We start from the raw sequence: 72,089 nt of genomic DNA on the forward strand, positions 1-72,089 counted from the left end.
TTACGTATTTTGATTGGCGGCTCTCATTTGAAGATAAATGTGGACTGCGCTAGGGTGCAGCAATGATATTGACTGATAAAATACAGCTGTGACCTGGAAATTGAATGGAACTGACGCTTTATAGTAACAGCACATGTAAACTTAGTCCAACGCGTTGTGATGGATTAAAATATCAAAAATCGAAAATAAATCAATTTCCATAATTGTGAAAAATTTTCCCTGCTTGTAACTTTTCGTGGAACTCATTTTGCTATTGGAATTAAAAGTTATCAAATATGAGATCACAAAAAAAATGAGCTACAAAGGCATTTCTTCAAAATAATACGGGAGGAATAACGTTTTTCCAAAAATAGAAATAGCTATCCTATACCATGAATTGCATCAATTTCCGAGATAAATTCGCTGACGTCAAGTATATTGTTTGAAAAACTTTTTAAAAATAAATTTTTCAGTGGGACATTTGACGATCGCTGAACAAATGAAAAGCAAAGTTGCGCAATTCGAAATGAGAAGTAAAAATCCTCTCGTTTCAAATTTCAAAACTGGAGCATTCATTTCCCTACAGAGTTATTCGTCCCTAATGAACAATAAATAGCATTTTCCTTGTCGCAGCCCCTTCGATCCCGACAAAGTGTTCGGGTCCGCTGGGCAAATTGAATTGCAGCGCCCGGCAGAGGGTGGTAGGCTGGTAGAGGAGCGCCTCGTTATCGCGATGTTTACCTAAAATTTCGACAGCCAATTATCGGGCAGTCGAGTGCGAGGCACGAGTCTCTTCTCTCAATTTCCGCGCCGTCGTCGTCAAATCGAATGACGCCCGTTCGTCGCCGGCCAGATACGCGGATAAATTACATTTCTCGCGCGCTGGGCGCGCCTCGATTCTCTTTTCTCCATCACCCGGTCCCGCTAACGGAATTACGCGCTAATTGCTCGGAGAGACGCTGACTCTGGTTCCGATGCACGCGTGCGCGTGTGATTTTTTTTTTTTTTTTTTTTCATTCGCTCCGGGGGCCTTCGACAATAAGAAAAAGCGGCAAATTCGTTTTATAACATCGGCGCCTTTTTCCCCCCTTTTGTCATGCGAGCCGTACGAACACACAAACGCACAACGAGCTCGATTTCATTCAGCTATATTTAGTGTGCGTTGCGCTGGCTACTTACAGCGCAAAAGTTTGCTCGAGTTTCACTTTCTCGGGCCGCGCCGCGCGCATCGCCGAGGCCAAGCTTTAAAATGCCTCTCGAGGAATAATCAGCGCCGCGGCAATTCGCGTTACGTATGGGCGTGGGGGCTGCGAGTACAACAGTTGCGCGAGAAAAATAACGACCCTTGGCTGCTGCGCCCGATAACTCGCTGCTTACGCGTGCATGCCGTTTGTTTTATCGCGGCGCGGCGCCTCTCTCGCGATATTTACGATTGATTGGGCTTACATCTCATCGCGCGTTTTAATTGGAACAAAATCCTTTCGATATTTCTCGCCGGATTTTCGCAAAGCCAAACGGCCCACGAGTACCGAGTGGACACAATTGAAAATTTACGTCCGCGTGAAATCAGCCAAAAACTTTTCCCATCCCCAGATATTCGGCGGCGCGCGTCGAAATTGTCGTCTTCTGCCTTTCTTGCCCGTTGCCGTTGAAGATCAGAATCGTCCTTGAGGGTGGAGGGGGTTGGGGGCTCAAAATTGCAAACGCGCACGTGAGAATTGCGTAACGCTGTCGTGCGCGTTGTCGCGGCTCAGCGCAGCACGCGGCAGATTTCCCTCGTCGCCCGCCGCGCCGCTCGCGCGTTTTCTTCCGTCCGGGCGTACGGGTGCGGAACGATTGCGATCGAGAGAGAGAATCGCAGCGAAGCCATCGCCGTGGAAGCGGTCGATAATCCCAGCGAAGACAAGCGGATTCCGCAGTCGGCGCGCTCGCGCGTATTTTCCATCAACCAAAAGCTCGGGCTCGCGAGTTTGAATTAAAGCGCTCAAAGGCTCAAAGGGAGTGAGTGCGTCGCGCAATCGCTAATTGGCAGTCGTGGCCGACCGTGTGCCCCGCGCGCAAATCGGATTCGCGTCCGACGTCGACTTTCGCGAGCCTGGAGGCGGCAGCCCGAAGTCCAAAGCGGCGAAACGCGTCTTTTCCCGGCAACGGGGCCCACTAATCGAGTGGAGGCGGAATCGCTCGACGCGAGAGCGGAGGGAGTGCGGCTTTGCGCCGCGACGATGCACGTCTGGCCAGGCCGCGTGCGGCGTCGCTCGCGGTGCGGTATTTCGCAGGCGAGCCGCCGGTTTGATAAGCTCGTCACGCCGCTGGCCTTAATCGTCGAGCTTGCTCGGCGAAATTAGCTGCCTCGCACGCTTCTCCGCTCAGCCGTGCGATACGACGGGCCACTTCTCCTTTTTGCAAGTTGAAAATCTCATTTTCCTGCGCACTTTTTACACAGGAAATCGCGTGTTTACACACGATGATCAAATACAGTTGGTCGTACGCAACTATTCACACTCATATTTCACTTTATTTTTTATTTTCATTGGATCTTTTCCTGGATGGGGGAGGGGTCGGCTCATCGAGTTTAATGTTGCGTTAAGAGCGATAAAATGCGTTGCGTAACGTTGACTATTAATTTTATTGACCTTTTCATAGTTGTGAACGAGTCTTCGGGGATTCTAGAAATGATCATTGGCGCTTTTTTGAACGTTCGCGAGGTCGCCAGGCTCGCTGGCGGATTTGACGTCAAAGGTAGGCTGCTGCACTTCGGGACGCTTGCCGAGAAGCGCGTTGCTCGATTCCTGCTCGTTGATCGGTGCTTCCGGACGCTCCGCCATCGACTTATTTTTGTCTTCCCGCATTACCATAGCGATCTTCTCTTCGATGCAGTCTTTGATATTCTCGGCTATGCCTTTGGCTTTTTGGGCAAGTACTTGTAGAGCGCTTATTGGCAAGCACATTGGCAGAGTTATTTGCAGATTTGAGATCGTGGTCGACAGTGCCGCTATGTCCATATATACACTTGGAATTGTATTGCCCAGTGCCAGTGTTGCCGTTGCAGTCACCTTCAACGATATAACGTCGTTGTAATATTTAAAGAGCACGTTGTATGTAAGCTATCTCCGTTGATCGCACGAATGAAAAATACAACTCACCGTGGAAAGACAAACAATCGCCTTGGGAATTTGCGTGATTTCATTAGTGTCGCTTATACAGTCGTCGCCGTCCTTTCCGAGCACCTTAATGTCATCCATGGCTAGCCTTGCTTGGACATAAATATCCGAGATGTACGATTCTATTTCATTTAGTTTTTTGTCGACGCACAGACTGGTATTGCCTATGATAGCTATTGCGGCCAGTGAAACGGTGTCCTTCGTGACTACGCATGAATCGGCTATGCCATCGAGGCGGGCGTCCTGTCTCGCATGGATTTCTGCCAAACTTGCGTTCACCTTAGCATCCAACTGCGCGAGAGATAACAAACGTTTGTTTTTGCTTCGTGAAGGCATCCTCGACGTTTAATATAATAACGCCGGGCGAATGTCATTCGAAGCGCCGACTATGAAAGGGACGCTTTGTGCGCGACGACAAAAGAGCGAGTTTCCGTGATACTCGCGCGGAAAGCTCTGACAGCGAACGAGAAACGAATCATTACGCGAGCGAGAGACTAGAGCGCAGAAAATTCCACCTCCATTCGAGAGAAGACAAACCAACGATATCGGTATCCTCGCTAAATACTTCCGCGTCGGAGGTAAATCCTCGGCCGGTCTTTCGCGATAGGCAATTCTCGCCTTTTGTTGCGAACTTCGCCCATCAAACTGCGCAATTTATTCCAAATCGATGAACCAACTTATAAGTAAGTTTAGCTGGCTGAGTTTATGTAAGATTTAAAAACGTCGGAAGGGTGTTGGACGATTAACTTTTTTTATTTTTATCGCTATGCATAACACGCGTTTGGATTTTAATTAATACGTCCATTCGTTTTATTAGTCATTCGAGTATATCATTTTTCTAGCTTACTGATGAATTGATAAAGTTTTTTTATTTAACGATAAGACGATAAATCGTCATTTTCTGACAACAACAAAATAGCTTATCGAGTTATTAAAATCAGGTACATCTCAATAATGCATTACGTACAATACTTTCGTAATATGTATATCGTGGATTGACCTCTTGAATTTCTATCTTTCTAAGACTTCACCTTTCATTGCCTCCCTAATTGTATTAGGTCAATTTTTTGTTCGGATGTTAATCGTTATGTAATTTCAAGTAACTTCTTAAGACACAATCACATAATTGGTTTAATAAATTTTTTTCATATAATGCATTTAAAAATCATCTTGAATATATTGACTGACAAATATTTACCGAGTAGTACTTGATTTAGCTATAACAGAGCAATATAAAGTATTTTACCGATAAACATTAGCTTATTAGAAAATATTATATTATATGACTCCGAGTGATAATAGTATATTACGCAACTAGTGCGAGGGGAACGCGATTTACGCACGCGTGTTAGTTCACGCCCGAGCGGAGCGAGGGCGCTGAACTAACACGCGTTCGTAAGTCGCGTTCCCCTCGCACGTGTTGCGTATACTATTTTTTGAAACGAGTGTCGCGAGGCTCGACTAAACGTACATTAATATATATAAACATTACAAAAATGAAGAGTTTCAATGATATAATCAACACATATTTTAAATTAAACCAAATATTGCATTTATTTTATACTTTAAGCACATTTTAACTAAGAACATTTCAATATAAAAATTAAGTACAAAACAATTAACAATTCATGTTAACTTAGAAGAATCACCTTTGTTATTGTTAATATTAATTGTAACATTACAATTATTAAAATGTAGAGTAATATTTCCGCCATCACTCTTCAAAGAGAAAGAATCTTGCTGGCGACGTTTTTTTACGGGAGACTCAATTATAGCTTTCTGAGTATCTGACGGATATAAAAAAGTATCGTCTTCTGGTTGAAAATTTTCATCTGGCACTGATTCATTATCATTATTTATTGAAGGATAATTACTGCAAGATGGTTGCGGTTGCTCAGTTCTGTTTCTCTTGTTTGCTCGAGACTGACTTTCTAAAATATTTTGATCAATTTTTTTTAAAGTTATTCTTTTTGTTATTTTCTTTTGCATGTCTTTTTTATGTTGAAGAGATTGATCAATGTAGCCTTCAGCTACAGTTGTAGATTTCCATCCACCATGTCTCTTCAAATCTGTTATGTCGCCCCCTCCGTCGACTAACAAAGTCGCTGACGTTCTGCGCAAGCTGTGCCCGGTATACAAATCAGGTTCTGGTAACGATAACCACGTAGCAATTTTCTTTGGTACTTGTCCTATCGTATTTATACCAATAGGCTGCCTAGAGCATTTTCCATTTGCATAATGGATGAAAAATCTGTTGTGTTTTTCAATATTTGTAGGTCTCAAAGCCATATATTTTTTGCAAATTTCGTAGAATTCACCATAAATAGCAAAAAATCTAGAAACACTATTTTTAGTGATAGGAATACGCACTAAAATCATGTTCTCATCATTCTCTTCGACTTGTTTTGTATTAATATTTGCTAATTCGCCTCTTCTCATCGCACCAAGAATTCCAAAAATGAGAATAACCTATTATGAATAAAATAAATCCATAAAAGTTTTGAATAATACTTAAATAAAATATATATAGGATTATGAATAGTATAAAACATACCTTTGTACATAAATGTACTTCATCAGGAGCGTCGTTGCAAAATTTACTAATATTTTCAGCTGTAAAAATTCTAGACTTCTTTTTGATATACTTGGCATTTTTCTTTTTAATATAAGCTATGAGTTGATGATAACTGCTGAGATCAAATTTGTCAAAAGTTTTTACTGTAGCTCTTAGCATCGAAAATTTATTCCATAATGTAGCTGGTGAGAGTGTTTGTGCGATTTCTTTGAAATAGGCTAAAAATACTTCTTCAGCAAATGAGCTGGTTTTCTTACTTGAACGCCACGATTTGAAATTATTATATGTTGCAGTATACAATCGTTTAGAACTGTCAGGTAATAAATCTAAAGATACTTCTTTCGCTGCTGCTATAATGTCAGGAGGTATTTGATCGCCATAATCAGATACATTATCTGTGTCGTCAGTAGAACTGTTAACCATTTTCACTTCTTTCTTTAAAAATGCAGCACACAAGATGTTCTTTCCTATGCAAAGGCAGTGAAAAGAATGAGGAAATGGACAGAACAATAGTGTAGGACACGTTAAAATGTGAAACGTTTGGGAAAGCCCGAGTGCGAGAAAAAAAAAAGAAAAAAATGCATGTTTGACATTCGCGGGCCATGTGTTTGGGATTATTGACAGACTTGAACTCGAGTCGAGCGAAAGCAAGCCTCGCGCAGGTAGTGTCATAAAAAGGAGAAAATTGGTTCGACAGCGCTTCGATCCCCACGCACGCTTTCAGCAACTGTAGCAGTCGACTTTTAGATCCCTACGCACGCTTGCAAGAGCGTGTGTAAATCGCATGCTTTACAGCCATAACAGATGGCTCTAAAGTCGAGCCTCGCGCACGGCGTTTCAAAAAATATTACATCAAACGATGAAGACATGTACGCTTTGGAATATTTTAATAACTAGATTTTATAAACAAAAGTATTTTGTTTACTTGCTCGCGTAGTAAACAAACCGTAACAAAATTTGATAAAATATTAAACTTATAACGGAAATAAATCGTAAAACGCGACGAAGGAACCTAAATTTTAATTGTTCTCGATTTCGTTTTCGGCATCATTGTAGTCATTTTTGTTGAAAATGTTATGTGCCTGCTCAACGATTTTGTCTTCGAAAACACTTACTTTATCCAGGATCATCTGAGCAACCGAGAAAATCTTATCGCTGATTTGAACAACTTTCTCCTTCAATTGTTCGATCAACTGCTCGGTGTTTTCCTTAGTCGTCGTTAATTTATCTTTCAGTGCGTCCTGCGCCTTATAGAGCATATCGTCCAGCGTTTTCTTGGCAGAATAGAGTTTTTCCCTCCATTCATCAGCAATTGCGCCACGCTCAATCACGTTGGTTTCGAGTACGCTTTTAGCGTCAGTCTGAGCCAACTATGGAATAATATTCGTACATGCCGTTAGATTGTTATATTTCTATGTTATTTTTATATTTCTTTTCAACAAAGTAAACGAGTGAATGCAATATGATATGTTTTAATAATATAAATTAGTTGATTTTTAATTTTCATATGCGCCACGAAAAAATAATAGTTTTAAAATACTTACAAAAGCAAAGGTAACGAAGGCAAGGAGAATAGCGTACTTCATGGTTTGTTGATTCGAGAATTACTGAATGCTTGGATAATCGGCGCCAGCAAATTAGACTTATATAGTTGGATTGAATGTTATCAAAATTCTATCACTCGATTAATAAATCGCTTTGATAGATGACACCTGTGTCAATATATCAAAAATGCCTCCAATAAATTGGATCTTTCCGTTGCGCGTTCAGTCTTTCTCAATATGAAAAATCGTAAAGGAAATTTAGGCAAATCAGTACAATACGCATGGATTGACGTCGTACTTTTTAGTGCTATTGTCCACACGACAAGACTTCTATTTTCGCACATATTGAGAATATTTAATTTCTTGGAATTATAAAATCATCAAATTATCTTTACAGCTTCATTCCCAACATAGGGCTGTCTATTAAATTCAGTTAATAAGGGATGTATTAAGTAATTCTTAGATTTAAGTAAATCATTACTACCGAGCATTAAAAAACATAATATTTTACCAACAGTAAAATGGTTAGTTTCTAAAATCTTATAAGCTGATGTAAAACCTGAGAGAGATAAATGATCATAGGTAGATTGTGTAAGAAATAGTGATTTGGAATTTTTCGAAGGCGCCTAAAGTCCGATTATATTCGTTATTGCATAGGATATCTTTTTCTTATTCTATGATAAAGCAATGCAATTGTTTGAATTCTTTAGATAAGTTATCTTATAATAGTGCATTATTCTTGTAGTTTATCGTAGAATGTAGATCGCAAGAGAATCTTTCGTATGTAACTGTAGAAGAACATTTTAAGTTTCGAATTGTCCAAATGCCTAATTGTTGGTACACGAGTTTTATTACCCATTTTTTTCTACAGTGAGTGAGTATTTTTTCTCAAACTGATCATCACCAAAAAATTTTTTTACAGATATATCAATGAAAATAATGTTCTAATACCGTAGCGTTACTTATTATTATCGAATAAAAAATAGCTCGCCAAATATTATTCAGAGTGTGAAAAATAAAAATAATACTTTTACACAAGACTAAGCTCAAATAAGTTTTCTATTGAGGAATGATTGAAATTTTCATTAAGAACATCAAACATAGTAGTTTTTCTTTTGCTTATTTAATGAAGAAAGTACAGTGAAAAACTGAAAATATTATGATCTCGAAAATTGATTCAGCTTACATCGAAGTTGATTTACTTTTTGCCATACTTGTTTTTCAATTTCTCAGTAATTTTGTCTTCGTATTCTCCAACTTTGTCCAAGAGATGCTGAGCCGCATTGTATACTTTGTCATTAACTCGACCGACTTTTTCTTTTATTTGGTCAATTAAATCCTCAACCTGTTTCTTGGCCTGAGCGATCTGTTCCTTTAGGAAATTATCTGTTTTATCGAGTAACTCTTCAAGCTTTTCTTTAGCTTCTGTCAGTTTTATTTTCAGAGCGTCGACGACTATTCCACGATCGATGGATTCAGTGGCGTAAGTCTGAGCCACCTATATTGCATGTAATTTAAACATTTAGAACATTCGGTAATTCAAACTTATGTTAAGATTTTTTCCCTATTTTTGGAATGTCGAGTTGAGGGAGCTCGAATTAAATAGTGATAATGATAAGCCATTTTTACCGTGATGTAAAATCCGTTCTAATAAAGTTATGATCTTGAACGTTTTTCATCTTGAATTACTCAGTAAATGCTTTTATTTTTTCTTTTTAAATTCCAAAATCTTGTGCAAGGGCTCTAAAAAATTTCCTGAACCATACGACTTTTCTTTTAATTTGTTTTACTACGTTTTTCGGAACATCAAAGTGAACGGAAATCATTGTTCAAATAATTTTTGGATAAATTTGTAAAAGTTTTCATAAAAATGGTAAAATTGGCTATTTCGAAAAGTCCTTCACTTAATCTGGAGTATCGATCTAAAAAAAGAAAATGAGCCCTTCAATCTTCATTTACTTCAACGTTTAGAAAAGGGTAGTAAAGTAAATTTACAAAAATAAAATGTTATGGTTAAAGGGACTTCCTAGGGCCCTAACATGAGATTTTGGGACTTGAAAAGAACAAAAAGAACAAAAAGCATTTACTGAGTACTTCAAGACGAAAAATATTCAAAAAGCTAACTTTATTAGAACAATTTTTACATCACAGTAAAAACACTTATAATTTTCTCTGTTTAACACCAACTGGCTCTCTGAAGTAGGAAATAATGTAAAACTTTTAGATTATACTTACGAAGGCAAAAGCAGCAAAAACGAAGAAAACAGCGAATTTCATGATTTCTCTGATCAGATCTTGCTGAAAATTTGAATGACGGTTGTCGGTTACCCAACTTTATATAGTTCAGTTCTTAACTACCGAGTGCATTAATCATATGACTAATTACTTCATTTATCAGCATTCATAACAGTTCGTCTGAAAAAAATTAAAAATTAGGCATTTTTTATTTGTTCGATTTAACACAAATTGTACAAGAGAAGTCATTCAAACAGCTGAAAATTTAATCTACATTGACGTAAAACTCATCTGTTTTGTTTTTATTAATTATACTTTTTAATATTCTTACCAGATAGAGACTCAAGGATTTCGAATTGAGCGTGATTGATATTGATTAGTTTAAACTTTCCAACTTTTCTCATTTTTATTGCGCCTCATTTGATATTTCTTTATTAATTAAAAATTCAAGGATTCTGAAGCGATGTAAAAGTTATGGGTTACCAAAGCGCAAATTACTTAATGTCATTTATACTTCTACGTAAACCGCAAAAAAAATAAATTTTCAAAATAAATTTCGAAAGAATAAATAAAGCAGTTTGTAGAACTTTTGTGAGAATGAATTATTCTTTTCAAATTTTTGAAATCGTTATCGAAGAAAATGAAGCGCATAAAAAAGATATTTTAAACTTAGGATGGGTAGTTAGGTAATGTCTTTTCCCTTTGAATCCTTTTGAGCCTATGCTAATCTCACAAATTTCGCCGATATTTCGCTGATGTTATCCATCACTATTTTCAAGGCTACCAGTGAACGAACAAACAACTATATTAAATGATAATTTACAATTGTCAATTAGTGTTACCAAAAACCTTAATCGGTTGTTACACTCTTGTTACAAAGACAAACACGTACATGAGAATAATACACGAGATGTACTTTAGCGGTTATATTATAACGTAAACTAATGATTCAAAGGAAAAATATTATTTTGACTACTTAACAACTCCTAAGTTTAAACAATATTGTAAGCCGCTTGAAATACCGCATATACATAAAAATATATTTGCTCTTCAATATATTACTTTATAATGATAAATTCTAGTCTAAATTTTTATGGTTTCAATTATAAATTATCAGTAATAAATTTATTTTTAAGTTTATTACACAATTACTTATAATTTTGTTCATTACACAATAATCTTACTCAAACAAATCATGCAAGATTCATCGGTAATAAATTTGGATAAGAAACTTTATAAAGGAAAGCTTACATTAGGAAAAAGTAAACAATGAATTGAAGGAAAAAATGCGCCTTCTGAAAGAGGCGAAATAATTCTCTACATCTTGCATCAATCATCCAAACATTTGATAATTAAGTAAATACGTTCGATGAAAATCAAATCAAAGTTTCATGTAGCTCGGATGTAGCTACTAAAAATTAAACGTGTTAATAAATTGTAATCGTATTTATTTTCTATAATATTGAAAATACTTATTTTGTTCATTCTTCCATTGTTTAAGTTTGTTATTAATAGTAGAAATTGCTATTATTTTCTAATAAAAATTGTTTAAAAAGTCTCTAATGGACTGGTTGTTGATCTCTAAATGAGAAAAGTTGCTGTTATCATTACCTGTACGTTTTATTGCAAGGCCACGTTTAGATAAGGTAGAACTTTGACTTTTACCTAGCAAAGGAAACACGCATGTTATCTGTGATGAATGAAGTCAGAGTCGAGAAGAGACCTATTCATTACTTACATCGACACATGTTACAGCCTGACTATGATAACTAAGAGTAATCATATGATAGATTGATTATTGTACCATTTAAATACAGTACATTTAAATAAAGTACTATTTCGTAAAATTAATTGTTCCAATTTCTTTACTTTGTTTATCATTATTTACTACAATCGTCTTACATCGTTCAAAAATTATCAAAAAAATGTATAATAATAATTATTTTTTAGTTAGTTATTGTTTAGTTTAGTTTCATTGGCTATATTTATTATTTAGTTAATTAAGGAGACTAGTTGGTGTTAAACAGGAAAAATTACAAGTTTTCTCTACTATAGCACCAAAACCATCCTAATAAAGTTATGATAATGAAGATTTATTCGTTATTAATGACTTGATAAATATTTTTATTTTCTTCTGTTTAAGTCTTAAAATATCAATTAAGGGCCCTAGAAAGTTTGCTTAACCATAAAATTTCATTTTTTTCAAAAAGTTTGGTGTTCCATGTTTTTCTGAAAGTTAGATTGAGTATAAATAATTTTCGAAGGACTTATTTTCTTCCTATTGATCAATACTCCAGATTAAGTAAGATTTTTCGAAATAGTCAATTTTATCATTTTTATGAAAATTTTTGCAAATTTATTGAGTACCAATTTAAAGGAAAAAAATAAGTCCTTCAAAAAAGATATTCGTTCACTTTAACGTATATAAATGAAATTTTTTGATAAAATAAAAAGTTACGGATAAGGTATCTTTCTAGGGCCCTTACATGAAAATTTTGAACTTAAAAAGAAGAAAATAAAAGCATTTACTAAGTACTTCAATATGAAAAACGTTCCTGATCATATACGATTGGACGATTTTTATACCACACTAAAGAAGACATAATTTTCACTTTTGAACACAAGCTGGCCCTCTTAATTATTATTGTATTGATACCAACGAAATATATTGCAATCTTATATTATCTATCTTCGTATTTGTTATTATATTTCGTTATTACAATTTATTTATAAAGGTTCTAATGAAATTATTGAACACATAAATAATTGTCTAGAAACTTCTTTAATAAAAAGACTTTAAAGAACATAAAAATGTATCAATGAAGAAATTTTGAAATCATTGATAGAAATATAAACTGTATTATAAAGTATTCTTGAGCAGGTAATGGCTCGCAGTGATTCATCCTACGAAGACATCTTGTTGGCAACAATTTTTTTAGCTTGTTCTACGATTTTGTCTTCGAGTTCGCCCAGCTTTTCTAAAATTTTCTGAGCAGTTTTGTAAACCTCATTGCTGATCTCGGTAGTTTTTTGCTTTAATTGGTTGATCATATCCTCAGCTTGTTGTTGAGCTTCAGCGATCTTCTGTTTCAAGTAGTCTGATGCGTTTTCCAGGTAATCATTCAACTTTTCTTTGACTTCGGCAAGCTTCTGCTTCAGGGCATTAGCGATCGCACCACGGTCGATTATCTCAACGGATTTGGCATTAACCTGAGCCACCTAAACATTTCCAATTATATTTTCAGCAAATTCTTTAGAGAATTCACGCGTACTAATTAAAACGATGTCTAATAAATTATACTTCATTCGCAATGCAAAACAATTTCGAAGTGACTTTATAATACCTTTCTATATAATATTTTTAACTAAAATTTCATTAAGACTCTCTATTTGTTGAAAAAAAATAATATTTTTGAAATAATATAAAATCTTTGGAATACATACAATGGCAAAGGCAGCGAAGACGAAGAAGATAGCGAACTTCATTGTTGCTCTGACAGGGGTTTACCGAAGCTTTGAATGACTGTTGATAGCTGTTGGAGCTTATATAACAACATTTTGAACTGTCGTACGTTGATTTAGCCAAATTATCATGCAAATTACTTCAATTACGTAACCTGTATTAATCGACTTAGGCAAATCTTAAGATGCGGTCTTTATTTGATTTTTTTATCATTGCAAATAAATGGAAATGCATTTGGAATAACATTGTGATATTGTATTCATTGACATTATTTTGATTTAACATGTTGCCATTTAATCAAGGAAAAAAATATCACGCAATTCGGAGATAACGTTAATTCTTTTCCATTTACCCGAAATTTTAATGATTTACTGCTTTAATTTTGATTACGCACAATCTTGACTGGTAATAAAATTAAATTAGCTATTTGAAAATATAATCAGATGAAAAAAGAGTCATTGTAAATGTATCGTAAATTATTTCATACCAAAAAAGTAAAAAAATTAATAATATAATTTCGTAGTAATTTTAATATTATAATAAGTATTAAAGAGACTCCTTGACTTAAAGTAAAAATGGTACTATAAATACCTACAGTATATACAATTTTAATATTCTTTTAGTATGTTATTCAAAATATGAATTTATGTTGAATTTAATTTATTAAAATAGAGAATTATCGCTGTAAATGAGTTATTGTCACATACTTCATCTTTATTTACGGAAATTCTTCGGTATCTGTGTTTAATTTTTAAGATCAATGAAATTTATGTGATGAATGAACACTGAAATTTCAATTTATATGAAGCTAATGATTAGCTCGTTAACATTTAATTGACTAACGCAGATGGCGCTTATTTACTGAAAAACAAATCAATTTTGAAACAAATCTAATAAACTTTTCTTTTTCTAAAGGTACAAACTTCTTGTGTGATATTTTCGTAACTCAAACTGCATAATATAAATGAAATACATTTAATGAAAATTGAAAGCAGACCATTATAACATAACTTGGTTGAGAAGTAAGATCAACGATGATATTGAAACTGAATACGTTATTATAGGAATGGCCAATCCTTGCGTATTTTTAGGTAGGATAGTAGACGTCGTGTCATATTGATTTTTGCAATCAAGGTTGATCGGTAAAACAAATAGTTAATCGCTTGAGCAATATGGATTTTTTTGGCTGCGCGGTACGTTTTCTAGAGTAATTGAAGTAGGACAAGTGAAGATGATTTAAGTAAAAATGAATATTCAGTTATGTAAAGATTATTGGTAACTAAAAGAAAAAGAAATTTTTTAACGAATTTGTATTTATAATTTCTGTTTGATTGGGACTTTATTTATTACAGACTACATAGAAATAGCGATTATTTTTCCGATAATATATAAGTTCTATTTTCAACATAGTTTTGCATTCACATACGTTATGTTCGATAATTCGATATAAATGTATCATATTTGTTTATATAGTATATCAATACAATTAATAATTACGTTAAATAAATAAAGGTTCACGAATGAATTCGTTTTTTTGTTTCTTTAATAAATTATTTATAAACATAAAAATTCACATACATATATACACAATTATTGATTGAAGCTAAAACCGTAAGAAATAACTCCTAAATCACTTAGCTTTCGCTAAATTTATTGCTGAATTTTTTGTACTTTGCTTTCGAGCTTAATATGCTCCAAAATTTTCTGGACAATTTTATAAATGTCATCACTGATCTCAGTAGCTTTATGCTTCGACTGGTCGATCAAAATCAAAGAGCCTGTTTCCTATCCTCGGTGAGCTTCTTTTTCAACACATCTTGAGCTTTGTCAAGCAACTTACCAAGCTTTTCTTTGAACTAGCTTATTCTTTAGAGTATCACAGTCGGTGGAATACTATAGTCGGTAAATTCGAGGACAGCGGATCTGTAGTTTTATTCAACGATCTGTATTATTACCTATATTATCACGTATAGATATTTTACAAAACTTACCTACTCAATTCTATGTATCAACGTCAAATACTAATATTATCTTTACAATAAGTCAAAAATATTTATTCTGATTATAAATACAATCCTATAGGAATAAAACATAAAGTAGTAATCTATAATTTCACAAACCAATTGCTTTTTATTCGAATACAAAATTTATATTGATGATCATATCTACATAAATGGTAATTAATGTTTGATGATACAACAAACATTCTAAAATTCTAAATTAAGTTCATGAACATATAACGAATTCGTATAGATAATAAAACGGTATTTTATTATTGGTATGTAATGTTAGTAATATAAACGTATTATTATTATTAGAAATTTTAATAGATAAGCATTTTTTCTATTAGTACATTTAGCTATTGATTCCAGTAATCACAATCATTGATCCATAGACGAAAGGAATTAGTAAATTGTGAGAATTAATTTTTGATTGTACAATATTGGGGTGTAGATGTAAGTTATATCACATAATAGCTGAAAGATACATTCTATAAAATATAAATTCTTTTTTCATAAGACCTGATGTGATATTGAAAAAAGTATAAAACTGAAAATATTTTTTCAAAATAATAAAACATACGGAAATAACATTCAAATGTATGAAGACTCAAACTGGATTCAGATGTCGTAGATCTCGCTTTCTCTTTCCTCTGATGCACGCAGATTATATGTATACATCTAACAAACAGTTTTTGAGTACCTCAATGTGATTAGGGATTGGTGGGTCTCAGCGATAAGTTATGGCATTTTTATGCAAATTATCAACTCTGAAATATTTCCCTTACCATTCGCATTGAAACTCCTCCTATTATGAGGTCAATATAAAATTATTAGCCTATAAAATCTCATTTTGAGTAGCTTTAAACTCTCAATATCGATCCTTTTCTTGTTTAAAATGTAATCATGAAATAAGTAACATTTGTGAATACATCGACTCTTTCATGAGTATTTTTATTAGGCTTAGCTTTTTTTATTTTTGTATTGTTTCTGTTATGTAATAATACGATCAAATAAAATATCATATCAGTCAGATAGTTCAATGTACTTATATAATTGTTCCTCCACGAGAGAACAGTCTAGAAAGAGTTATTTATGGTCTTCAACGGCAACGTGTTTTTTTGAGTGCTTACCAGCGAACTTGTTTATAATATAGTTAGCTTACACAACCACTATCTTCGAATAGATCCACTTTATATAAGATTTTCTGAACGGCTTCTTACATTTGGTCGCTGATCTTGGAAGTTTTTTTCATCAATTCGTTAATCAAAATCGCAACTTGTTTCTTAGCCTCTGCCATAGCCTCTTTTAGCCGATATTAAGCATAGGGGATCAGCTCACCAAGCTTTGCTTTGGCTTCTGACACCTTGTTACGATCTCACCACAATCAATGGATTCGACGACAACGGATTTGACATTAGATTGAGACAACTGTTAAATGACATTTTTATTAAACACATAGTTTTAAACTTGTTTTTAATGAAAGTAGTTGAAAGTTTAAACATTCAATAATTATTTTGCATTGGAATATCTTTGAGTAGCATTTAATTCTCTGAACAAAAATTCTTAAAACTTTAAAAAATTACATGATTTTAAATTTTGCATAAACTTAACAATTAAACGATTTCGGTATACTTATATTAGGAAAATGTTTGCCGATGATATTTTCTAAGCAAAGGACAGGTAAATATCAACTGAATTGTAAATAAAAATTGCGTGATATTTACAAAACGAAAGGCGACAAATGCGAAAATAATAGCGTACTTCATGGTTAATCTAGATCGAGATCTGCTCAAGGTATGAATAATTCAGTCCATCGGATTAAAGCTATAAATCCACATTTGGTCAATTACATATATCGCTTGATGCATGGCTTGCTTTCGTAGATAGCTCTTGGCGTTATAGAGCAATCATATTTTCAATTTTTGATAAATATTGCCTCAGCGAAATCCTTCAATTAATTTTATTTTTATTTATTTTAATCCTTGGATGATTTTAATTTATGATGTTATTCATATATGAACCGCATTTCCAGTGCTATACGAAATATGTTCACTTTTCACTTTGGCTGGTTGCGTTTGTAAATTATTTATATTGAAATTCGAAATATCCAAATTGACTGTTTTTTATATTTCATACTTATAACGTTACGATGTACAACTTTATTAGAACTTATCTGCTCAAGTATATTATATATTCAAACCATAGTTGATTAGTTCATTGATAATAAACATCAGCTTCAGCCAACTATTAGATAAAATTTCTGCTGGAATAATACCAAATTCCTTTTTATTGAAAGCAGTTAAAGTATTCAAAGTAAAAGAGCAGTACAATGTGATAGATGTGATACAAACGTTGAAAAAAATACTGAAACACTATCAAAGACAAAGGCGGTAAAGGCTGAGATAAGATAATAACGTTCTTCAATTGTAATCTAGTCTAGTAAGCTATTAGACTTATCATCACAACAATATTTATAAGCAAAAACTTATTTGCAAAACTTTCGACGGCGAAATAAAGCTTTAACACAAAGAGTTACATCTGAGACCAACTGCACAGCACTGATGATATTGTGTACGAGTACACGACGGGTGCAACATGACACCTGCAGGAGACACTTGAATTTGAAGATTTGCATATTAATAGTCTGGAATTGGAGAATTGGTAAAGTAAACGCGGTACTTTTTCACGAAGTCAAGCCATCGCATACGCAAAGTTCATTAAGATGCAGTGATACGGGCGGATAGACGCTACAACGTGTAGGAGTCTAGACCCCCGAAGCTCCTCGCGTCGAGTGCCACCTCAAGCTCGCGGACTCCGGTGTGCACGACGCGAGGGGCTCCCTCGTTGCATGTTAAAAAGTTCATGCGTCGCGCGCGGAAGCAGGTAGACTGCCTGTGAAAATGATGCATGCAGGATATGCCTCCAGCAGGTCGCACTGTTTCGCTCGCATCTTCCGCGAACGCCTTTCTTTGCGAGCGTGCGTTCGACCATCGGTTTTTATTTCAAAGCAGGCTAACAACGTCGATATTCCAAGCGAGCCCGTAGCGCGCTACAACCTCCGCACTGCAGTTTCAATAGTAAGTGTAACTATCCGCGCAGGAGTAAGTGTGAAATGCGATAGTAACTCAGGCAATCAATTATGCGTAATTGCTGCGAACAAATTGCGATCGCATTGTAGCCAATCAGTCAAATATATAAGCGCGGTAACAGCTAAATTGGAACTATCAGCGGATTTTTCACGACAACAGCCGGATCGATAGCTAGTTGGCCTGCCGTTCAATTATGGAATATCTGCAATACATAATGATTGCTTGATGAATGCTGACACGCCCTCGTCGGCTCCACGGCAGAGCGAATCAGCCGTGCAACAATCGAACTTCGTATGGTTCAACGTATTTCGCGCGGCGCGCACGTTACCAATTCCCATGTAAAAATATTAGCCCGAGAACGCGTTAACGTTCACAAGTTATTCATACGACGCGAGCAGTGCGTGTGCAGATCGACACGGGTCAGCGTAGGCGCGAACGGCAAAGTAAAAAGTATTAAAAGCTTATGCATTATCGAGTGCTACGAGCCTCATTAGCAGGCTATCAAAATAATAGCGTTAGTCATCCAAAGTTACGGATCGGTTGTAGTGGCACTTGTGCGCTTGCTCGTTCGTGTAATACGTTACGCGAGGACTGAAAGAGAGAAAGAGAGAGAGAACCGCTCACCCCTATAAATACATCGCGTATGGGTGCTACTCGGCGTTCCCATAGGGTGCTCGTGGGAACCACCGCGCTCGTCCTGCAAAAGAAGGGGCACAGGAGATTCCTTTATGCAACACGAATCAAAGCGACCATTTCTCTCTCTTTTTCTCTCTTTCTCTCTGAGCGCAAAGTGCAACGATAGCCATTCCTTCGCACGTACTGTGAGAGAGAGAGAAGCTGCTTTTTCTATTCACGCGCGATGTATAATCGATGGACGATTATACAGGCCAACAAATTTCTGAGCTAGAAACGAGACCTTGTTTACCCGAAGGATTTTTATACGCTAAATCCAAATCCGGCATCATAATTAACCCATCCCAACACGTCAGGTTTTCGAGATATCCTTACCTATAAGTGCAAAACACGCGATTTTTACCTATATTCGCGGTTATCTACTACCACCAATAATTTTTTTTAATGGATAGAGCCATTTTAAAGCAGAACTGTCATCCTACAAAACCCTGCCTCCAAATCTTTTATATATCTTTTTTTCACTAAGATATCGAAGATTGAAAATGAAATATTTTTGAAAATTCACTAGTACCTCGAAAAACCGGCAAATTAAGATATAAAACGATATGGTATATTTATGTTCTATGAGACGTAAAATCCATGTTGAATGTTAAAACTACTTTAAAACCTCAAAGTTGCTAACCTCAAAATGTAAAAGCACTATTCTTTGTCCTGAAAAGAAGATATAAAGAAGACAATATCTTTATATATGAAGGTGTATTGTATTTCCTCAAATCTCGGGGCACATATTCTTTAAGCATATAACGTCAGACCCCTAAATCTCAATGTCCTCAACTCCCGAACCCTGTAACCTGCGAATCTATAACCTTAAACCCCGGAATCCCTATTTCCTTAGATCACGAACCCTGTAACCTTAGATTAGGGGATCCGAATTTTGAGGGAATACGATATACCACAACATATAAAAATATTTTCCTCTTCATATCTTCTTTTCTGGACCATGAATAGTGCTTTTTTATTTGAGGTTAGAAACTTTGAGAATCCGAAGTAGTTTTAACATTCAATTTGTATTCTACGTCTCATAGAACATAAATATATTATATCAGTTCATATCTTAATTTACCAGGTTTTCAAGGTACTAGTGAAATATCGACAATACTTAAATTTCAATCTTCGATATCTCACTGAAAACAAAATATGTACAAGATTTAGAGGCAGGGTTTTTGAGGGTAAGAATTCAACTTTAAAACGACGCTATCCGTTAAAAAAAATTATTGGTGGTAGTAGATAACAACGAATATAGCTACAAACCGTGATTTTCGACCTTATAGATTAAGACATCTTGAAAACCTGACGTGTTGGATTAATTCTGATGCTGGATTTGGATTCGGTGCATCAAATTCCTTTGGGTACGCAAGGTCTTGTTTCCGGTTCAAACCTTTTTTTATTTTTATCGCACTATGTTATTAATTGCGACGCTCTTATTTACCGATACTTATTCCTTTTTTTTTCTTGTGCTTATTGTTACAGGTTCTTCGAGTGTGTGTAGCAAGAGATAGATAGAGCGAGAGAGAGAGAGAGGGAGAGAGAGAGACGCTGATTTAAATTCCTCTGGTAAGTGATACTTCGTTGTATTTTCATAAGTGGCAACCCTCGAGGGCGTAATCTTCGGGTCACTTTTTTTTTAAAGAGGAATCGCGCTATTTTCAAGGGCGATCCCGATTACACTTGCGCGACAGGACTACCGGTCGGAGACAATTAATGGGAGTTCTAAGGTACAGGGACGCGATTGTTTGTAAATTACTTCTGGGTTACGAATAAGGATGGAGAAAATGCATTTAAATTGAATTTTATTTTAACGAGAAGCTAAATGAAGTTAACAAGGTTTTGCTCCATTTCGGCGAGCCGAACGAAGCAATTGTTCTGCAATGCGAGTATTGCAACTGAATCGAAGAATAAATTAAGTGTTATGCCTTACGGGTTACGATAAATTATAATGCTTATTTCTCATAATATAATGTCTCTATTGAAAGAGAGACGAGAATGATAGGGGTAAATCTGCTGTTGACATGAAAGGACTCCGATTAAATAGATTTTCGCACTCTTACAATCCTCACCCTCGGAGCTTTACTAAATTATTGTTGTGGTAAGAGTTGGCCGTCGTAGTAAAATATTTCCGAAGTCATGTTTCAGCAGAAGAAAAGAAAAAAAAATAATAACTATCCGACAAAACTTGTTAGAAACTTGTTTTTCACTTTCTTTATATTCTAAAATTCTCTATTTTCTCCGTGTTAATACACTTTTATTTGAGAAATCTTTTACTAATTTAACCATATTTAAATGTGAAAATATTTTCATGACGGTTAAACGATTATTGTATCCCGTAAATTCATAGGAGTACCTAGTAGGTATAAGTTACAATAATAGACTTCATAGCATCTCAGCTTTAGGGACAATTAATTGATCGATTACTATAACGTATCATAACTACTATAATGGTTGTGATTTCTTTCGCTCCGAGAATTGTTTGTGTTTACGAAGTTCTGCCAAAACGTTGAATATTTTTGCCTTCCAAATATTCTTATCCAACATGCACGAAGAAAACAAGACAATAAAGTCAAGACGATATGTATCACTATTCAGCAGAAACTTTTTCTTTTTCTCAACGTCTACTTCTGCTCTCTTTTTGAAACTTAGATATTTATGCTCAGGCATTGAAAAAGAAGATGGCAATCATGTCTTTGTCCAATGAAACATCAGTTTGATTGTAGCGTAAAAATAGATTCTAGGAAGTTATTAAATGGCTACATTGATGCACTATCAATAGGCAATACATAATAAACAGCAATAAGCACATCAACTAGTACGAAGGTTAAATATCCGCACAATGACGTAAACGCATCTGAAGTAATTGGCAAATGAGACTCCGGTCGACATTGTCGACGGGACCCTGTTAATGCATTTAAATCGACGAATGATGTTGGAGAATATATATAATTAACCTTCCCTATAACAATTAAAAGTAGAATTGTTTCATTCGTAACAATTACTAAAAAAAAACAAATGGTAAGCATCCCCTTGATAAAGAAACATACCCGTACGCATAAACATCGCTCTGTTGGCCGTAATTACTCATCTTTTCCGCAGCTTGAACAGTCTCTGTTTTCGAGACGTACCCCCCCCCCGCACACATATACACACGTACACACACACAAAGAATTACCACAGAGAGAGAAAGAGTACCTTTTCATCCCATATAGCGTGTCCGTCTCTCTCGTGCTTCCTTTCTTCGCTCTTTATGTGTGGCTATGTGCTTCCAGCAGATGTACCGCCAGCTGCACACTTTTGTGCGTATACCTATACACGCGAGTGTCGCGCGCTCCGTATCTTCCGCATCCTGCCCCCCGAGAAAAGTGGCAAATCTTTTTTTATTCTTTCTTCTGCTCAGGAGAGTATTTTCAGATTCATCGCTCGTAACTTTTCTAGCTTGCAAGCCTCTGACCGGTAGGTGAGGTTTAATGAACGCACGAATTGACTGCCATCGAAGCGCCTGCTCGAGAACATTGCTTCGTTCTCTTCTCGAAAATCGTGGAAAATCGTTTCGTAATATTTTTCAGCGTGTTTGAGAATCATCGATAATACAATAGTGCACTTTTTTCTTCCTCCTCCTCCCCAACCTTCTGACGCGATTTTCCTGCGCCTGATTACCGCATTACACACACCAGGCGAAAACTTGAGAATAAGGGCGATAAGAGTGGCGCACTCGGCGATACGCGAAGTAGCTTTAATCTTCGACAACGGTATCGATGGCGAGCACTAATTAATCGCAATACCCATATTATCGTGAATGCGCGAAGTAGGTTGAGGGGCACCTCACGCGGCACGCTACGTCCCTGCGCGCTCACTCGCGAGAAAAAGAGAGAGAGAGAAAACGTTTGGGGGGATACACTGGACTTGAGGCGCGTGCTGCTGCTGCTGTTGCTGCTGCTGTACGGGCCCCGCAGTCGTCGATCGGATTGCGTACCGGGTCGGGGACCGGAGAGTCCGCGCGCACGCAGGCTCACTCGCGACGGGTCTACTGTCTCGTTTTCGATTTCTTCGTCCTCTTACGCGCGTCTTATCGTAGGAGCTTCGAGTAGTGTTGGTCTTGAGGAATTTCAGCGCAAAAAAGTGCAAACATCGAGCAAACGAGTGCTCTAGGAGCGAGGAGGCTGCAGCGAGCGTCCGCCAGATGGCACAGAGAGGCTGACCGTTGGAGTTGCAACGATAATTTTTCGAATCATCGTCGGGCAGTGTGAAAGCGCTCAGGCTGCGGCGGAGAATTCGGTTTGACGGCAGCTCGGAAGTACACAAGTCCAACGGCCGGTGTAACGGCCGAGTGCTCGTGCCAACGGAAAAACGTGGGAACGAAGTCGTGCGCGTTGTCGGGGCGCGTCATTTGAAAAAAAGTGCAGCAGCACTGGCGCTCCGCTCATTCAAATAGTCGAGTCTACCTGCCCTCGCTCCTCGACTCCCCACTACTCGCGCGAGCTGTGTTGGTGCGTGCACACTGTGGGTGTGAGTGTAAGTGACGTAGTCTCTCGCACGCGCGCTACCTCGCAAAGCAAAGCCATATACTCGCATGACTAGTTCTCGGCTCCCGGCCGGCAACCATGGATCCTCCACGGACGAGCTGAGGAAGCCTGTCAAACTGCTGTCGCTGCTGCTGTAACGTCCCTGCTGCCGTCGTCGTTGTGTGTGTCCAAGTGCGCGAACGTACTACTGAGCGTCCTGAAAACGTTACTCTCTGTGCGCGAGTGCGTTCAAAGGTGCCGTGTGTAATTAAACGATAGCTTTGCGCTCAACAGAAATTGATATCAACGCAACGTTATCATGGGCAATCATCCTTCGACTCATCAACCCCTCGAACGAGGTTTCACTCGTCGCAGTGGCTTCCGTCTCTCGGTACATATTCCTTTGACTTTTTTTCCATATTCCATGCTCTCTTATTCTCGTGCTGACTCTTTAGAGACGCGAGGTGTGATACCGTTAGCGTAGCGCCACAGATTTCGGAGAGCCACCGCTTTAGCTCCCCGCCCCTCGCCGGCGAACGAACCATACAAGCTCGGGGCCGTTGGCCAGGTAAACGCAGCCGACCAACATTCCCGCACTTGACGCTGCCTCCCCCCACCACGACTATTTCATCTAAAATGTACACGAGTTTAGATGTCTTTTTTTGGCGAATCATTGATGATCGATGCTTAAGAATTGTACCGTGTTGCTCCATTTCAAACGATGGCCTTTTTTTCATCACGTACGTTTCGAAACCAGGCAAGGTTGTCGTAGCGTTACACAATAGCTGTTTGCATTCGTATGTATCCTTGCGATAAATTAGTGTAGTAATAATTAACGGATTTTCAAAAGTATAGCCATGATATTAGTCACGTATTTTTTCAACGGCACGATTTATCAACGTATTATCGAAGTTCCATCGTACGACGGCTTTGAATCATTAAAGATGTACAAGTTTTTCAATGCTTTATCATTAAAATTCACGAGCTTGAACGAAGCGAGCATACTTATTAACTTAAGTTTACCATTGATCAAAGAACCGCTCCAAACGCGTTTTCTTTTGTTGTTTAACTGGCTCTTCAGAGCTACTCTGCGCTTAAGCCAAACAAATGAAATTCTACACGTACGAGCGACGAAAATCAAGTCAAATAAAAGAATACCACACTCCCTCGCTGTAAATCGGTGAAAGAGGAGGCAGATGCTTCGTGTGTATCACGCGAGTAATATCACGCTCACTCGTCCCACGACGCGTGCCGAAAAAAGAAAAAGAGCAGTTACCCTCGGGTTTTCAGGGGAAAAGAGAGAAAACGTCCCCAGCTGCTGCTGCCTCCGCATGCCGCGGCTTATTACGCCGGTCGTCACGTGCTCTCTCGCGCTCTCTCGCGCTCTCTCGCGCTCTCTCGCCATGCATTTAACACACGTCCCAAAAGATGAAAATCGTTCGACAGCATTGTTCCGCAAAGAAAACGCGACGCGCAATTTGTATCCGGTTTTAATAACGTAGTACCGAGAAAAACTAGTGGGTTGCGCAACACTTCTGTTTTGATTTGCGCAGGTAAAATAAAGAAACGAGGCGCTCCTTTGGCGGAGGTGTGGGAGGACGGAATTATACGTGCCTCAAGACGGAGCTAATTGGTGAAATAAGGCATTGTGCGTGCGCGCACGCGCGGCGCACTTTTTGCATTGCGCAATATGCAAACCGTCTATGGTGACCCCCTTCGCCGATTCGACTCGCGAGGAACGAGCGAAAAAAAAGCGAAGCTCGCTAACGTTGCATTAATCCGCGCGCGCGATTTAGAAAGCCAGTGACGAAAGTTTCGCGCGAGAATTCTTTCCTTCCGTCGCGCGCGAGTATGTGGGCGTCTTGCGGCTCGTGCTTAGAAGCACAACAAAACAACGCGCTCGCTCCCTCTCTCGTATTAAGTTGCTGCCGCGAGTAAAACGAGCCAAACGAGTGCTTTTTATTCTCTCTCTTTCTCTCTCACTCTCCTCGTCTTCTTGTCCCCGTCACTCGCGCGAGCCTGGGTCATCTACCTTGGCGCGTTTTCTCTCCGCTGCACCGCGCGGATACTCGACATCGTTTGGAATCCGCGTCGCCGAAATCGCGCGTATTTTGCTAATCGCGCGCTTTGCTAATCGCGTTGCATGAGAAAACGTCGGAGCCGCGCGGCAACGATACGGAGAGGATAGATGTGTAGAGTCGCGCGCGACTGCAGAAGGGGGATCGAACTCAAGGCTAACCAGCATACCGAGCCGTTCGCCGTAGCTATGCGCCTGTGCCTCGATTCTCTGCCGATGAATTGACGCGCGCGCGAGAGAGAGAGAGAGAGAGAGAGAGTCAGAGCACGATAACGCCGAGCGTTGTTTCTTGCCGATCCGCGCCTTTTCCCCCTTTCTGAGGGCCTTGGACGTGAACATTACCGGGGCTTTCTGGACAGAGAGCAAAGGCGATCGCTTCGAAATTCAACGCCTCGATCGCTTCTGAGTGCGAACCAAGATGACAGGCGGAACTAAGAGTCCTTCTCGCGCTTCTTCGCGCGTGCGAGATAAGCGTGCGAAATCGTCGCGTAACTAGGGGCAAAATGCCGTGGCTCGAACAACCAAATCAATTAACCCAGTTATGCTGTTACGAAGGAGATTGCTAGACAATTATTTCCTATAATTCCGGTTAATCGCCCGACTATTAATAATCGGACGCAAGGAGAAGGCTTGCTCTATAATCAAAGCGCGTCGCTGTATTAAATGAGAGAGAGAGAGAGAGAGAGAGAGAGAGGAAAGGTTTGCTCGCTACGTTTTCAAGTCTGATACGCGTGGATATATACTAACTTTCCCGCTTGCGTTGCACCTGCTTGCTCGTACAGCTAGCCACTCGTGTGAGTGAAAGGATTATAACCGCAGAGCGTTCGCGAGCAATACTTTCGCGACGAAGCACCAGGGACGAGTCGCGCGATTTTCGTGCCCGCCGCAACGGGAAACGCGCGATGACGCTCGGCATTCGGATGCCGTTTTCGCCGCGGCAATCACTCGAGACTCGCTCGGATCATTTCGGATGTCGCGCCGATCAGTTACGAACGCATGCCGCATCGGCGTTGGAGCTCGCGGTGCGACGGAAATACCTTTGCGCGAACGACGCGCGTGCACGCGAGATTAATAACGAAGCCGCCCGTGGACGCCCACGTAGCCGTGTTTTTCGCGTCCGCGAGAACTCTCTTTCTCTCTCTCTTTCTCTCTCCTAGGGGAGAGGCACGAAGAGCGACCGCGTCGTTGGATTGGAGCAGCGTGTCGTCGGTTTCTCGGAAATGGCCAGCCAAGTCACGGTGAGCGCATCTTCGAGTCGGTTCGTCATCGGCGCCACGGTAGCAGCAGCGAGAAGGTTGACTCATCGACGCGCGCGCATTTTTCGATACGTTGCAGATGCCCACGCCGAATCAAGGCCATATCGCTCGAATGTCGTTATGGGCAGTAAACGCCGCGCCGCAAACCAATCGAACACCCAACGTCAATAATCAACGGTGCAACGTTGCAGGCGCTATTTGCTCGAGTATTCCCCTGGATTTTCCTCTCCCCGTGCGAGTTGCATGAACGCCGCGAGAGCTTGGCTCGCGCGCGAACGGTGAGCATTGAAAGCCGGATCACGTTCGCCGAAACATCCAGAGTGCACCGCACGAGATATTTTTACCCACGATGAACAAAAAATAAATAAATAAAAGAGAGATGAGAGAGATAAAGGGTAGTAATTGTGTGTTTACGAGGTAGGCTATTTAATAGCAGACCCACTACTCGTCGAAGCACATAAGCGTAACGCGTCGGTGGGTCAAGTGGCGCGCGAGTGGAGAGAGCGATTCTCGTAACAGCTGTTAATGCGCGCAATGGAATGAAAAGCAAGAGAAGAGCCGCGCCATCAATTGAGTTATGTCGTTAGAGCGCGACCGATGCGCGTGTAATCCGCTTGATACTTTCGCGCGAGGATTACACGTTCGTTCTTTCGCCATTGACGATGCGCGTGGTTCTCTCGCAAAAGGAGTGATAATCGTCGAGAGAAGGCGGGGGGGGGGGGGGCGCACAGCGTGTTTGCGCTTGTGTCGTCTACAATGGGAAAAGAAAAAGGAAATGAGCGCACAGGGAATGTGTGTGCGCGTGTGTATGTGAGCAATTTACTTGCCACAATCGGTGCCAACTTCTCTAAGATGTGCGCGCGCGAAGAAAGGTCTCGAAAACAAACCGCTTCGGTTGTCTTACTCATTAAGGTGTTCAGGGTTGAACCGATCTGGAGCGCAATGCGCGCTTGTTTACAACTTCTTTTTTAGTCGCGAGTTCATTACAATCTTACAATTAGTTTTCTTTTTCAAGTGGATCTCATGGGCGAGAGATTTTTGTTTACAATGGGACGTCACAGACACGAACGTTTCAGATAAGATATCAGAAAGCCATTCAGGTTCGGCGAGCAAAAATCGTAATTAACGAGCACGACATCGCAATTCAAAAGATGAGAGTACGTTCGACTACTATTTCATAGGCGGCTTTCCGCTGGAAAGGATTAAAACGAAACCGAATAGACGTTTCAATTGACATTTAATTAGCTCGATTTTAACTCTATATTGTTGTGATTCGCTAAGATAAATTTGCTCAAAGTTCACGAGTAAATGCAGAAGGTCGACTGCAAATCGAAACCCTTCACCGAATGATCGGATCGACGTAGGCAGTCGAGGGAGGGTCAAATCCGTTTCGCCCACGCGGTCGAAAAGTCGCACGCGTTCGCCTATTAACTCGCTGCCTCGATGTACGTATGATAGCCCCGAAAAATCACGCGTCGATATCGCACATCGAGCGCCCGTCACGGCTGCAAACCAGATAACGAGATATCCATCTCTCTCTCGCTCGGTATCGGCTTCATTACACTCGAAGCTCGTAATAGTCGGCAGACGTCGTGGTCCCGTAGTTTCAAAAGGAGAAAATAATAACGAGGCGCACTCGCAGAGGGGGGTACGACCGCGCGTATCAGGGTGTGCGCAAGAGAGAGAGAGAGAGAGAGAGAGAGAGAGAGAAAGAGCAAGTCTTTGGGAACCATGGCGAAGATTCGATCACACATCGCGCGCGCGCCTTGTAGGATGCTGCTTGCACCCCTCGGCGTCCTTTTTTTTTTCTTTCTACAGCTTCCGCAGGTCTCTGGTTTTTCTCTTCCCCTCGCCCGTACGCGGGCTACGCGCATGTACGTAAGAGGGGTGAAAAAACCAAGCAAGTGCTCCTCCTCGTTCGACTTTTCGTTTCTTGTTCTCAGCTGTAACCGAATTAATCGCCATGGGAGAAATTGTATTTTTAGCGCCCGAAAACTGTCTCCGAGGCCCCAGTATCACGGATAGATGGGATCAATGCTTGATTTAGTGTGCGACATTTTTCCAGCGGTCTATGTTTATGGATCCCCGAAGTAGGCTCATTTCAATATATATAGACACGACAACTTTGAGTAATGACTTTGGATGTAGTTGATGTTTATATCGGCAATTACCTGCGTGAGTCCGTTGCGATTATCGAAGTAGCCGAATTTATCGACACATCTTTTTTTTTTTTTAAATTACATGCAAATTCCCGAAAACATGTTATATTTTAGACTATCAATGAGTAACGGGTTTTATCCGAAAACCTTATAGACAGCCGCATTCCGTTTGGCAAACAACTTTTATGATTCGTACGCCAATGAATCTGTCACATATGTAAAACAATCGCAATATAGGAGTATAACCGTCATCTCAATCGTCGGTAAGCTAAAACGAGTTCGTTGACCTAGTAACTCGCACAACGGCTACTCCGCGCATCAATCAAGCAACCTGGCTAGCATTCGAATCTACGATCGATAGAATGTCTAAGAAGCGTAACAAACTGCCGACCAAGGCTGTGCGTTTGTCCGCGGCTTGTCGAAGTGATAAACAGTGCACAATAGCCGCTGCTCCCACGCCAAATGGGGAGGAAAACAAATAGGAAAGAAACAGTAGTGGTTGCTTTTGTCGCGTGTCGAAAACAGGCGCTGACGTATCGATATTGCAGCTCCGGCGACATCGACAAGTTCTGCTCCTACCAAGTACATATACCTACTGATCGATAACCCACTACTCGGTCTCGCGCGCGCTCTCAGGTGTGACGGACGACCTAACCTCCAAAAATTTTTACTCGGTGTGTACGTGTACGGATGCGCGTGTGTGTGTACGTGTATGTGTGTGCGCGCACGTGTGACCGACTGACATCCATTGTTTGTCTGATGTTATAGAAGCGCGAGAGATCGCCAGGTAAAAGGATGGACAGATTAAGAAGAAGCTTTCGTGACAGCTTCCGTAGACGGAAAGAATCACAGTCGCCCGAAGCGGTCAAGCCGCACGTTTACCACGAAGACGAGATCGCCGTTAGACAGGGCACTTGCAGCTTTCACGTCAAGGTAAGCCATTTTCCGTTCTCAATGATATATACTGAAATGTAGCCTCTGGCAGACTTTTGAAAAGTTAAAAAATTGCGCTCGAAAGTCTCCTTTTTGACAGTTCCAGTCACATAAATTAACTAAATTGCGACTCTCTGTGCTGTCTGTGTGGACCAAGTTAGACTTGACTTTTCAAAACAATAGAAAAGTTTCTTGTTTTATTTGTAAAACAACAGGCCAAAAGTTTATTTCCTCTTTTACTTTACAGTACTTGGGCTGCGTGGAAGTCTACGAGTCCAGGGGTTCACAAGTTTGCAATGAAGCTCTCAAAGTACTAAGAGTAAGTATCTTATTTAATACTTTTATAAGGTTTATATTTCAATAATGCACATCAAATTTTTACTAAAGCTAGTTTCACTCTACATTATAAAATCAATATCCTTTGTTTTGAATAATTATGACAACCAAATTTAATGTGTAATACTTTTGTCTGTTTTACTGTATAAATGAACAAAAGACTTATTACAATGATTATTATCATTTAACGATATTTCAGAGCTCAAGAAGGAGGCCTGTTCGAGCAATACTTCATGTATCTGGTGATGGACTTAGAGTGGTAGAAGATGAAACAAAAGGTCTAATTGTTGATCAAACAATAGAGAAGGTGTCTTTTTGTGCTCCCGATGGCAACCACGAAAGAGGATTCAGTTATATCTGTAGAGATGGTACAACCAGACGTTGGATGTGCCATGGATTCTTGGCTTTGAAAGATTCAGTGAGAGAATTGCTTTATCTTTTAATAAAAATACTTTGGGTGTAAATACGAAAATAGAAGAGTTTATTTAACCAAAAACGTTTATTTTGTTGCAGGGAATAAGACTGAGTCATGCAGTTGGATGTGCTTTCAATCTCTGTCTGCAGAGAAAAGAAGAGAGAGCCAGAGAGTGCGGAGTAACAATGATGTTCGATGAGAAAACTTCCACATTTACAAGGATGGGAAGCTTTAGACAGCCTAGCCTTACTGAAAGGCTACATCAAGATAGTCGAGAACGCGCTATTGGTTAGTTTTATTATATAAAAGCCGCCTTAATTGTTTTACTGCTTTTAGAAAATAAGTTAATGAACACAGTGTGAAAAAAATGTTTTCTGATTTCAAGAAATGTATTTAAACTCAGATTTTCTTTTAAAACTTTATGAGCATTAAGTCATTCAAAATTAAATAATATGGCAGTATGAAATAAGCAACTGAAAATCCGGCTATATATGTATCGTTAACTAATCACATTATTTCGACAGATGTTCCACCAGCGAGGAACGTTCCAGCATATAATCCATTCGCGATCGAGAGGCCACACGCGACGCCATCAATGCTGGAACGCCAAGGATCCTTCCGGGGTTTCAATCAGCTGAATCAAGCTTCACCATTCAAACGTCAGCTCAGTCTGCGCATCAATGACTTGCCGAGCAATTTGGAACGAACTCGTAGTCACAGCCTTGAACCAACTGACTTGTCGCGTCTACCTCCAGCACTATCACATCAGATTCCCGTAAAGCCACCTGGTGAGCAGAATAGCTTGTCGGATTTCGTCCTCGAGCGAGCTCGGGACGAAATTCGTAAAATGCTTTGACCTAGAAGTAAGTGGAGACAGGCAGACTGACTTGAGTATTAACGTGTGTTTTTTTCTCCCTTCTTTTGTCTCGGCAACAGATTTCGAAGGATACGACGAAGGTTATTTTTGCCTTTTGGATAATGTTGCATAATTCATAACGTTACACCCTCTATTTCATTTCTTCGATTCTATCAAATACACTTCTCGATATGATGTTAAAACTTATGTATTTCTATACGATGTAAAGAACTATTCGATTGATCGTTATGTAGACCAGTCCATTGGTATATTTCATCTACTTTCTTATATTCAGTTACCCACAAGACACAGACGACATGTTTCATTCCTTACGAATTCCGTATCATATAACATACCACTCTATATCAGTTGAAAGTAGATAACGTGTAGCTATTTAGAATAGAGAAGCATAGTACTGTAGACAATATTTATCAACGAACACGACATGTTTCTACAACTTTACATAGGAAAAACCTTTTACTGTCTACACGACCAAATGCATGAGTCTCTATTTTCCCAGTAGTTTGTGTTCATTTAATATTTCTCAACGACTTGCTGACTCACACTCTTTCTACAAATTTTGTAGTGAGTCCTATCCCCGAGATATCGCCAAGCGGTCACGACAGCGTATCGGCGATGTGCCAGCAACTCTCGCATGGACTGTCTCTGCTCTCTAGCAATGATGACTTCGCACCAGCTCTTACGCAGACCACTACTAGTACTGTCGTCAAGAAACTCTTCGAAAACACCACAACTATCACGACTACTCGGTCGAACAATGCAAACTTGTGTATGTATTTTATTTAGCTTTTTAGAAAGTTCTACTGATCAAATGGGATCAACGTGAACATTGACTCAAGTGCATGTATTACAATGCACTCTAGTCAAGTTAACGTTTGCGTAGTATCAATTGCAATTATGCATTAACTTTGAGCAAACTTCCTTGAATATTTTCGCATAGATTAAAGCTAATACATAAATTTCTCTTAAATATCAAAATAATATGCTAATGTACTACCGCTAAAGCTTTCAAATATATTAAGTTCCTAAAACTTTGTTATTATTTTCATAGAACTGACTCATTCCGGTACAAATTCTATGAAAATATGTTCAAATTATGTTCTAATTATGCTGACTCATCAAATAATTACGTTGACGTAAAATTATCTACGAACACGCTAATTTCATTGTTATTCAAAAGTCGAATAATTAAAATTCATGTTGCAGTAACCAACAGCAACTCACTGGATGATCTCAAATTGCAAAACGGCCAAAGTTTCAGCGAATTGTTATCCTCGAAGCCTCTTCACAGTACCGACGAGAGTCAAGGACTCGGAAGCGACGGTGCAAGTTGGCAGGAGAGTTCGTCGAGCGTGCTATCTTCGACAAATAACAATAGCAACGGCAAGGACGCCCGACTCACACCAATTCTTAACCAATGCTCTATCAGTCCCGTCCTCACGCGCAGCAGTGTCAACAGCACACCAGCGCTCCCGGCAATCGCTTCGATCTTCGACACACCAGCTGCAAGTCCCTCGTTTAGTAATGCCTCAGGATCATCACTTAGTAGTACTACAGGAAGGTCACCCGTACCCATACCCCCTCCGAGAAGTATCGATTCGCCCAATGTTAGCCTGGCGTCAGCGTCGCCAATAACCGCGGGAGCTGTCTCGAATGCAGTTGGACCAATCCTCGGACCAGTTTCAACACCGATGCTTGCATCGGGAATCTCGTCGAATATGAGTGGAATTACTGAGATTCCTAATTCCACGGCTGTACAGCTAATGGCCATGCCAGCGGTAATTATTTTTCTTAATTTGATTTCATTTAATGAACTTGTATTACCACCAGCTGGCTAAAGGTTGCACACTGATATGTACAAAAGTTAGTTCATAACATGTCAGGGTCTAAATCACTAGTCTTCTTACGAAAAAAGTAAAAAAAAATTTAAATCAGTTACAATCTAACAAAATTTGAATATTGTTAAGGATGGTTTTTTTATAAAAATGACTCTTAGTAGCATGCATATAATTTTTCTTATTTTCTTATTAGTTCTTCTTAAAATATAACGCGTAATAGAGCAGTTGAACGTTAATTATGGTAGCAATTAATTCTCATATAACCTGCCATTCAAACAGTTTTAGCTCGTTGGTGCAGTAAAGCGCACAACGAGTATATACTTTCTGATAACTCACTCAGCAATGAAAAGCATTAGAATCGACGTATTTTTCACGCTCCATTCATCATCTAACAAAAAAGGCACTTGTTTGTTCGCGTAACCGACTCTTCTATTACGCACGAGTAACGATGTGTTACTAGCACTTATGCAAAAAAAGAAGCTGTTAGCATTGTTCTTTCGCTGCAATATCCTTCATCTTCCTTATGCCCAGACCTTACTCGAGTAATTTTTTACTCCTCTCGTTTGAAACAGGTGCCTGTAATGTCGAGCTCAGCGAATTTACCGAACGCTGATCAGTGGCTTGGCAATGTAACGACACAAGTAACCGCATCGTCGAGTGGCATTGCACCGCCTCCTCTTTCAACGAGTCCACGACGAGCACCGCCACTGCATTCGAGGGCTATGAGTCTTGGCTCGGCAGTTATGAACCCTAGCTCTTCGAGAACCGGACCCGTGGATCCCTTCGACTCCGAGTGGGCCGAGATCGCAACGCGCAATCTCCGACAAGCGTCTACCACAAACCCGTTCATCATGCCCAACACTACTCAAGCTTTTCAGGTGCTATTTTTTTTCGTTTTAGCTATTTAACTTTTCGAGAAAAAACTTAATTACCTAATAATATTCGTCATTAATTATTATTTGAATAATAATAAAATTTTGATTTTTTCAGGTGCAATTGTAGCGCGAGGAGTTACAAAAGAGCATCGCCGATTATTACCGCTCTAACGCTAAATAAGAAAGTCTTTCGAATCAAGGAGAAGCCTCTTGTAGAAAAGACCCGCAATAAATGTAGAGAGAAGCTTTGATATTTTCTATACGAAATCGAGGTGCTTCTCATGCACGAAAATGCATTTCGTTTACATGCCAACCGAAATATCGCCGTCGACAATTCGAGAAAGATTACGGGGTAAAGATACGAGATAAAAGTTCAGGATGCTCAAATAAAGAAGTTACTATTCCGACGTCAGTTTCGCCTTTCTAAATTCGTCTGCCCTGAGATTCGAGAATATCGCGAGAGCATATATACGAACTTGTTACGTTTATAAAAAGTTTAAGTTACCACGGTGTAACGCAATGTATTGACGTGACATTTGTTTATGTAATTCATATACACATTTTATAGTTTTTTGTAATCACGAGAATACAGGGTGTATCCTGTCTTTTATGCATTGTCATATACAAATATATCAAAAGCGTTCATTTTATCGTGGTTACTTGTAACAAATTGGTTATATTTTTGGAGGTAGAAAAATAAGAAATGATAAAAAATGTTGTTTCGGCAAAACTATAAACGGTGCGCTATCATTTAGGGACATTTTTAATGATATGTTTAATCATTTTTTTATTTTCTTATTTCTTCCTAAATCAATAAGAACATGTTTTAGAGCTTCCTACAATCTATTTGATCTGTTAAAAATTTTATATTAAGAATTCCAAAGATGATTAAGTGTATATATTGTTTGAAAGTGATTAAAAATTTTACTAAATCGAATCTCACTTTAAGATTTTACAAAGACAAAACTGACGTCGTAGCTTTGCTCGTCGATTAACGAGAACACGAATAATAAAATATTGCCACAAACTTAATAAAGAAAAGATATCACTCAAGCTGCAATAAAACTTAAAAATATTCTACTTAGGCTCGTGAAGCCGAGCGGTTAAGAATTTGTCGTTCTTTGCATGATGCGCAAAATTTACACGCACCGATGAACTTTTACTGCACCAACTTTAATGAAGTTATTATGCTATTTACGGCAAATATGATGATATTAGTGAGAAAAGAGAAATCGATAGATGATACGAATAGAGTGTGAGAGAAATATATATGTTAAATATCGGATAAGATCTGTGATATGATGAATGGGTCAGTACTTAAGATTCTCGTGGTTCGTTGTTGCAAAATTTATATTTTGTCAACGAACCTCGAAATTCATTAGACTATTTGAAAAACAAAACCAAGTCGGAGTACAAAGTTCGTTTTCATTTCAACGAAAATTGAAAATGATCTTTTTTTAAATTGTTACATTTTCACCAGTCGAAGAAATTTTTAATATTATTCGATTGAATTTAGTCACAGAATTGAAAGAACCAGTTTTCAAGTACTACTATATGCCTTTGTATGAAACAAAAATATTGCGAAATCTAAAAAAAGTGGATAGAGTCGTATTCTTAGTAATTCTCCGAAGTAGCAGTAAATTAACAAAAAACTAAGTTCGGTTGTCGTTAGAAAATCGGCAAAGAGCTCCGCACGATACCATTATTAATAGCAAGTAGATTTTGACCTTAGAAAAAACAAGAGAATAGGTATGATGTCCTATCACACTATTGTTGTCTATTATTAAAAGGAACATTACTCGCCGAAGATGCATATATTATATATATACCGTAAGCGATAATGACTGCAGATATCAAAATATTTAAAAAAGTTTCTCGTGTAGTTCTTGCGAGTAGTTCGAAGCGAGTTGTCGCTTAATGTGAAAGCCGATTTTTCGATTCTGCGGACGTAAAGCATTTGAAACGATTGGAATTCAATATCAAGCATTTCTCGAATTGTGCATCATTTGACATTCAATGTTTTGCTATTAAAAACAGCACGTTAATCTAGTGAAAATAAGTTATTTTTTTAGTAATAACAAAATATAGAATTACTCGATTTGTTTTTAATTTTCTAAATTAATCTGTTGACTGGCATCGCATCGTACACGCGGCATTAGAGTCATTCAAACAAATTTGTACATAAAGAAAAGAGTGATTACGTCTCGCTAGATGCATTGCTACAGAACCGAGAATCAAATTCACTTATAGTACTTAACAGCACGGATAAAAGAAAAGAGAGCCATGTCTTTGTTTAGAATTGTTGATGTCTCGAGAATCAATGCTTTTAAATGAACGATTGCGTGCGCGCACACACATATAGGTAAGCATGTGTATTTTTTAATTTAAGTTTGGTGTTAAAAACCGCACGCCTCATCACAGCTCGTTTTTTTTACTCGATTCGCGTCACGCCGTTGCCGTTCATTCTTAAATTATGACGAGAGAAAAAGAACGCATGAAAAAGATGTTTTACTTTAATATGCGATGCAATCAACGCGTAACATTGAAATTAAAAAAAATAAAGGGCGCGTGCCTCGTCCGTGCCGAGAAAATCGAAAAATAGAAAGCTAAAGCAAGCACAAGGAACAAAGCCGTGTACTTACGACGGTCCTTATATATATATATATATACACATGATATATATATATATATATATATATATATATATATATATATATATATATATATATATATATATATATATATATATATATATATATATATATATATGAGTCGTTGAAATTCGATGTACTTAATCATTTGTTTTATTTTACTTTTACTTAAGTTTTTTTCGTTGTAACAAGATGGTGTTATATCAAAGTCTCCACTTCGAGGTCAATTAGACTATGTACTGTATATTCGCTTCTGATTGATCTCGCGATGGAGGTTCATAGCTGGTGTTTAAGCACGAGCAGGCAGATGTGGATTGTAAATAGAGTTGTGAAAAAAACATGATTGTGTTGAAGTCTTGTAGCGATTATTACATATTATTATGCATTATTACGGAGTTTTTATTACGGCTAACACATTTAGCATATCGATCGCAGAGAAATGAGGAAATAAAAATGTACAACAGTCGCGTGCGTGTGTATAGCTAAGCAGTTCTACGGACAACGATAATATGAAAAAAGACAGTGTACTCTCGAAAACATTTGAAGGGAAGTCAGATAATGTTCTATAAAACTACGCATATTTTCGATCGAAAAATTTTTTACTTTTTTCCTGCACTATACTAATAAATAACTCTTCTGGACGCGAGCACATGCCAATAAGCTTATATGAAGCCCAATACATTGAAAAACCAGAAATTGCTTAGCATGCGCAACTGCTGCCGTTCGTGAGAATAACAAATCATGTTTCCAAGTTGTGCATCACTATATATTTGTAAATAAAAATTTGAATGACCCAAACAAAAAAGAAGAAATAATTGAGAGCGCGTTGCGTAAGGCAAGGGTTTGCCGTAGCGCAACGAAGTCTCTTTGTCCGGCAGGCGAACACTTATGACGCCTGTATATTTCGTCAATAATTTTTTTGTTCGATATTTTTCTTTCGCAATGTATCCGCCTCTGTAAAGATATGGTTTATTATATCTGTTGCGATTACAAAAAAAAATTGGACTTTTTACATCGCCTTACCTCGCCTTTGACATCCGCTCAACTTTGTGAATAATATTCAAGTTTTCTGTTTAATTAACCGAATTAATGGTTCATGTTATTGCACATTCAATCGAGTTTCGCCTAGGCATAGCCGCACGCATTGGCTCATAGCCAGTAAAATTTTATTACATTTAATTGTATTTACAGGGCATTAAATTGAAATAATATAATTGGCATTGCTCTTGTCGCTTGCCATAAATTTTAGCTTTGTTTCGAATTATCTTAGCGTAATCAAATTATCTGTTTCGCAGAGCAATTATCTGTTAAAATAAGTATCAAGTAATTGCCAACAATAAAATAGAGATTCGGGCTGCGTTATTCCTCGAAACTATATAATGTAGATTGTAAACGGGAAATGCATTATTACGCAGTCGTTCTCAATTGAAGCGATAAAATTGATTCGCATTGAATCTAACGCTCCGAATTGCAATGCTCGAATTATGCAATTTTCGTTAAAGGTAGGTACATTAAAATACCAAAAGGGACAAGACAGCGTAACTATCCGATATTTTTTTAAATAACGAGGCCTCAAAAGACTGAGGTAGCGCAGTCGCTCAAGTAATTTTGAGAGTAAACCAAATTTGTTGCCGCGTGCTTTTTAATAGCACTCACAGCCCATGGACATCAAGGCAAAATAACTTGCCCCCTCCTCCCGTAACGAAAGTAAATAAGGCCATAAAGCTCAAGCTCGTAACGGCAGGCTCGTTTATTACCCATGCTACATCAATGAGCCACGCGACACGGAAAGGAAAAACACGGAAAAGTGGCAAGCTTACTCATTAAGTGATTAGGAACATCATGTGGCTGCCGCACCAAGCGGAGAGAGGATAAATTTTGCGTGAAACGTCGATCACAGGTAATTTGTTTGCCAGCGATTTAAGCCGATTAGCGGCAGAGTAGAGCATTTGATGGGATCGATGAGTTACCGCCGGCAAACGTATCGCGCGCATTACGAATGGCTAAGTAACTCGACAGCGGCCCCCCGGACTCGATCACGACAATTTACATCTGTACATTTTCAACTGCTCCGAACTGTAAATCAAACATTTTTGTAGTTTCAAGCCAATTACACTCGGAGCAACGTTGAAAATGAATGCGTTTATTTCCCTTTTCCTTTAATTTTGTTTTGTTACGATAAGCATCGTGCGATTCTCTTTTTCGAACCACGCACGCTCGCGTCATAATTTCCCGCGAGCGCTTTTCTCTCTGCACTGACAAGGCGCACCTAAAGGAGTACCCTCGAGCCCCAAAAATTACAGCACCACACTGTCCTCTGCCAGTGGTGCGAAAGAAAAATCGTCGCGCCAGAGCAACCCTCCGCAAAAGAGTCGAAAAACCACGAGCGGAAAACTTTTTCCTGGTCCCTTTCTTTTGCGCTTCCCTCTCCGTCCTTTTCTTTTTTTTCACGCCGGCCAAAAGGACAACACGGAGCGCGCGTGTCTCCGCGGAAGCGAGCCACGGGGGTTGATAATGGGGTAGGCGGGGGCTCCGGACGACGAGAGAAAGCGAGTTATTTTAAAGTAGCGGCGGAGAGAGAGAGAGAGAGTGAGAGAGCGCGCGAGTTCGTCGGAGCTACTTCGTTTTGGCTCGCGCCCGGAAAAGGAGGAAACAGCCGAGGCTCGCTTTAAATTGTCTCTGTTTCCGATTAACCGGACTGCTGCTTGCCTGCAGAACTTTAGACGCCGCCACCGCACCGCCAAACGCTTCACTCTACTACTATACCAGAATAACTTCCTTCTTTTTTTTCTTTTCGCTATGCCTCCTCGGTTTCTCGTTTGCTTTCTCTCTCTCTCTCTCTCTCTCTCTCTCTCTCTCTCTCTCTCTCTCTCTCACTCTCTCTCTTTCCATCTTTTTTTTCTTCTCCGGAGCAAGATTGAGCGATTAGTTCTTTCTCTTGCTTATCTGCGTTTGTTATCCGACAGTCTTGTGCAGTATTACGATATATAGTCGAGAGCCTTGACTCGTAAATCGCGAATCTCGAAAGTTGTGAATTTTTTAAGATTTCGTAGGCGAAGTACAATTCAAGCCCAGGGTTTTTCATTTTTTGCAATGCTCGGTGGTAAAAAGAAATTAGCCTCAAAAGCTGCGTTGATGCATTACTAGACGCGCGCGAGATATGCGGCGCGCGTGCTTCGCAAAAATGACGGATGATGCGCGAATACTGCAAGACACGTAGGTTCTACTAACCTAAAAAGCATGAGCGCGGTGGGGTGCCGAAGAGGAAGGAGGGGGATTCCGCTTCCTTTTCGAGTATAAGAGGCACTTCCGGCTGGCACAGCATATCCCTTTGGCAGCAGCCATACTCGTAACGCAATATCTAAAAAGCGCTCGCCTCGGCGATACAAGGCGATAGATCTGCACTCGCGCGAAAAGTCGAGAGGCGGCGGACCTCCTCTCTCGCGACCGACAGCGAATAAAGGGGCTTAAGAGCGTTACGCCGAAGTGGGAGGAGGGGATCAGTCTGCTGCTGGCGCTGCACGTCGCGCGGCAAGTGGAAAGTGTAACTCGTTGTCGAATGTCGGCTGGCGTCTGTGCCACCGTGGATCGACAGGTTGCCACGCTGCCACGCTGTCACGCCGCCACGCCGCACCCCCCTCGCAGTACCGTTCTCCGACGGACTGTCTCGCTGCTCCGTCGCGGCCGATCACGTGCCCCGACTGATTCTTCATTCGGTCGCCACGCGCCGAGAAGACTGTTTGTTAAATTCGTACATAGCGCACGGCAGGGGGGGGGAGGTATCGATTTTACATCGGCTTTGCTAGTTTATTAGATTTTATGCCGGCAACGAGCGCGCTGTGATGAAATAATAATTAATATGGAAGCCAATTTCCGATATAGGCAAAGTGTAACCTGGTTATTCTAATTAAATGTTAAGTTAGCGTAATATCGTTCGACTAATTGATTTACACGTCGATATAGAGTCTTGTTACGATATTTTCAGGCTTGGTACACACAACGACGATCTAGTTGAGTATAAAATCCGGCCGTTCGACTCCCTTCATTCATTAATGTTGCCAAGTGTACGTTGGTGACGGCTCGAAGGACACTCGAGAGTATCGTCCGGTTTCGCGAACTGCACAAATGAAAGTGCTCTCGCCGACCGACAAACGACTTTTCCATTAGCTCCGACGACGCGGCTTTTTCTCGGCAACGGCCGCGCCGCGCGCGCTCAACGGCCATCGCAAGTCACACCGTGACAGCGCGCGGCAAGGCAGCAAATTGGATAATAGCGAAATTGACTTGATGCACTTTTAATTGCAGCCAACTCGCGACGCGCGGACCGTATATACGGGGAGAGCGAGCGATTTCTCTGTCCGGTTCGACGACTGGATAAGAGAAAAGTTCGTTGACGGCCAGTTGTAAAGAGAAAACGACGAGTAATATGATGACCGGTAATGCGGATGAAAATAAAAATAGTCTCATGATCGATACGTCCATATTGTTAGACTTGTCGGGGCTGTACGTGTACGAGGGCTTCGCGATCAACTTGCCGATGCGCGCACGTAGATTGGGCTTTCAAAGCTCTCGCTCCGTTCGGGATGGTAAGCAATATTTTCGTACATGAAATATGCAGTTCCCCGCGTGAAAGCGCGGTGCTCAGGATATTGTTCGATTATGCTAACTACGTCGATGTTCGGGCGATATTGCAAATAGTGTATTACGTGCCACGGCGAAGAAGCAAAGCAATAATGACGTAGAAAATGAGTCAAACGCTTCGCGAAATAATACGTGCGCTCGCAAGTATGTAGGCGGCTAGTCGATTGAATAAAGGCTTTTGCAGTAGCTTAAAAATATATAATTACCGCTGTTGCAGCTCTGTAAAACGATCCATTAGTAAAAACTTGACTGCGTTGCTCTATCTACGCGAATTATGTTCAGCTCTTGATCGAATGTCCGGATATCATTGCCACGCACATTTCACGCTTAATTTGCATCCATTTCTGCGATACGTTACAACTCGCAGACCAGTAAATCGATCGTAATAAACATTAGAAACAGCGGAGCACGGAGTTAATAATCTGTTTATCAGACTGCTTCACAACAAATCAGACTCATTGCAATTGGCAATTTGCCATGCTATATACAGGAAGAGAGAGCGAGTAAGGGCCACAATTGGACAATGAATGGAGTGAACGCGGCGAGCCAATAAAATACCTAACGCGCACTGTCAGCGACACCTCTCTCCCGTCGGAGACTATTCATTTCTTCGAGCTTTTTTATCCTCGTTATCTCGACCTGTATTTTCACCATAATTCAAGTCCCAATTGGTGCCCAGTCCCGCGAGGAGCTTAGCGTTATTGCGAGTAATAATACGCGGAGCAAATCAATCGTGGAAACGATGACGTAATCCTCAGAGGGTTATAATTGAATTTTGCCGAGCGTGGCACCGGCAGCAGCGCACGGACGCATTATAAATTGCAGAAGCAGCTTCGCTTTTCTCGAGTCAGCCTCCAATTAAAAATCGAAACGTTCTCGTTAACGCGAAGGGAGAGACGAACGGCCGAAATTGTTGCCGCGAGTTTTTCTTGGCGGAAAGGCGAGCGAGTACCAGATGGAAAGAGATCGGCTGCATGAATAATGCACGAACGCTTAGCAGGAAAAATAACAAAGCCCGCGCTGTGGCGCTACCTCCTCCCGCCCGCACCGAGCCCAGTAATATAACGCCGCTTTAATGAGACATCAGACTCTCTATCTTTCTCTCGGAGCGCTATTCCTCTTTCTTTTTAAATATTTATTCAATCTGAAATTCAGTGCTCGAGCCAAGCTGCTGCTGCCGCTGGTAAAAGCTTGACTTTTGACGCTTTATAGATTTCTCCTTCCTTCTTCTCCTTTCATCTTCGTCCGCGCGGGTCAACTTCCTGTACGTGGATTACGTGGCCGTGCTTTCGTCTGCAACGAGCCCGCAGCGCATGCTCGTCGAAAGAACCAACGAATGATCGACGCGCCGAACGAGCAAAGAGGCAACGGACCCGACTGCATCATTGAAAGGCGAACGCAGGAGACAAATAGCGCGCGCGGACTGATACAAATGGTCGAGCGACCTCTTGTATCTTGGGCTCCGCGCGAATCCCCCGCACGACAGGGACGACGCTTGCGAAGCAACAGCTGGGAGATCTCGCAACCACAGCCTCATAATCCGTGAGACGCGACAGCCATCGCGCGCCGCGGCGACAATACTCGGCTCGATTAATCACCGCGGCCGAGCGACGAATAAATTGGCGATACAGGGAGAAGGATTAAGCCCCATAAAGGAGGACAGTCGCCGCTGACAAATCACTCTTGCCTCTTCTATTGGTTCGGCGTACCACCTTCGTAATGTCGAATTGCGTCATCGATCGAAGTCGGCGTTCTGGCCGCGCGACACGCGCTCCAGCTGCGCTCGTGCTGCCGCGTTTTTTAACGGCGCGACCTTTCCCCTCGAGCACATTAGCCGCGTCGCTAAAAATTACAATAACGAGAGAGAGAGAGAGAGAGCTAAAACTGGAGGAAGCGACGGCAGTTGGCGGACTGTAGCAGTTTAATCAGCATGAGTGTGAGGGCAAAAGAAGCAGGGTCGCGAGCAAATCCGAGACTGTGAAATTTCTTAGCGGAGGGTGGGGGGTGGCGCAGTTTTCGCCGGGACTACTCCTCGCCGAGTGTCTCGCGCAGGTTCTTTCATTTCCTCGGCGATGGCAATTGGAATTCAAATTCTCGACTCTCCGAGAAGATTAGAAGTCCGCGGATATTATGTGCTAAGTAAGTCGCGACGAGAGAACGGCAGAGGAGGTGCACGGCCCCGTCTGCCTCTCTGCCGCTCGCCCCCTCCCCAACCCAGTAATTCCGGACAATTTTGGCTTTAGTGGTTTCTGCTATTTGCGCGGGAAATTGCACCTGCTGATGTCACATCCGTTGACTTGCCTATATATAGTCCGATTGTTCGCTGGCGAGCGAGCGCTCGATTGCAGTTTCGCCCTTCCTAATCCCCAGCTCTCTCTCTCTCTGTCTCTTTCGCTCTCTCTCTCTCTCTCTCTCTCTCTCTCTCTCTCTCTCTGCGGGTCCCTTAGGCGCGATTGAAACTCGCACCTTTACGCTTGGAGTGCCAACTCGCTTTGCGCCTCGCCGACTGCCGCCGAGCAAGAGCACGCGCCTCGATTGTTAAATAAGAATTTCCCTTCGACTCGTTTGCGAATTAGTCGTAGCTCGCAGGAGGGAGGGAGCGCTGGTGGTGGATTACGGCGAGCTCGAGATGGCGATTCGAAGAGCGAGAGCGCCAAGGGAGCTGGACTTTAGCGCGCAGCTGCTCGCGGTATTACGAAGAGCGCAGGTTGGCTTGACTGCTGCGCGGCTGGCGACCGCGTGCCGATCGAAAGCGCGCTGGCGCCGAGCGACGAGCCACCGCGAGAGCGAAAGTCGACGAATTTTCACGGAGGGCCCCAGAGAGCGAGCGCGCGACGAGTCGCCGACAAAGGGCCAGCGTGAAGCGGCGGCGCGTCATATAGCGCACAAAGTGCCCGTGTGCACGCGAGAGCACGCCGATTAGATCGCATTGTAATTTGCGCGCCGAGAGCGAGAGAGCGGGAGCATAGCTGCGGCAGCTGAAATGGACGTAAGTTAATGAAACGTCAGTCCAAGGCAAGTGCAAAACTATTGTTTAATTGAACTGCGGTTGGCCGGCTGGTAATAGCCAATCTCGCCTCTACGACGCAGCTACGCCGCTGCCTGCGCCAGCCCCCAATGCGCTAATAACGCCGCTGCAGCTCTCTCTCTCTCTCTCTCTCTCTCTCTGTCTCTCGCTCTCTTTCGGTCGGCTTGTGTGTGCCTTAATACGCACGGATAATTTTGTTTGAGTTGGAATTACGCTGGCCCCGACCGATTTGGTCGAGGTGTTTCACTCGGACCAAGCGCGTGCCCGCGCTTTCGTCAGCCGAGTTTTGTTTGACGTTGGCGTATAGTCCAACCTCCCACTCCCCCCTCCCCCTCCGGGACTGATCGACAAACAAGGACGACTCTGCTCGATTCGTTTGATTCGCGTGCTGTGCATTTAATGCGGGGGTGCGTCCACTAAACGTCCGAAAAACCGGCTACCTGGCAGTCCGTCGTGAATATCTTCCGATCGAGTGTTCGTTGCGCGATACGTCACGATTGTAATATCACGAGAGCTGGCTGCAACTCGCGCGCGAACGATGAATTGACGGCCGATCGGTCAATCTCAACGAAAGTCATCTTCCCCCCGCGGACGAAAATAAGGAGTATCGGAAAGTTGCCTGGCTTGGATTCAGAATTTTTCGCAAACTATTATAAATCAGCCCGTTGAGAATCATCGGCGTTCGAGGAAAAAGCCCGCAACTTTATTTCGGTGGATCTCTCTATCTCGACGTATATAGGCGACGACGTACGAGGGAGAGAAATGCTATGGCGGGGGAGCAGCAGCTGCACGCTATTTCGAAGAACCTTTAAGTAAAGCGTACGCGAGCCGCTTGGGCTGTCGACGCGGCAATTCTCCAGGGGTCGGGCGTCGATGAGAAAGCGGTTCGGAGCGAACTGTGCGCGGTATATCAGCGGCGCGCCTCGATCGGCTTAGCTCTTTTAATTGGAGCCGAAGACGCAAGACGATTTTTCGTCGGGTCCTCGTCGGATAAGGGATGATTCGCGGGGAGTCAAGCGCGAACCACATTCGCGGGCGAGTTCCTCGGTGAAGACGTATTACCTGAAAAGCATCCTTCCAGCGAAAGTTAGGCGAAGGATAGGCAATTCGCGGGAATGCTCGGCGAACGCACAGCTGCTCTCGCGTTTTCACTTGTTTTTTTCTTTATTTTTTTACACTCGCGCCACTCGACATTGAAATTTGAATGGCTCGGAGCGAAGAGAGCCCGGTAGTAAGAGAGAGAGAGAGAGGCGAAGACGAGACTAACAACTTCAGCCCGGGGCATATTGGCTTCGGCTGCACGGAGCCAGTTCCGAATAACTCGACCGAGAACGGCGCAGGCACCCCCTCTCCCGCTACCCGAATAACTTTGCGCACTCGTTGTTGCCGAGGCGAGCGTGCGCTCGCACGCGAATCCAATTCAATCCGCCTTTGTTTACGCTTAATTGTCGCCGAGTCATCGGGGCGCGCGCGACTCGCTGTACTTTTGAGGTCGGATTAGTCGCGATGGCGGCTGTCGATGAAGTGCGCTCGCGAGAAAGTGACTGGCGGGAGCAATTAATAGAGTATCGCTGCGCGACGCGCAAAGTGGCGGAAACCCGGAAAGCCGAATTATCGCTCGCTCTCTCTCTCGGTCGTGGGCGGCGCCACCGCCGCGTCGCCCCCCCCCCCCGCCGTTCACTCGTTAGCGGGCGCCAACTTCCGCGACTGCCGGTATTCCTCGTCACTTCGCCGTTTAGTCGCAATTAGATGCTTTTCACCTATACCACCCCGTCTCCTTGGCGCGACTTGCGGTTTAATGCGACTCATTGTTTTGCATCACTCGTTGCTCGTGTCGCTTGTCTTTTACCAGATCGTTGCTTCTCGATGCTCTTGCCTTTTGCTTTCCGACGAGGGAATTAAGTTTTTCGAGGGCTTTTCGTCACACTGATCTCGGGAAAGAGGCGGATGAATGTGCAAAAGTCTATGTTCCGATCTTGATAACAATTCCATGACTGCTTCTTTTTAAAGATTTATATCAGTATCAAGTATGAAATGAGATCCTTTTACCTCCCCTATCTTTCCACATTTATCGCGCGGAAAAATGCACAGCACGACGTATAAATTTCCACGTACATTATTTGAGAGCTTCTGAGACTTGGTTGTGCTTTCGATACAAGACATTTCGTCCAAATGAATAATGAAAAACCGTCGTCAAATAGAAAAGGAAATTTTCAACAAAATTACAAAGAATTCGCTTCGAAAAAAAATCTTGTCGGGTATACATCGTAACACAAAGGAATATATTTAATTCTCCATAACGTAGACCCGATAAGCTCAGTCGTAGGTTTTCATTGGGCCAACGTTATTGGGCGCCATGCGAGCTATTCTGCATACTATCTCTTTTTTTTTCTGGCTCCCTTATCGAAAAAAACTGCGGGATCATCCTTTGACTCTCTTTTTTTTCGCGGATTCTTTATTTTGCCCGCGCTCCTCGGAAAAAGAAAAGAAGAACGCGCGAGATCAAAAGGGATTAATGGCTAATTGCTCGCGTCCAAAAAAAAAAAAAATCATCGGCAAGGTCTGCACGGCAGCGCGCGTACACAGGAAAAAACGAAATAATCCCGGTTGAATGGCAGTTTAATTGATTTTTCAACTGGCAAAACCGCCTCCCCCCGACGTGTCCATCGCGCGAGTCTGCGGCGATAACGAAAATTGAAACACGTCACGCGCGTCATCCTCCCTTCTGCCTTTCGCTGCGAGCTCCGCGAGTGCCCCGAAAGTTTAGTCGCAAAGCTAGAAAGGCGACGAAAAAGATAAGCAGATTGCTGAAAATTTCGCCGGCAGCGCGGAGGTAAAACTTGGCACTCGCGCGTGCGCGCTGAATAATAAACGGCTCGCCCCGTCTCCCCGTTCGGCCCTCCCGCCAAGAAAGTACACATACGATGGTCGCGGACTGGCCGCAAATCCTCTTACGGAGTTGCAACTTCATCGGCGTGCGTCGGATGCGATTAAGTACACGCTGCACTTGCGAGCGGATGTATCGTAAGCGGCTTACGCGCAACTTGCCGGCTTGGCTGTTGCCGCGAGCGTTGTCACGGCTGTCCGTTCGTTTTCCGTTTTTCCGCGGGCAAGCGGCGCGTTGTTTAAATTTTTAGAAAGCCCAGCGGTGCAGAGATAGTGAGAGAGAGAGAGAGAGAGAGAGAGAGAGAGAGAGAGAGAGAGAGAGCGCGCGCGCGAGAATAAGGAGCCAGGGCGACGGTAGGAGTGGGTGCCTTTTAGTAGAGCCAAGCGGAAAGTAGAAGTCTCCTCCGAGTCGTCTCGAGTGCGGTCGCGCACCGCCTAACGCTGGCAAATATTTGACGAGCTTTTGTCGTGCCCCACCGCCTCCGCATGATAACGCAGTGTCATGACATTTCGTACATTGTACTCTTCGCTGGCACGGCCTTTTCTTCTCTCTCTCGAAGATTGCCGGAAATAATTCTTTCGTGTCAAATTTGACAACACCGTTGAACAATTTTGATTTGTCAAGAATAAACGTATGTGCGTAACGTTTCTGTGCTATAGCAATTGTTATTGTCAATTTCATTGGGAGGAATCCACGACGTCGTTTTTGCGTGGCGATAGCACTAGATATATATCCTTAGAGGCACAAATGAAAAAAAAAACTTGTGCTACCTGTTCAAAGCCGTATACAAGGATGAATTTAGAAAAAAACGTCTACGGCTTCAACTCGTTTATCGGTAATAGATACCTCTTGAAAATTCTCGCGATTAAAAGCCGTATGAGTTACGTTAGCGTTCGATTTGAGCCTGGATCGTATTTTTTAATCCGTGTATTTTGAAGCCTCGAAACCAAGATTCAATATTACATTGTACTGCTAAGATTCGTGAAATTTATTTAATTTAAAATATTACGATATAGAAACGATCAAGTATATTCGAACGAGTTGAATCGGTCGAATTGAAAAAAGCTCGCATAGACCGCGACGACAATACACAAGGAGAAATCTCCTCAAAAGTTCTCCAAACAATCTCGAGCAGTAAAAAGGATAAAAGTTGCCGGGAGTAATAATCTTTTTTGGATTTTCCTTTTTTTCGCGGGAGTGGATATATCTTTTTCAGGAGCGCGCGCGCGCGAGAAAAGAGAGAGCGAGAGAGAGAGAGAGAGAGAGGAGCCACCGTAAATTTATCCGAGTAAAAAGCCTCGGAAGAAAAGTTTTTATTATACGTCGACTCAAAGGCTGGGCTGGCGAGCTTGGCCGGGCATTGTGTTGCCGGCTGCAGCGCCGTCGCCGCTACTGGATTTACGAGTATCGACACGATCCTTAACATCGAGGCGAGTATAAAAAACTGCTGATGCAGGTCTATTCGCGGCTGCAGCACTGCAAGAGAGAGAGAGAGAGAGAGAGAGAGAGAGAGAGAGAGAGAGAGAGAGAGAGAGAGAGAGAGAGAGAGGAGGCGAACGAGAGGAAGAGAAAGATCCATTGCAATTTGTCGCGGGATTGCCGAGTTGTAAATTGGAATAAAATTGCGCGCTGCCGGCTAATGCCGCGATTTAAATGTAAACGCGCGGGCTTTATTGTCGAGTCTCCGCTGTCTTTACGAGCTCCAGCAGCCCGCGGAAATTCGGTTTGCGCGCGCGCGGCTATCAACTGCTGCGGCGTTATTTGTTTCGCCAACTGCCGATCGATTAGCGATCGCGTGAGCTTTCATTGGCCCACGCGCTGCCAGTCCATAACTCGACCGAGCCACTTCCTGTAAGCAGCCACTTTTATCACTCGGCCGTTCCCTGCAGCTTCATTAACTGTCTGCCGGTATAGCCACCACCGGAGAGCGTTAAACTAATCTTGCGCCTCCTGTCTTTATTAACGCGAGGGGCGCGCGATAGGGGGGGGGGGGAGGGGGGCTGGCGTGCTTTTGACCAATATTTACGTTTCATTTTGCTGGCAAGGCTTTCGTTTCGCGCCGCGCTCGCGAAGCCAGCCCAGAAATAAAGAGAGAAAGCGCGCGAGCCTCGTTAAGTTTTTACCGGTGCGCCGGCCCGCTTAACGAGGTAAAGCTCGGGAGATTAAGCCAAGCTCGCGCTCTCAATGGAGATCCCGCGCAGGCCAACTGCACGTCCGTTAATGCTTTTGCCGCGCTCGACTCGATGCGAGTCGCAGGCCGCTGCTCCTCTTCTCGTTTGCCTCGCGCGAAGGACGCTTTTTTCGAGCGTCATTTTTTTACGAGCGGCGCGCGCGACTCATTGGTTATTCGCCGCTAGACCGTGCAACGAGTTTCCCGTCCAGTCGTAGGGCCAAATAAAAAGGAAAAGTGCTCGACACGAGAGTGTTCGCGAAGGAAAGAGCCAAGATCCGAAGGCGATATCAGGAGGATTTATTGTTAGCCGACGCGAGAGACCGTCATCGCCACGCACCTCGTCGCTGCTGAGAAAACGGACTATTGGCATTGCGTGCCGCAGACTCTTGTCGGTAGATTACTCGTCTTTATCATCCCGTCCAGGCGGAAGAGTCATGTGTACGTGTGCATCAGTTTGATCGTTCGATCACTCCCCGGCTCGCGAGTTATAATCCCGCAAGCTCGCCTCGTGCGCGCAGCCGAGTTTTCCAATTATCGGACCTCGCGGCGTATTGGATTTCCGATGGAGCTGAATTATTCGGCTCTCGGCCGACCTGCACCGGCCGACTCCGAGCTCTTCTTCGCGGGCGCGTTCGGCGCGTGTCGCCGGTAGCGGCGGCGACGGCGGCGGCGAGAGCGTTTATTGTGCATAAGTTATTCGCGGTCCGCGAGCGCATTATTCACGCGGGTATCCGCCGCTGCCGCCGCACCATAGCGCCACATACGCCGCAGCATCCGAATACCTAATTAACGGCGGCTCGTTCAATTTATCACGAATTTGGGATTATTATCGCTCGGGCTTGTCTCCGTTTCCGGGCGGCAGTCGCGCACACATGGGAAATCAGCCGCTGTCCCGCGTAACTGCCGACGATCGAAGGGGACAATTTTTCGCGAGTACGTGCGTTGGCTGCGTTCCACGCGCCGCTCGTCATTTGGCCTTGTCTTGGGAGCGCGTGGACTTCTCGGCCGCTGCTCGGGGCGCTTGCCAAACTCGACGTCGCGCGGTTAATTTTATTGCATCGCGATAGGCAGGCCCGAGCTACCCCGGTGCGCTCGCCGCGGCGGCTTGTCTCAATCCGAGCGACACGACGTCAGCATCGATCGCCGCGTGGCGGAGACAAAACGCGCGCCCGGGCGCGGGGAGAACGGCGCGGGGGCCGGTCTTGGGAAGAGTCTAATCGATAGGTCGACGAGCCGCGCACCGCGAATTCGTAAGTCCGCGGTCTCGCCGACTGAATTATGAGGGGCGCAGTCGCTCGGCTCGCGATTTACCGCGCTGTTTGCCGAATGGCTAATGCGCAACTGGTGCATGTGCGCGCCCGTGCGGTCGCCGACGGAAAAGTTCGACCGAGCGCTTCCAAGATTTACGCGCTTCTTTTTGCCGACTCGTGCTCTAGACTCTGTTGATTCTTCGTCCATTCGAGCGCTTTATCTCCTCTCCCGGTTATTAATTGGTCGCTCGATCTATACCAACTGTTTACGTTACGTTAGTCATCGATTCTCCGGTGAATGCAGGCACACCATTCGCTCCTAAATGTTAAGATGGCTAATTAGATTTATGTAAGTAGTAAGGGTCCGGCTTTAGACATTCTCATTAGAGTTTAGGGGGGGGGGTTGAAACTTCTGCTCCATAAACTTAAACTTGCCGCCGCTGCCGGCGAATCTGGAATATACCACGCACAACAGTAATTGAATTTGTCTGGAATGAAAATAGTACTTTAGATGCCGGCAACAGGATACGAATAAGATGGCCCTTAGCACTGAGGCGTCACTGTCAAACGGTAAAATCCGAGTAGGAATCCGAACGGGAATCGATCCAATCAGCGCTACCTCGCGAGACAGAGCGGAGCGTCTGCGGAACGGGGCGAAATTCGTCAGTGGCGTTCGCGCGCACCAGGCATTCGGGGAGCTCGCGCGCGGCAGTGTGCAACGGCAAAAAGACGGAATGCCGAGTGCCAGCCGCCGGGACGAGAAGGCGTCGCGGCGCGATAAAGACATTAGGTGCGCGCGCGCGCGTCTGGCAAATTATGGCGAAAGGCTCGGCGGCCAGAGAGCGAGAAAGAGATAGAGCGAGAGAGAGAGAGAGAGAGAGAGCTGGGGCACGACTTAAGAATGCGGGACGCGCGACGTAACTCCTTATACTACACGAAACTATCCCGGGAAGCAAACTTCTCGCTTCTCCCCATCCACGGCCGGAAAGGCTTGTCCTCTATGGAGAACTTTCTCTCCGCTCCGACTCTCGCTCTGCTCCGCGCTGCTGTAAACTACCTCAAGATAAACGAGCTGCCGCTGCAGCCGGCACCCGCCGGCGCGGGCAATGAGGGCCAATTTCATGCTGCTAATTTGCAAAAATTCCCAACTTGTCCCTTGGGATCGCTTGTAAACAAAGTGGCATGCGACGCAAGACTCGCGCGCCACACGTACAATTGCAGTTTCCAACTGCTCGCTCATGGCTTCATTACTGCCTTCGCGCGCTGCCCTCATTGGTAATGTATCGTCCCACGTACACAGCCGCGACCAGCACACTGCCAAAGTTCTTCAATCGAGAGGGTTCGCTCGTTAAATACGCATGCGGTGAATTCCAGAATACGACTATTTCGAGCTGAGGAATTATGAAAAACAAATGAGTCTTGTTATTTACGTCGAGAAAAGATCGATTCGACAGAAGCGAGTTTCGCGATTGCAAATGATCGCGGCTAAACGAATTATAAGAAAAGACCTTAAATTTGCAGAACGGTTAAATAACAGCGCATTTTGCAGTGTGTACTACAGCGTCGCGCAAAAAAAACTATCTAAGATCACGTGAAAGAATTCGAGAGCATGATATTGAAGTAAATAAAAGACAACGCAGACAATCGTTGACATTGTCAACGACGAAAAACAACTGACGCTAACAAGTTGTAATTACTAACTGTAAATTACTCGGCCAGCAAATTTTCACATGCAAACGCTAATTCTGCAATAGAAGATATCGATCTGGATGCGGCGCGCGGAAAATGTCAACTGACAATTAAAAGGAGGGCCGCGTCGCGCGTCTCGCGCGTCTCGCGCGTCTCGCGCGTCTCGCGCGTCCGGTAATGAACGAATACGAATAAAAAGGGAGCAAAAGAGCTCTCCATAATCGACGATCGTGACTCGTTGCGCGCGGCTGGAAAATGTTTATAATGAGGGGGACTGCCGCAATTAAGATGGCATTTTTTTCGAGTAGTCGGCTGTACTAATGGCGTCTCGAATCATCGATTCGACGAGCTTCGCGCGCGTTGTTCGGAATCGTCGATGCGATATCGATCGAGCTCGGATTTTCGCTTCGACGAGCTTCATGGCTTCCTCGACAATTGAAACGTGTGTGTATGTGAGGAGTATACCGAATTGCACCTTCCCGCCCCTATCCATTTTTCGCCAACGAAAATTAAGATAATTGAATTTGACTCGATTTTTCGCGAGTAATCGTTGCCTTTCCTTCGTAGAGCGATAATCGCTGTTTGTTGACTGTAAGCTCGTTTCAGTCTGTCCTCAATCATAATAGAATATAATAGATGATCAGCTGCAATATTAAAATGCAAGTACTTTTTGTAGCAGCTATTAAATTAACGAGAGATCCAAGCGATTACTTATCCAAGTGTTGGTCGTAAGAGCCCCGAGCCTTCGTCGTAAACTTCGCATGACACTGTGGAGTCGACTTTATAACAAATAACTGGGCCGAAAATTGTCGAGCTTGCAAGTACGGTTGGCACTAAGCGCCCAGAGCCTCTGTCTCTATACGACTCTCTACGCACCTGCGTCCTTGTCAAATTATCAGCTAGTTAACATCTTATATTCTATGTCGAAACAAATCCCACAATTATGTCATTTAACGGAGGAATACGTTTGAAACGTTGCAATACTTAACTTTTGCTATTGCAGCCAGGTCCACGAAAAATCAAGTGGGTATATCGTTCATCATCAGATAACATATATCGTATAGCTTGGGATTTCACAAAGCAATTGTTCGATGCTGGCGAATATGATAAGTTTGTAGGTTATCGAATGAATGAAGAATGAGAGAAAGGAAAAGCAAACTTCCAAGGGAATAAAAGCCAATACTCAAAGTAAATAAGTTCAAGAGAGTGTTTTTTAGTAAGTGAAATAAGCTAGCGGTGACGAAATACGCGATACCTATTAATTATCAATTTGTTTAATTATTCCAAAGAATAAGATAGCGTATTATTCTCTCTGCGGAGTACAGCATTCTCTCAATAGAGGCTACTATTCAAATCATCATTTCTTAGGATCTCATACGATATGAAGCAAGTTCCGCAGAGTTTCAGTTGAATGAAAATTATTCTACATATTTTTCTTCGTCTAAAGAAAATTTCTCGGGTACTGTAGCGAGCAGTTTTTCAAATACGGCTGATTCGAAACAAGTGCTGAATCTTTTAAAGAATGAAAAAGAAATAAATCGGCCTAAAGAAACTGAAGAGCTCTTGGCAAAAGACTGTAAAACTATATCTTTGTTTTTTTTAATATCTCCTTTTTTTAATACAGTCAATCTTATATTTCTATTATTATTTTAATCCCCAATAGTTTATTACTTATTTAGTAACTATTAACTTAGCATGCTGAACAGTTATTTCGTAGCATAAAACAATCAACTTAACGTGTTAAAGTCGATTCAACTGATTATTTTCAGGGCTCAAAATCAGAATTTGTCGACAAAAATAAATTTGAGGATCATTCCAAATGAAAATGCTGAAATGTTATATGAATTTTCAAGATTTATATACGTACATGTCAATGAGTTTCGTGATTACCAGCATTGTAATAATTTCGTGAACAATAAAAAAATCGTAACTTCCATAAATTTGCATTGATTGGCAGTAAAAATATCTGAAGCATTATGTTTGATAGTCTTGTCAGTGCTCCGCTCAAACCTCTTCACGTCAAATCCTCTGGCTAGTACGATTGCAGTATACTATTATATTGCTACTTGTATTATTTTTGTTTGAGCATTCGATCAGTACATTGTATTCTTTCTAGGGAAAATACTCAATCGGGTTTTCGAGTATACCATTTTTGTTGGTGATCCATTACACGAGAACATTAAAGTCTTTTTATAACAGTATTTTCAGTATTAATGTCGATACTGTTTATGAGCGGCTGGCAAGTCTTTCCATAATTTTCAGTTTTCTTTATTTTAAATTGTACAAGTTATGCGTGTCAACTATTTACAACACAAGAAGATTGGCCGAAGCAGGTAAGCTTGGATCATGTTGAGAAATATTGAAAATTTTATCCCAATCGGATTATTGATTCCCTCGACCTATTAAATAATATATTCATATAGCTTATATTATTAGGTTTCCGGTCATAAGTACAATTGTTTTATTCGCCAATTTAATGCGAAAGAAGTCGTCAACAATGATTTCAATGTTTCACAACGATTCAGACTGGCATGAGGGTAATGCTTGTTAATGGAAACTGATATCTCTCTTTGTGATTCGCATATCAGTGAAGCAATATATATTTTTAATTTTCAATCTCCCAAGAACTGCACAGTTGGATGACCCAGCGCTAGAAAGTCATCTTTGTCAGCTTCCTTTCGTACAGCGGTATCAAACAATGTGATGGCGGTACCATATAAATTGATTAAATTAATCCGACAAAAAAACTTCATTGAGAAGTAATCTCAATCCATTTAACGAGTTTTATGGTCAACATTGGGCAGTCTGGAGCTTACAAAATTCTTAATGTTATTTTGCGTTGTTGATTGTTATGCCTTGCGCGCATCGTTACAGGCTTTCTAGACGAAGTTACTGCCAATGTAGATCATGTCACAGATACTCATTCAGGCAACGACTAAATTGAGAAAGCTCTGTATCGACAATAGTTCGCAAATCGAACACTTTAGTGGATAACGATATCAGGATAATTGTGACAGAGTACGACTAAACCCAGGTTTTGCTACAGAAAAATAGAGTATGCCTGTAGGACATGGTAGAATTGACAGATGTTAGCATGTCCCAGCATCCGAAAGACATTGCCGAGGTGGATCGCTCTGAATCAATCCCATTATATGTGCCTTCTGAATCAAGTCCTAATGAGATACTGATTTTCCTTACAGGCTTATGATCGTAACGATAAAACAGATTAATGCCTTTGACGAGATTGTTGCAGCTTTGAGCAACGGAGCTGCAGCGAATTTAATACTTTGATAGATCATTGAGTAAAATAAAAAAAATGGTATTCTCGTAGTCGATAATTATTGATTATGGTTTCGGTGACGTTCGCATTTGTTTCCGCGTCGCACCGGCTGTTCTCGGCAACAATGCTAAAACTTTTGCGGACAATCGCGAAGCGTACAGCGTGCTGGGTTTTCGTAGCGGATAATAACCATAAATAGAGCGAAGCACTATAAAAGGAGCGTGCTGCAGTGGATCGAGTGGACCGGTTGAGCCGCAATAGCCCGCGAGCGGTATACGGCAGTGGATCGCGCAGCCAAGAGCTGATGGAACCCAGCGAGAAGGAGAGAGAGAGAGAGAGAGAGTTCGGAGAATGGTTGACGCATCAGCATTGTCAAGCGAGCGGCACGTCGCCGTAATGCTGCGTCATCTTAACGAGGCGCGTTGCGCTCTCGCGAAAGTAGCGCGCAACTGCCTATCAAGTCTTGCAGGGGCAGAGGCGGGGGGATGGGCGCGCGCGAGAGCGATTTAATGAACCATAAGCCCGAGACGTCTATCGCTGGCTCGCCGCCGCCGCCGCCGCCGCCGCGTCTTGGCGCATTATTAATCACGCCGGCTGGCTGCTAAATCCGCAAGCGACTCTCGAGGAGGCAGCCTTCCAAAACTGCTGAGCCGCGTGATATGGATATGCTGGGCGTATAGCGTCGCTGGAAATTGCGAATTAATGCCTTTGCGCGCGGCGAGCCGCCGCCTCGCTTGCACTCCGCGCTCGCGCGGCCCATTGTGTAGCGCGCATCGCTGCCACTGAGCGATGGCTCTTCTCTCGTTGCGCTCTTAGTTGTTGCTGCTGCCGCTGAACAAGTTCCTATTGATATTCAAGCGGGTAATTTAATGCACGCCCCCCCGCAGCGCGCTTCCTCGGCACGATGCTGCTCGCGGCAACCGAAGAATTAATCCTCGCCGACAATGCCGTCTTGCTCCTCGCTAACGGACGAGTATTCGTCGATACTCCGCGAAGCGACGTGCCATTTCGCGATGAAAACGGCCACCCTTTGCTAGCCCTCTCTTGGTGGGGGGGGGGGGGGGGGGGGGAGGAGAAAAGCAAGTGCCTTCGCCTCTCGAATACGTCAGCGATGAAAGTACGAGCCTGAAAAACCGGCCGTAGGGAGAGTGGCTTTTTCTGCGATCGCGGGAACACAAGCGAGGAGCGACTCCGTAGTTGGCTCGAGAGCGAGCGCGACAGCCCCCGGTCCCGCGTGCGCCTGGGCGGCTCCCATCCCCTTTGGCGCGCCAAAGCGAGAGCCATCGGATAATTATGCGCGTAACCCTCCTGGCGCGCCGCCTAAAACCATTGGAGAAACAATGCCGGAGCCTCCCTCTCAGTGGCCTTACTGCGACGCCGCGGGGACAATCGAGGGCCGCAGCTAATGCGAGGCTGCTGATTGAATTTGGCGCGGGCGACGCGCGCGACCGCGTATCGGCTGCTCCGAGGGCCGTTCGTCAAAGCGAACCCGGGCGCCGAGCTCTCGGCCCGGAGTAATCGCCTGGGCGCGGGCGACGACGCCAGTGGCCTCGACTTTGTACGCGCGTCGAACGAGGCGCTTCGAGCGATTCGAGCGATTCGAGCGACTTCTCGGCAAAGGAGCTCAGCCGCGGCGCGAGATCAAGTCGGCGCCGGCCAAAATAACGCGCATTAATATCAAGCAAGAGGCGCGCCGCCGCGTACAGAGAGAGAAGAGAGAGCAGAAGAGCATCTTCGCGCAGTCTACCGTTATACGCTCAGATATGCATAGAATTTTTCATCGAGTATTGCCTCTCGGCCGGCGAGCACCTGAATTGTACCTGTTACCGCTTGGCATTGTAACTGCTACTTGAAATTCCTCTGCCTCTCTCTTTCTCTCTTTCTGATTACATTCTTTTTGGATATAGGTATTTCTCTCTTTATCCGCATCGTACTATCATATGATTAGACTACGGGGAGAGAACGAGAGAGGCGGAAAGAATGAAGCTTGAATAAAACAGTTTTAACGCGAGAGAGCGAGCCTCGACAAATATCGTTTGCTTCGCTCGAGAGGCGGGAGAAAGAGAGAGAGAGAGAGAGAGAGAGAGAGAAGGGGAGAGAGAGCGAGACGAAAAGCCCCGGCGGAATTGCATTAAGTGCTCTCGCAAGGCGCGCTCCATCTCTCCTCTCCTGCGAGGCATACGACCCAATTATCAGCTCTTGCGGCAGCTGCGAAAGCTTCCCTATTTTCCGCTGCAAATGTACCTGTCTATATATATATATACATATATATACGCGCTATCTCACTAGAAGCCGAAAGAGAGAGGGAGAGAGAGAGAGAGAGACCCCGACAAATTCAATTATAACTCTCGGGCCTCTTCCTCTTTTTCTTCCCGCGCAGCTCAAATTCCGCGCTAAAATCATTTTCATCTTATACTTTCGCCAATTTCCTTCCCTCTTCTCGTGCCCTTTTTTTTACAACTAGAAAGGGCTCGCAATGGGGCCGCATTATGAACTTGGCTGGCCTCTTTGTCGGTGCCCGCGAAAGAAAAGCTTCGCTCGCGGCTAAAAATATTAACTCGATGTCTCGAGTTGTAATTCAATGAGTCTTTGCGCGACGACCTTCGAGCCTTCCTTCGTCTGGATCCTACATACTCGCGCCTTTTATTTTTCGCTCTCCCGTCTCGTTTTCGCGTCTAATTGGCCTTTGAACATTGCCAGGCGCCGTGGCTCTGCTCAAAAGCAAAAGACCCCAATTTAATTAGATTGAAAAAAAAAGTTATCATCGTCGGCGATAAATGTGGCGTGGAAATCGAGGGCATCTCGTAGGTCGGAGCTGGAGAAGAGCGAAGCCAATTTTGAAAGGAAGGGCGCAATTAGCAGAGATTTAATTAAGGTGCGTAAGCTGGAAGGTTGTATTCGGCGGGCTCTTTAGGAAACCAAAGAGTGACCCACAATGTGCGTCGTCGTCGTCGTCGTCGTGGCAGGGAAAGGGGGAGGGCGCGAGGCGGGCAAAGCGCAATAACGTCGGCGAGATGATGCGCCGCTCGCTCAGTCTGCTCTCGCTACGTGTTCGCAACAGGTTTCCTCGTGAGATGCGCGCACAAGCTGCTCCCTCGTCGCGAGATAAATGACGAGGCAATTTATATTGTCCGCGAGCTTAAATGTAGATCAGCCGGCTTTGCCCCTGTTGCACCCGGAACTTGAGATGCGTTCGCGCGAGCGACTTATCCCGACGCCGAGCTCTCTCTCTCTCTTCATCGGTCCGCAAGATGCACTGCACTTTCACGACCCGCGTATTTCATCGTCAACCCGCTCTGACGTTTTAGATTAACTTCCGGATTATTTTTACAAATGGTGCACGTCTCATACTTTTATGCTCGCCCCAGCTATTCTGCGTCTCGTATTTTTCTTTTTCCTTTTCAGCTTGACGAGCAATTTCTTGTCTTATACGTCGAGAGTTAAAGTTGCGTTTAATACGGAGGATCATTCTATTCGTCGTACTTGCAAAGATTCTTTTCTGAATTCTCCTTTCGCAATCGGACTGATGACGTTAGCTGCGCCCGACTGGGAAACAGAAAATATTACGGTGAAAATGTAAATTTGCCACGGTGTCGCGTACATTTCCCCATAGTTTGCCTTGAGTCGACAATTGCGACTACCCAAGTGGTTTTACAAAGAGGGACAACCTTGTTATGGCAAAGTCTGCGAAAGAAAGTGTCTCTTAACGACCTACTTGACTCGTGTTTCTTTGCCGGCACGATTGATTTTTCATCGATAAATCAGTGCTCGATTTCCGTTCGCTCGGCTATATCGATCCGAATGAATGCTACTCATTGCGCGAAATCTGTATCGATATTGCGCGGTCTAGACTTCAAGTTATAACTCGATAATAGCTTAATTGGATTTCAGAGTTGAGATTGGCTCCAACTTCAAATATTATGCAGAAGCATTAAAATGACGAACAGATACAGAACTCAAGAGCCGCGCCGTGTTCTCGATCGTTCCGCATTTCGAAACATCTCGACATTTGCACTTTCGAAGAAAGCTTTAAACAGCCATTGCTGCGAGTGCTACAACTCGCCCATCGCGTAACCCATTCAATTTTCCCTCCAGCGCCATTATTCATTCTGGAACCAAAGTAAAATAATCTCGACGCGGCCTTTTCCTCGCGCACGTCGGGAGGAAGGAAGAAAAAGAAGAAGCCGGCAGCGAGAGCCGAAAGTCGAAGCGAGACGAAGAGAGAGAGAGAGAGAGAGAGAGAGAGAGAGAGAGAGAGAGAGAGAGAGAGACACCTCGTCAACGCACACCTCGCGAGCGTCGCAGAAAGGAAGCTCTTGCTCGCCCTCGGTCCGAAAAAGCGTGAATTTTCCATTTTCAAGGCAGCTCGTCAGCGTAGCAAGCGCGCGTCTGCCACTTCACGCGACTGCGACCCTTCGCTCGGCTCTCCGTAGCGCACAAATAATTACTCTGATGCACGATTCGTCGTCGTCGTCGTCGTAGCCGTCGTCGTCGTCGTCGCCGAGGAGGAAGCCGGTATCATTTCAATTTACGCGTGCACGCGAGGCGTCTTCTGCTCGTCGCCTTTTTTTCCCGTCTGCTGCCTCGTGTAATATCGATAATGCGTCTGGCGAGAGGCTGCCTGCTCAAGGTTGTCGCGCTTCTTTCCCGCGCGCGAGCGACAGCGCCGATAAATTCGGCGGTGGAAAGTGCGTCGGGGGACCGATTATGAGCGCGATTAACGCGGCCGAGGCGAGCGCGTAATCGCCGCAGCCCGTAAATTTGCGCTGGCGACGCGATCGTTATCGGCGGCCTAATCGTTTTATATTTCGTTCTCGCGCGCGCGCGCGCGCGCACTCGACCCGGGGCCGCGGCTGCCGGCGTTTCGTCGAGCGTAGACGCGCTGGCGAGCGGCCAGTCCGTTTATTAGGGCTAATTCGCCGCGGAGCGAGCGCTCTCGGCTGGCTGCTCGACCCCTGCCCGATAAACTCGAATTGACCGTTTCATCGACGATTCGCGGCGTCGGCTCGCTACGCCACCCGCGATACGCGCGGTACGCGCCTCCCCGCGGAGAAGAGAAACCGACCACGATTTTTCTTTCTTTTCTTTCGAATTTATCGAGCTGTAGCCAATTACGCGGGCCGCGCATCGCTCGGCGATGGACAATCGGATTTGCCGGCGAGAATAAGAAAACAGCAGCGAGGGATCACCGTCATCCGATACGTCTCCGCGGGAGAAAGACTGCGACGCTCTCGGATAGATATAGATCCTCTTCGCCGTGGCAAATTGTTCCACGGTGTATAGCGTGCAATAAATACGGGGAGAAAACTTCATGAACTCGCCTAGCGTGACTTATGCTTTATGGATACGCCGGTAATCGTATCGTCGATATGCAGTTGTAGCGCGCGCGCGGCGTACACGTGTATGCAAGGGGCAAAGAAGAGAAAAAGTGTGTATGCATTGACGGCGAAATTATACAGACCGCTACGTCGTAAATATGCCACGGGTTTGATTATTGATAAGCGCGAAGAGAGAGAGAGAGAGAGAGAGAGAGAGAGAGAGAGAGAGAGAGAGAGAGAGAGAGAGAGGGAAATAGCGTATAACCCGAGCGAGAGAAGGAATGGAGGTTTCATGTGAATTATGATGGAATATCAGCGGAAAATACAACTTTCGCCGAGAGAGAAAGAAATGTAGCGATTCTATCAACAATAAAACTCCACATTGTGGAGAGTTCGGATTACTAGATAATTAATTCAAGTATCTTTCGGACCGGTTGACGATTCGCGCGGCTATCACTCGGCGAAAAAGAATTTCGTCGCCGAGTGAAGGACAGCAGCGGCAGTTTCGGTTTTAAGTCGCAATAATTTTCGTTCGATCGTAAAAGCGTACGTCGATAAAAGTTGCGCTTCGACCGAAGAATGTTTCATTTATTGGCTCTTGTTTCCGAACGTCGCGCAGCTGATGGCCTTCCACACATAAAACAAATTCGTTTCGATTAGCCGTAAGTCATATAGATCGTCGTCGCGCGACCGGCAACGCAATGCGCCGTTCGACAGCGATCAGCCCAGTGGTGGTGCAAAAACTCGCGCGCAACATCGAGGCACCTCACTGAAAACTCGCCTACTCACGAGTGTCAGCAAACGAATGCGCGGCAGAAAAAAAAAGGAAATAAAGCGAGCTCCACACGATACATCGCGAGCATCGAAACTAAAGCCGACAAGTGCTGGCACATGCATGGTAGCTGACGGCAACCGGTCAGTCGAATTGCGGGCGCACGTGCGGACGGTGCCGAGAGCAAGAGAGGAGAGCACAAACAGCGATAATTTTTTCGCGAGAAAATTCGTGAGAGAGAGAGAGGGAGAGAGGGAGAGAGCGCGTACGCCCGTGTCACCTGTTGCTGCGTGTGCGACGCGAGGAAAAGTGAAGGCGACGCGGGGAGGAGCGGAGGAAGCTGATTAGATACGAGCGAGCAGGCAGCGCTTTGTGCGTGTCCTCTGGGTAAGTCAGTCTCATTACCCGGCCGTGTACGAACCTGTTTCGCGGAAAAACTGGGACACGTGTCGGATCGATGTGAAATTGTTCGACTCTCGCACGTGAAACATAAGGAAAAGCAAGAACTTGGACGATCGCGCTTAATTCGCAGTCTTCACGCGAGAGCTTAATTGGTAACGAGGTCCTCGCCTTGAACTTTGCTTTGCAAAGCGGCCGCGTGTAGAGCGTCGATAAGTGAGGTGTCGTGGGCGCGCCTCGGCGCCCGTAGTTCAGCGCCAATCGCTTTTCGATCGCTGTTTTTCTTAGCCGCGTGCCATGCGTAAAGCTGTCGTTTGCGCGCGACGTGCTTGCAGTCGCAACGATGCTACGCTTTTACAGCTGAAATTACGAGGATTAAAAGGAAATGAACAAGCAATCGACGATCAGTATTCACGGTATCCTTGATCGGAAGAGTGTTTACGCTTTATCGTCCTTTAACATTTGCACGGAAAAAAGAAAAAGAAAAAAACGAAAAGAAAAGAAAAATAGCGCAGCAATACCGAGCGAAAGAGACAAAAGTCGACTTCCTCGAAGTCGACACTAAAAAGACAGAGACGAGAAATATAAAAGGAAGCGCTTTGCTAACGTCGCAATCAGCAAGTCGCGCTTGTGCTTGTGCTCCTCGGATTCGCATTATCGGATAACGCCGACGAGCGCAAGGCAAGACGCGTAACCTTATAACGTAGTCATCGACATTTTTTGCAACGCTGTCAATTACGTGCCTCTGCTCCGCTTCTGTCGCCCCTCACTCCCACCTGGCCGCTCGCTCTCTCTCTCTCTCTCTCTCTCTCGCTCTCTTAATTTCCGTCTCTGTTTCCGCGAATCACGCACTTTTTTTCGTCGACAGAATTCCAAGGAGTGGTGCGAGGGTCGATGAAGCAACGGAAATAGTACGAGAGAGAAAGAGTCCTCGAAGTAGAAAATGGACTCATCATTAATTCAGCCAGAGGCACTGATCGATTCCCTGACATGACTTAGTTTAGTTGGCAGTTGTTCGCGAGCCGGAAGAAGACAGAGGACTTTCCTACCGAGTGTTTTCCTTTTCTTTTTATATATTTTTTTTCATTTCACGTAGGTGCACTTCGCTGCAGTGCATTTCTCGTGAATTCAGACTGAGTGACGACGAGCCGCACTTAAACTTGCGCTGCTTACTTTCACCTATCGCGTTGCAGTCGACAAAAATACAAACAAAGCTCTCGGTTTTCGCCGCAAAGTCGCAACTGACAGTGAAGTCGAATTTCACGCTCGAATAAATTAAAAGGCAAGTGTGCACTCGGCATCTCGGAGATGATTTTAATGGCAGGTGTCGCGCGTAGAGGTCGCGCAGAATTCACCCAGTAATTAGCATACTCGCGCCAATCGGAGCATTATGCAAACGGGCCGGGTCGACGAGCGACGCGGCACAAGCAGCTCGCAATTAACCGAAGCTCGTTTGCGATGCTCGCGATCGTGAATAGCTTAAAATCACGCCGGCCGAATAAACGACACGCGACGTGGCGCTGGGCGTCGAAAGCGAGCTCGCGAGAAACGCGTCAAGTGAAAATCGACGAAGCCACGGGGCCGCGCCGTTCGATCGGCGTCAATTACGCGTCCGCGCGCGCAAAACTTTCGCGCCGCGCGTAGTCGTCAGAAGTTGCGCCTATAAATGGCGCAAGCCCGCCAGCGAAAGCTCGAGCACGCGATCGCTCGCTGCCGCCTAATTACTAATTAGAAGTGCGCGCGAGTCCACGGCAGGGCGCCATCGTTCTCGCGTCTGTGCGGCCGATCGCGTGAGCCGCGGAGGTCCAAGGCCTCGTTTCGATCGTTTTGGCGATCGCGCGGACTGAGACCGATGCGCCGAAACCGCAATAACGATCGCCGATCGAAAATAATAATACCCCGAGATCCGATGGCAGTTACGTCGCACGAGCGGGGCAGGGAGAGGGCGAGACGAAAACTGGACACGATTTTTCGCGAAAGGCAGGAGAGGAGCGAGGGACACTTCCGTCTGAATAGTTAAAGCGGGGCAAAATGAAAATCCAGCTAGCGCGGTAAGACGCGCGGCAAGACGCGCGGCAAGACGCGCGGCAAGACGCGCGGCACCCCCACCGCTAAATATTTCAGCGGGCTCATTGAAATTCAATTCGCCGCGCCGAGTGGTAATTTTGAATTATTATGCGCCTTGTCCGCGGAAGATACTCTGCTGGCGCGCGCGTGTGCACGCGCGACGCGCAATGCGCCGGGCGCCGGGCGCCGAGTTATGATGCTCGTTGTAAATCGGATCACCGAAGAACGAAGTGATAACTAATTTAAGCGGTAAGCGACGGCGAGCGCAGGGAAAGCGCCAACTCGCGAGGCGAGCGCGCCCCCGTTTCGATCTGCGCTCGCTCGAGCGGCAAACAAGCGAGTATTTTATGTCTCTCCTTGTGCCTTTATACTTCTTCCTTCTTCTCTCTATATCTCTCTTTCTCCCGCGCGCGCTCTCCTAAGCTTTTGCATTATAAAGCAGATCGATGCCAATGGGATATACTTATTCTTGATTATCCGAATGGAGATAAGATTGTTGGGAAATTCATGGAGACTGAAAGCCTCGCGCCGGCAAACAAAATAATACGGCTCGTTGATTTTCAAGTATCTCAGCGCGATAAAAACATAAACAACATATTAATTCCTGGCGGGCTTCCCTTTTCTATCAGAATAATAATAATAATAGAGAGCGATGTGTATTATTATCTGGACTCGCAGAGTGCCGACGAACAAACGACGAGCTGCGTTTTCGAAGCAATCGGAATACGCCACTGCGGTCCTCGGACGCCACAGACATCGCGCGAAATTAATGGTTCTCGTCGCCTCGGAGCGAGTATTCGCGAAAGTTGCTTCTAAAATCACAGATGAAATTTTCATTAAGCGCTGAAAGAGAGGGGCCGCGGCCCGAAATGTAAAAAATTAACAGGTTCGCTCGGCGCGAATTAAAGGCTTATCGCAGACCCTTTCAGAAAGTCGACGAGAGTAAAGAGAGAGAGAGAGAGGGAAAGAAGAGGAATAATCCCAGCATCCAAATCGCACCTCGGACCCTTTCAATTAGCCCTCCGGGCTGCTGCACGCAACAAATACTTTTCGGCACGGTGCCTGCATTATTCGCGCGTCGAGGGCGTAATTAATTTTTTAAGCCGCGCAGGCGAGGCCGAGGGCGCGCTGGGAGCGCTTTAATGCTCGTCACTGTTCGGTGAGCATACGGGGCCTCGCGCCGCTCTTCAAATCGTAATGCCTTTCGTAGCGTTTCACGGAAACAGCAGCTTTTCGATCAGCAGGCCCGAGCGAAAGAGGAAGAGACGAGCGCGGATGAGCTCGCCGAGAAATTTGATAGAGCGGCAGCGAGCGGAAAAACGTCGGTACGAGCGAGTGTTTTCAAAGCAAGCAGGTTAGAGTGGCGGCCGAAAGTGTCCAGAGAGTGCCGTGGCAAATATTGTTGCTGTTTAATGCTAATTCCAGTGACGACGACGACGACGACGACGACGACGACGACGAAGAGCGTGCACATGCGTGTGGGCGCGCGCGAGCGCGTGTGTGTGGGCAAGCGACTTGGATCGATCGTACAGTGACGGGGGTAGGCCCGAGTAAACTGTATAATACGAGCAAATATCCGCTACTGGCTACCCTCCTCCTCGCTTGCTCTCTCTGGCAAAACAAATTGCCAAGATAATTATTTGCTTAGAAATCTTAGTCGACGTTGGCTTGGCCACGTACACACAGATATATACATATATATATTTGCGAGCATCCACACGCGTGTGTGTGTGTAATTCCAACGAGGACGTAATATCGAGAACTTGGAAATTAATACTGGCGTCGTTACTTTTTGTGTTTACGCTGCAGACATATATTATCGAGAATGTTTTCTCGGTGTAACGCCCAACGTCCCGTGTCAGCACGTACTTCCGTAAGTTATCATTTACGAATCGAGTGGTTATTACGAGAAAATATACGAGGTGGTTGCTCAAGATTGATTTCTCCAAATGATTTGCGACAACTTTCATTACCCGTAGTGCTTCCACGCTTAGTTTCCAATTTAAGACAATCAATATCCATCTGGACGAAATACACGTATCGAATTTAGAATCGTTACTTTGAAAAGTATCACGGGCGTCGGGGCAGTGATCAAACGAGAAAACTCAAATAAAAATCGAATCTCTCGAGAGGCGAAACGAAAAAAAAAAGAAAAATGTTCGCGATACAAACACATTTAGCCACGGAGTGCTGGAAGAAAATTTATCAAGGCAGAAGCGAAGGAGAAAGAGAGAGCTATCACGGCACATAATGTGTATTGTGGCACGAGTCATGTCGTGATTTTCAACGTAAGACATTGGCGCTCCCCGGGGCAGTCACGTCTTGTACGAGATTCAATTTGCCACCAGTCGTCTCTCTCTCTCCCCTTCTCCTATGGAATCTACGGACCGCAAGGCGACTTTCTTTTTTCCTTCCTCTTCTCGCCGCGAGAGATCGATCCGACGAACACACGCGCACGCAGTCGCATTAAATGAAAACAGTATTAGATTATCGTCGCGCCCTGGCGCCTCGGAGATTGACTTGTCGTTCGAGCAAGTTACTTCTCCGCCCATCTCGGTAATCTTTTAGAAAATCGTTCCTTCGACGGGAAAAATATTCGAATTCGTTGCGCGTCCTCGATCGCGCGCGATTAAAGCTTTGCGAGAGCATTTCTATCGACGCCTCGGGAGTGCGGCCAGGGGTGGTGACAAGGGCGCGAGCCGCGAGTCGGAATGCGATCGTCGAAGACCGAAACCGCGCGAGCGCCGTCCGCGGTGTCGAGTGAGAAATCAGGCGGCGCGTTGCGAAAGCAGCAGCGACGCCCGGGCGACGAGAGCCAGCGTTGCGCGCGAGCATCGATTATGAGCGCGCGGCCGGCACGAGGCGTCGTACAATTTGGCGCGTGCCGAGCTCTCGAGCGCCGTTCGCCAAGTTTTGGCGCGCGCTCTGCTCGGCGTCGCGCGCAATCGATAGCCGTGCCGAGCGAACGGTTCGCCGCTGCTGCCGCCACCCCTTGCCCCTTATCCGCGAGGCGGAGCTCGTTCACAGTCCGTTTCTTTTGAGCGTCCTATTCAAAAAGTTGCAGCCGCCGGGGCACCCTCCCCGAGTGATCACGCTAAAAGCACTTGGCACTTTTGCCCGCTGCAATAACAGTAGGCGCGAGCGCACGCTCGCCACCGCTGCCGCCGCTGCCGCCGCCGCCGCCGCAGGTGATAAAACACTGTATAAAGCTTTCGACCTCTACTCTCTCTTCCTTCTTTTTTCCTTTTCTGCCGTTTTATCCCTACTCGCGCAAATTCTTATTATTAGACGTGCGCGCACCGCGGAATTTCGCGCATAATAGCTTGCGCCGTTGAATTTGATATCCATTCATTATTTCACCGACAGGCGCTTTGATAGAGCGCTAATGAGCCCGTCGAGTAATTGTATACCAAACCCTCCCTTTGGCTTTCGTTGATTAGGTTGATTTCGCTTGATTTTTTCCTTCCAGCATACAATAATGACGGTAACATGTAATACAATCGTCGACCAATCTATCCAGCAACAAAAGCTCCATTGTTGGCCTGGGTACGTGGATGTTGAAATTCAAGTAGAACGAGTAAACGAACAGTCGGGCGTAAACTTTGAAAGGCACTCGGATCAATAAACAACGCGAGGAATCGTCGTGCCGGCGCGCGAGTGTATGTATTATGGAACGAAAGCTACGGAAAAAGTAGCCAGGCGCGTGCGGAGCGAGCGCGAGTGTGTGCGGCTACAGCCGGGAAATGGGGAGCAGTTATATCCAGTGCGTCGACGCAGTTGTGCGCGTTAACGACCGGGCGCTATATGGCGATAACTTAGCGCTGCTCGCGTTGCTGTTTAATAGTCGAAGCCAATGCCACCTTTATGGGGCATGAACGTTTTCGGTTTTCAATTTTACATCGCAACGAGAGCGCACGCCTAACGATTATCGTTAGTGCGCAGTCGTTTCTCTCTCTCTCACACCCACACTCGTCGACCTGATTATTTTTTCCTTTTCCCTTTTATGCAGTACACGCTGGATGTGTAATTAGCGGTCTGCCGTTCGTTCGACCAGTCGACTCGAGACGACGGAAATGACGAAATTTGGCACTTTCAGAGAGCCGAGCGCCTTACTCGACTGGAGAACTTAGTCGCTGGCAAAACGAACGAAGCTCATAATTGACAAAAACTCGGCAAAAGTTATTACAAAAGTGATAAACTGCTGGCCTGCTAGCCAAGAGCGAGGAACAATCAATTATTCAATTATCTTTGTGAAATATTTTAAGCTCCCAAGGATATCAGCTCGGGCGTCGATCAAAATTCTATTATCTAGGGTTTATAAAATATTGACAGGGATAAAGGGGCCACGCGCGTCCCCGGATTTACTCGTCACAATTTTATCCAGTCTCTTATACGCTTCGCTATTACTCGCCGAGGGACTCCACAAATCCAGCCCATAATTCGCTTGACTCTTGATCGATATCTTAATGTAAATCAAGTCCTCCATCTCGACTTTGACAGTCACCTACAAGATGCCGTTCAGTTGCCGTGGATTAAATCAAACGTAACTCGATTGTACTCGCCGTCTCGCTGCAAACTCTAACCGATAGCTGACAAATTAAACGATAGAGAAAAAGAAGGAATCGTTGAAATGCCGGTGTATTACAGTTCTTTACCGCCCATTGGATCTTTCTACGAATATTGTCTCGGCAAGCCTTTTTATTTCAGCATCGAATGGGCGAAGTTTAACAGGGACAGGCCGCAAAATCTCGTCGAGGTAAAAACTCGATGCAGCGGGGCCGCCAAACTAGAAGCCGCGAGACAAGCCTTTTAAATTCGCCGTTTAATCCGAGAGGAGGTGGGCCATCTAAAATAAATGTCCCGGGCGATCTCGTTAAAAGTTGTAAAAAAGCGTTATACGATATTACAATAAGTCGCACGCTCGCGGAAGGAGATTGCAGGCGAGACGGAAGAAAAAAGGAGAGCGAGGAGGACAAGAGCGATTTAGCGGGGGGGAACGCTTCCGCGCGGCCCGTTATACCTGTCCGGTGGCGGCGCACGCAGCACTTTGTCAAACTATTGCGCAAAGTTTCGAAATAAATCAGAGCCAAATTGCCATTCTCCGCGGGGCCCAACTTTCGCGGCGTAACTTCTTTCCGCCGGCGGTGGCGCTCGCGCGCGCGCAGGACACTCTGGTCGACGCCACGTTCGATCTTGGTCCCGCGCGCCCCCCGACTATTGCGTTAGAGCAACTTTCCTCGCGGCGGCGACAGGCAGCGCGACTTCATTAAGAGATTTGACGCTCCCTCTTTGCACCTCCCAGCTGGTGTCCCCTCGGCGTCGCACCGCTCGCGATGCAATTGTCAAGTCAACCGGGTCTCGGCACCGAGCGGAGCAGCGGAGCTTCTGCCGTCGGCGAGATTCTTTGTTGCGACGCCGGTTCGTTTGAGCACCCGGCAGATGCACAAAGAGCGACGCGTAATCGGCTCAACTAGCGGGATACGCGAACGATCGCGGATTCATAATTATCGAGGTTGAAAAAGGGTACAGCTGGCGCTGGGCTCGATAATGAATATTTTAGCGTTCGCGAGATATAGGGAGGGATAGAAGAAAGGGAGAGAGAGAGATTACGCGTAATGAAGGTAGAGCGTAATAAATTAACTGTGCGCGCGTCCATTATAACGAGGGCTCGAGCGATATTCGTTTTGGGAAAATCGCGTCGTTAGCCTTTGGCGGCGGGCAGCGAGAAAAAACGAAGGAAGCTTAATGCGCTTTTCCTTGATACTTTTCTTTCATCCGGCATTGAAAGGATCATAATTTCGTGGGTTGCTGCACAAAGCGCGCGCGCGTCTGCTAAAGTAAATCAGTTTGTCGATTGGCGAATAAAAAAGGAGAGAGGCAGAAGGCAATCCAGCCATTGAATGTTTATCATTGCGCCAAGTCAAAGAGGCGCTTTGAAAGCGTCTTAGCTCGAGCGTCTCTTTCATGCCTGTATATATACGCGTCCCTTTGGCGTGTCCGCTAATATAGTGGTAATACAGAGCTGCCTTCGGACCGCTGCTGCTACCGCGCGTACTCGGAGCAGGACCTGGTCGAGTTATACCCGAGTGCCTATGGTCAGCGTGTCGAGCGAGAGCGAGAGAGAGAGAGAGAGAGAGAGGGAAGCGCCGACTGCTTCATTGTACGAGTTATCAAATCGCTCTCTCTCTCTCTCTCTCTCTCTCTCTGACTGAAGCATTTGGACGTATGCGTTCTCGGCCTTCTATCCTCGCATGCGCGCGCGCGTTCTCTCTCTCTCTCGCTCTGTGCGCGTGCCTGTAGTACGCGTGCTTCGTGCTCTCCGCTGCCACCGCCGCCGCTGCTGCTGCTTTGATTCAATGCACTTACGTGGAGTTGAAATGTTATGAGCAATATTGCGTCTTTCAAAGGAATGTTACATTTGAACGGCTGGCTGATTAGGTGCTTTCAATTCTCAGCATTGCGACGAGCCTGCTTTGGATTGTAAATTACGTCTAATAAATTCCAATCCGTCACGTAACGTCTGCAATCCTGGCTAATTCGGTCGAGAAATTAATCGAGCGATGCGCGCGCAGTCGAATTTTTAACCACAATTAGCGTCGTTAACTTGGCGAAATGTAATTTGAGCAGCGACGCGGCAAATTGGAATAAAAGTCGTCAAATTGGTCGTCGTGACGAAGCAAGCGACGCCGGAGGGGAGCTTTTTTCCACGAGTTGTCCGCCAATTGGAACTTTATTCATAACGCTTCGTTCGCCCACACATCCGGGAAAAACATAGTAATGCACAAGGGAGAGCCGAAAATAATTACAGTTTGCCGTTAGCGAGGGCGCGCGGACTGGCAAGAGGGCCGAGACAAACTGCCGCGACAAAAGTCCGGGGGATAAAACGCGGCCGTCAAAAGTGCCGACAGGGCGCGCGAGGAAAACGGGATTTCGGCCGAGAGAAAGTATAGTGGTCGCGTCGCGCGCGTTTCGTCGGCCGCGGGAGGGCCACTTCATAACGAAGCGAGCTTTTCGGAGTTTCGCGCTTTCTCTGGGAATTGAGTTTGCTGCAATCGCCACGCCCGATCTTATTCGGAGCCGGCTAATGCAAAATCGTCGTGCGCGCGCGGTGCGCAACGAAAACGGGGGAGAGCTGCTGGGCGGTAATGGGCGCGCTGGCGAAAGCGCTATTGTGTTTTTATTGTGCTGTGTGTCGCGCGTTGGAATTTCAGACCGGTTGACGTAATGAGAGAGAGAGAGAGGGAGAGAGGACTTTTTGGTCGAAATTTCCGTGCTATCGCGCGCGGCAGTTTATCGAATAGCGCTGCGTTATTCCAGAGTATAATTGCCAATGGGAGTCGCAGTTGTCACGGTGTTCCTTGTCGAAGGTTCGATTGCGCCGATTCTTCGCGCAAACCTCAGACAGTTTGAATCGACTACTGTCCTTCGGAATAATCCAAAAAGTATCATTTCTTCAATCTACGTGATTCAGTCGAAAGTCCGATAAGTGCTACAAACACTTTCGTCCTTGGAGCACATCCCCTGAATCCTTCTTTTCCCCATAAATAAGCTTGAAATCGTGTTTGGTAAACAATACTCGATCGCCGCAGGCGGGTCAGTCGGATAGGCACGATAACAAGTAGATCCCCTGTGCATTTTATTGTTTCCAATGGTCGCAGCAGCAGCAGCAGCAGCAACAGCAGCAGCAGCAGTAGCTGCGCCAGAGAAAAAGAGCAGATCAGTTTTGCCGAGAAATACGGAGGTCGCGGGGACGTTCTTAAAGGCTCGCGCTCACCTTTAAGTGCCTATAAATAAGCTCTCGGGATTTACCAAGGATTTACCGCGCGGGACTTTTGCACTTTAGATACGAACTATCGCGCGACGACGACGACGTCGGCGGCCATTGGCCGAAAGCCGGCGTGGCTCCTTCGCGCGCCTCGACGCCTGCGTTCGC

General features: G+C 44.1%; 2 protein-coding genes across 3 annotated transcripts; one reads left to right on the top strand and one right to left on the bottom strand.

The window, feature by feature from the left end:
* Window positions 1-12,391: 12,391 nt before the first annotated feature.
* LOC131674596 (uncharacterized) lies at window positions 12,392-12,984 on the bottom strand. The gene is made up of 2 exons (XM_058953354.1): window positions 12,939-12,984; window positions 12,392-12,713 (listed from the first exon to the last, which is right to left on the bottom strand). Exons 1-2 carry the CDS (start codon window positions 12,978-12,980, stop codon window positions 12,399-12,401), a joined length of 357 nt encoding a protein of 118 aa, XP_058809337.1. The 5' UTR covers window positions 12,981-12,984; the 3' UTR covers window positions 12,392-12,398.
* Window positions 12,985-22,694: 9,710 nt separating this feature from the next.
* Window positions 22,695-36,668, top strand: LOC131674595 (protein numb). 2 transcript variants are annotated; one of them, XM_058953352.1, is made up of 11 exons: window positions 22,695-23,626; window positions 29,496-29,660; window positions 29,908-29,979; window positions 30,196-30,414; window positions 30,510-30,699; window positions 30,936-31,199; window positions 31,348-31,368; window positions 31,854-32,057; window positions 32,495-33,066; window positions 33,699-34,004; window positions 34,117-36,668. In XM_058953352.1, the coding sequence occupies exons 1-11, from the start codon at window positions 23,555-23,557 to the stop codon at window positions 34,126-34,128; spliced, it is 2,097 nt and encodes a 698-aa protein (XP_058809335.1). In that variant the 5' UTR covers window positions 22,695-23,554; the 3' UTR covers window positions 34,129-36,668. The 2 variants fall into 2 exon arrangements, with proteins under 2 accessions (XP_058809335.1, XP_058809336.1); XM_058953353.1 differs by lacking the exon at window positions 31,348-31,368.
* The last annotated feature ends 35,421 nt before the right edge of the window (window positions 36,669-72,089 follow it).

This window comes from Phymastichus coffea, unplaced genomic scaffold (assembly GCF_024137745.1).
Source record: "Phymastichus coffea isolate CEN01 unplaced genomic scaffold, Cenicafe_Pcof_1.1 PCOF00264, whole genome shotgun sequence".
Taxonomy (NCBI): Eukaryota; Metazoa; Arthropoda; class Insecta; order Hymenoptera; family Eulophidae; genus Phymastichus; species Phymastichus coffea.

Bases quoted from the DNA above. Each gene is read 5' to 3' on its own strand.
- LOC131674596 (XM_058953354.1), bottom strand. From the start codon at position 12,980: ATGAAGTTCGCTATCTTCTTCGTCTTCGCTGCCTTTGCCATT. The intron at 12,714-12,938 runs GTATGTATTCCA...GGAAATGTTTAG, and splicing joins TCTTCGCTGCCTTTGCCATT to GTGGCTCAGGTTAATGCCAA.
- LOC131674595 (XM_058953352.1), top strand. From the start codon at position 23,555: ATGGGCAATCATCCTTCGACTCATCAACCCCTCGAACGAGGTTTCACT. The intron at 23,627-29,495 runs GTACATATTCCT...CTGATGTTATAG, and splicing joins GCAGTGGCTTCCGTCTCTCG to AAGCGCGAGAGATCGCCAGG. The intron at 29,661-29,907 runs GTAAGCCATTTT...TTTACTTTACAG, and splicing joins CTTGCAGCTTTCACGTCAAG to TACTTGGGCTGCGTGGAAGT.